This window comes from Capsicum annuum, chromosome 12 (genome assembly GCF_002878395.1).
Source record: "Capsicum annuum cultivar UCD-10X-F1 chromosome 12, UCD10Xv1.1, whole genome shotgun sequence".
Lineage (NCBI taxonomy): Eukaryota > Viridiplantae > Streptophyta > Magnoliopsida > Solanales > Solanaceae > Capsicum > Capsicum annuum.
In genome coordinates, this window is record NC_061122.1 from 142,557,758 (window position 1) to 142,629,846 (window position 72,089).

The following is a 72,089-nucleotide window of genomic DNA, read 5'->3' on the forward strand; positions in this document are numbered from 1 at the left end:
GTCATGAGTCAAATAGTTTGAGTTGAGTCCAATGATTTGTGAGATTTATGAAGCATGTGTTACTGTTGATGATTTATGAGAAACTATATTACAGTTTAATTCAAGCGAAGAGAGTCATTATTGTCAGCATGCATGATTTTATTTTAAAATTATGATATTATTTAAAAATGTTGTATACACCCTCACATACTCAATACATTCCTTACAGTACTGACCCCCATATATTTCTATGCTACAGTGTCTTGTAATATAGGTACAAGTTGTAGTACAGGTACTGAATTCAGTCAGTTTGCAGCTTTCAGTCAACAGGTGATGAGTCCTTTTGATTCAAGGGCTTGAGATAGTTATACAATTCGAGAAGTATTATATTTTCTTATTTTAGTCGTATTGAGCTTGGATAGTTGGGAGTCATGACCCGGCTATCTAAAGTCAGTACCAGTAGAGGCTTCATAGACAGACAGTAGAAGTTGATGTATTCAGTTTCAGTTTCATTTTATAAAAGTAGATTTGTGATCTTGTAAAGTTCACATTTGTATTGGTCAAGTTCAGAGAAGTTCTATGTTTTCGCTGATTGTATAGAGATTTAAGCATTTTATTCAGTTGCTTATGAGTTATGCCAGCAGGAGGGTTAGCTTGGGGTCACTTGAGCCCCTAAGCACTGTGTGATGTCTCGGGACCCAATTATGGGGCGTTACATTTAACCACCCTTAAATAGGATTTTTAGATATAACATCATTTTTAATCATGCAAGGATGAACAATAATAACAAGGTAAACACTATAATTAATGCACAAGTTCAATACCATAAAATAATAGCAAATTTTCACCCCAATAAACTAGGTTTTCGTTCTTTTTATATGTCCAAACACCATGTCTAAAGGCCTAAGCATGAAATCTCATGTCAATCTATGTCATGCTTATGCTTTCTAATCCGAGTCAAAACTACTCAGTTAATACCACCTGGACTCCAATCAGCTGCTATAAATGCTAGCTTTTGATTTCGTGAAGGTGAATTTTAATCTGAATTTGGCGATAAAACCATGGGTTGTATCCTATTAAAGCGAAATCCCTCCTCTCCATTACACCCAACCCATGAGGTAAACCTAAAAGGAGTTTTAGAGCAAACCTCGTTCTTTTTACAACTGAAGAGGAGAAGAGAGAATTTTTAAAAACAGATCTAAGATTCTGATCCTACCATCCCGCTGTAGCAACCTACCAGCCGCTATAGCAGAATGACATCAACCCGACAAAAAATTTAAATTTTGATATTTTTAGCAGCACTATCTCATACTAATTTAAGATTGTATTTTTAAAATTCCTATAACCCGTACATGTAACGAGGTGATGTTTTAGTAATGACTGCATGGGTTGTTACAACTACTCTCAAACTGATAATATACTTATAGTCATTAAAATTGATGTTTTGCAAAATAGAGCATGAACCAGTTCAAATTGTTGTTTTACCGAAGTCTTTAATGTGAAACTAGTCATACTAAATATTGATCATGTGCTCATAGCATGTCATGCCATACTAAAATAGTCTGAAATCCATCAAATCATGCATAATTCATTCTAAAATTAGCCGAAGTCTATAACACATGCATATTTCTTCAAGTTTTAAAATAACTAAGTTGAAGTCATCAAAATCGTGCATAGTAACTATGAATGGGGATCATTATCATAAAATAACACGAGGGAGCTAAATTTTGAGAATTATGTATAATTGGGTGTGAACCTTAGATTATGAATTCACAAAAATCATAATTTAAAACTAGATTTTAGGTATAAGGGTGAAAGAAATCCTTTATTGAATACCCACATACCTGATGTTAGAGAGAATCTAGGCTATCACTTAATTTTCTTGAGAAATACAGACTTAGTTTCTAGCTTTTGAAAGAGACCCGAGAGCCCTAAAATTGATTTTTTTATGATGTTTGGGAGTTGAATCAATCATAATGAAGGCTGAGTAAACTGATTTCCCTTTAATTCCCTAAAAAAGTCAAAACAACGTATGTAGGGTTTTAAAACTTAAAAATGACCAAATAAACCTTTAAAATGCATAAAAAGTTGTTAGCGTCTGATATCGAGACTCAGATCACGAGTCGTAGGTTGGGAGCAAGAGTTGTGACTTAACTTGTAGGTTCATACCAATTTTGCGTTGAAACTTTTGGGTGTTACAATATGGTACAATATTAAGTTTTTAAAAAATATTATATTATTACCACACCAAATTAATTCAATGTGGTTAGGTATTTCAAAGTTTGATTATGACATTTTGTGATATGGTAAAGCAGTAACCATGATTTTCTCGGTTTCAACTTACATATAATAATATAATGGAGAATTAGGACTTTCTCTAGCGAAAAAAAAGCTCCAATTATATCATATTAACACGTATCAATAATTCTCTTTGTTAATAATTACACAAAAATGACATTTCAATTAAGATAGAGTAATCAAAATACTAAGTATTTAATTATGTACTAACGCTGTTTTATGTAAGTTGATATTATAATATCATACTATACAAATTGTATATGCAATTGTATATGTCGATACAATATTTGATTTTTTAATAAATATTGAATACGGTAACAATATTAATTTTTTTAAAATATTTATTAAATATCATAATATCGTGATATTTAAAAATTTAAATTATTATATCTACATTATCATCCCACCCCTAGGTGACAACATCCCTATTTTATTACTCCTGTTGTTCCAGTTTATATAACTCACTTTCCTTTTTATTCGGTCTAAAAAGAAATGAAATATTTTAAAATCTAGTAATAATTTATTTTTAAAATATTTACTTTATCCTTAATAAAATAATTTATAGTCACACAAACATCTATGACTTTTTTAGATCACAAGTTTCAAAAATCTATTTTTTTTTTCTTAAACTCCGTGTCAAGTCAAACTAACTTATACACCCTCTGTCTAATATTATTTGACATATTTAATTACTGTATAACTCTTAACGGAAAATTAATAAAGGTGCAAATTAACTAATATGGTCCTATTAAACTCACATTAAATATTGTCATTACCTTTTGAGTTAGTTATTCATTAAGGATAAAGTTGGATAAAATATCTAATTATGTCTTGATTATTTAAAAATATTAATTATTTTGAGATAAATTTTATTTTAGTGAACATGTCGAGTAATATAAGAGGTATGGAGTACTTATAAATTAGGACGGAGTGAGTATTAGTAAAAGAAAGAGACCAAAGTGGAAGAAAAAATAAAAGTTGGGACCTGTTTCTTTTTTAAAAAAAGTTAAGGAGCATATACATCTCTACCTTTCGGACTTTCGGCTGTCGACTCCAAGTTTATCATCAGCATCCACCGCCTAGGGTTCAATTACGAAATTGGCCAGGTATTTTCTTCTTCGGCTTTTCTTTCTCCTTATTTCTTCTTTTCATTGTTTTATCTATTTATTTGTTTTTATTTTTTCAGTTATTAATTTAATTTAATTTGCCATTACAGTCTTTATTTTTTCCAGTAGGCAATAGCTATTCTATTTTCTAGTAATCAGTATGCCATATCAATTTTTGAGTCAAAATACCATTAAACCCCTGCTTCAAGTGGAGTCCAAATCCTTTTTACAGTTGCTGATTATTGAAAAAATGATTTTGATTCACATTGAAGTAGGGTGCTTAGGAGATTTACGATGAGATTTAGGACTCTTTTTTTATAACCATGGTGCCCGTGCCAGCTAGTGTGCACCTGACTAATTCCAGGGGATACTCGGTACCTTCAACCAGAAGCAAGTAACAGGTAAACTCCCTCCACCAATGCTGGAACAAATGTGATGAAATCTTCGAGTGTTTTGTCTCGGGATTTGAACATGAGACTTCATGATGCTCAACCCACTTTAATGACTACTAGGCCATACCCTTTGGTGCTATTTTTAGGACTTGTTACTGAGCCTTTTGGGGTAGTGTTGATAGTCGTAGAGATTTGCATATGAAAGAGTGCTATTTTTAGGACCTGTTACTGAGCCTTTTGGGGTAGTGTTGATAGTCGTAGAGATTTGCATATGAAAGAGGAAGCCACATAGAGGAAGCAATCACAGTGAAGTAGCGTAGCAAATATGATACTTCATTTATATGAGAAGTGAGTTCCTTATATGGAACATGCTTCCGGAGAAACTAATGCCAGAGAAAATGGATTTCTTTAGGTTCATAATTGTGAAGGATCTGCCTCTGGCTTGTATATGGTATCACAGTATCATGAAGATGATTTTTCGTACCTATCCTTGTTGCCTGATGATTAGAGCATAAAAAATACTGTGGTCTTGAAGAAATATGAAGATCCTTGATCTTGGATTATTTCGTTATAAAATCATCAATGAGGTGGAACCTTTCTTAGAAATGTTGTACATGAGACAATGGTTAAACCATATTACAATATAGGACCCAAATGAAGGTGGCATTTCGTTTGCTTCTTGGGGAGTCATTTTAACTGAGGAAAATTTAAGGAGATAAGTTAGTTAATTGGAAACAACCTCTCTACTGCACCTGAGGTAGTGGTATGGTCTGCGTACACTCTACCCTCCACAACCCCACTATGTGGGAATAAACTGGGTATGTTGTTGTTGTTGTTGTAAGTTAGTTAATTGGAGAGTAGTGTTTCATACCATAGGAGCAAGAGCAGTTGGAGGACCGCTCCTTGTGGGGTCTTATTGGTCAATAGAAAAGAAAGAAATTAGAGAATCTTTGAATGAATTGAATACCTGTTGAGTGTAGCTCTATTTATTTTTTGTATTTTTTGTATAGCGGAAAAATTCCAGCTTGTTGACTGTTTGCTTGATTCTGTGGGTCATTTAAAGCTTCTGCAATGCGCTACTGTAGTACTGTTATATTGTTGACTCCTTGGTGTTTTATGTATGAGTTTTCTCATTTAATAGAAAAATGAGTTGGAATAGAGGAGGAAAATGAGGATTATGAAGATGGCTGTTGAAAAAATGACTTGTGTGGAAGGTGAAGCTTAAATGCCAATTCTACTGTTTTCTCTATAATTGGCAGAAGTTTATAAATTTAGACTCAGAGTTCTATTGGGGCAAAGTTGTGCAGTTTTCTGATGTATTATGTTCCCATATGGCTTTAAGAGTGGATAATGAACCCAACCTAAAGGTGCAACTCAATCATATTAATGATCATGCTTTCAAGCCTGCAAAACAAATTAAGACTGTTGCATTTCCCCGTGTAATTTTAAATTTTCACTGGCTATTGAGCATCTGGTAAGGTGTTGTTGGTTGGTGTGAATAAAGAAGGAAAGTTCTTTTTTTCTTCCTTTGAGATAAAGAGGGAAGAAATTCTTGGAATCTGCTAACGACTGTTTGAAACTCATTTTCCCAAACACTTGAGATTTGGCTAGTTGAAGCTCCATCATCCATTTCTGGGTGATAGATACAAAATTTTACTGCTTCCCTGGTAGTTTGTTGATGTCCCAAAATAAAAGAGAGCTTGATTATTGATACAAATCAAAGTCTAAATATTCCCTGGTATCTTGATTTTCTGGGCGATTCAGCACTTATTCAACTAATAGTGACCATGTTGATGGACATCTATTATCTAAGCAATAATCATAACAAAAACAATAGTTGTTATTATTACTAATCTATTTATTTTCATTAATAAATTATCTATTTGTTTTCTTTTCAGTTTGATGTCGACCTTTTATTCATTATGATTGATTTGTAAAATCTTGCCATTTATATGGGGATGCTTATTTGATGTTCATATTGTTTCAGGGTTTTGAAATGGAGGATACACCTAAAGCAGAAGATCAGTTGCCTGAGGGGGCCTCAGAAAGCGCGCCTCAAAAGATACCAGAAAGCCTCGAGGAGATGCTTTCTAGGCATAGGTACTTTATAAGGCCCTGAGGAGACATTTGGCCTTTGGTTTGCTCTCCCCTTTAATAATCTCTACATAACCCTCCACATGATTATTACATTGTTCGACTTGTAAGACCAGCATACTCTACTTGTATCCCTAGCTCTTTTATATGGAAATTCTCTCAACTTTGTACGCAGTTGCTCTTATTGCTTAAAATATGAGCATATGGAAGGATTACCAACCTTCTATAATGCTGATCCACAAAAAGAACTGGAAGTTTTTCTAATTATAGAAATGAATATTACAGGCACTACTAATTAGGATTGGAAGTCTATATGAGAAGATAGCTTATAACAGGCTTTTTGGATCATGCACAGGCTTTCAATTTTTGACCTGTGATAGGTAATCGTGTTTACCAATATCGCAGATGGCTTGTAACAAGGTTTGCAGTTATTGAATGTCTAAGCATTAATTGTGAAGCACTTGCTTAATTTATCGCATCAAATTAGACTATGGGAGCTTAATGTGTCACTTCAAATAGATATCTCATATGTGACGACAGGTCAAACTAAAAAAAAATTCTCTTTTACTAGGTGTAATCCGTTGGAGATAGATTCAACTGTTCATTTTTTTCGAATCCTTGGAATTTCTTTATTGAGATGTCATATCGATGTATGCAGGAAAGAAATCTCTCAGCTACAGGACAAAGAAATTGGTATGAAAAAGGCGGCCGCTAAAGGCAGCAAAGCTGAACAGAAAGCTAAGAAGAAACAAGTGGACGAAGAAGTATCTAAACTTTCTGCAAAGCTAAAAGAAAGGCATGCTGGGGAACTTGCTTCTTTAGGTTACAGTGGTGGTAGTAATAATGATAATGGGAAGGAAAAAGGGAGTCTTGATACATTGGTGAAGGCCATTGCTGGGGTTTCTGTCAGTAGTCAAAATGACCATTCAAAGCCCAGCAAGAGTGTGAAAAGACGTGAGAAAAGAGCTCAACAAGAGGCAGCCAGAGAGCAGAGAATACAAGAAGAACAGAGTAATATCATAAGTGATCGGGTTATTGAGAATGAAAAGCTAGAAAGAAAGCTTGAGCCCCTTGGATTGACTGTTAACGAAATAAAGCCTGATGGACACTGTCTCTATCGAGCTGTGGAGAATCAGTTAGCCATTCTCACCGGCGGTTCATCTCCTTATACATATCTTGAACTGCGACAGATGGTGGCAGCTTACATGAGGAAACATGCAACTGACTTTCTCCCTTTTTTCCTCTCTGAGAATGCAGAAGGGGGAGAATCAGATGATTCTCTGGTGGAAAGATTCGAGAATTACTGTAGAGAAGTGGAGTCAACTGCTGCATGGGGAGGACAACTTGAGCTTGGTGCTCTAACTCACGTCTTAAATAAACATATAATGATATTCTCAGGGTCATTTCCTGATGTAGAGATGGGAAAGGAATACAAATCCGGCAGTGGCTCTGGCTATTCAGCTTCCAGTATAATGCTATCTTACCACAAGCATGCTTTTGGGCTTGGAGAGCACTATAACTCACTTATTCCAAGTTCAGCCTGATAGGTTTGACTTATATTATGTGGAACATGATAGCTCAATGGATATCATGCTTTACAACAAACCGATCTAGCAACAGATCCATTTGTGTCATAAGTCACTAGAGTCCAATGCATTGTCTTTCTACAATGCTATAGGAGGACCAAATCCTAACGTTATGGATTTGGTTTTCTGTTTTGTTATAACTCATATTTCTTTCTTTCGTATTCCAAATTAAGAGTTACTGTCTTTTCCGGTACACCCTTTCATTCTCATTTTTTTTGCTTGGTGGGTTATCATGCTTGGTTGCAATGACTCGATATGCTAGACTGCTATTTTCTCATATTTCTATCCCTATCAAAAACTCGAGCAATACTTTGCCTATTAACTATTTATATATCCCTACAAGTTGTGGTAGAATACCAAGAATTTTCTGCGGCTTCCTCGTTTCCAATTTGTTGAATTGTGGTACCTATGCTTTTTACTTGCTGACATCTTGGCCATGTGAACACGCAAGTATATCTCTACTTGATTCCTGTTCCAGTTAAAGGTGGCTGGTTTATTAACCAGCATTCTACCGAAGAGTGTTAGAACATGAAACTAGGTATACCTCCTTTTTTGGCACCCGCCTTTTATCCTTTTATATCTTGAGGCAAGGGGAATTTACAAAGGAAGAAGTTAGCAGGGGAGCAGGGGATCTAAGGCGTAAACTAAGGTTAACATTAGTCTTTTCTTATCCTTTTCCGATAAGGGTTGGTATGTATTTTTGAATTCTGTAAATTGTGATATATTTCCAGTCCTTGATTTGTTTCAACTAGTACGTGGACCTTATTACCTCATGTTATTATTTTACGACACGTAATAATTTGGTCTAAAAGTTTCTTTAACAAATAGACCTTATTACCTCATGTTATTAATTTACGACACGTAATAATTTGGTCTAAAAGTTTCTTTAACAAATAGAGCTGAAGTTTTACTCATTGATCTTTGCCAGAACGGTTGCTTGCGTAGGGAGGCATAAGAAGGTTCATCATAAGAAATAAGTAAAAGAAACAATGAAAGAGTTGGTTCTCCAAGATCCCAACAAATGGTTAAAGCTGTAATTCTTTTGTTGGGAAGAAACTAGCTTCTTGGCAAAATGCCTTAGGTTGACAATCACCTACGTTTCAAGATCCAAATTTGAATTGGTTTATGATTTTTGTAGGAGAATACTATATAGTGTTAGCAGAAAACCACCAATAGATATGTCAAGATTCAACTTCGAGTTGGTTCAATCCAAGTCCGGTACTACTAAATTTCCTACCGCCGGTCCAACAAAGAAGCCTAATAGACCTCTGCCCGCCCCCTTGATCAAGATGTAGATAGTGTGTGCGTGCTTTCACACACGAAGATCGTCGAATCGTGGTATGCATGCTTGACTTCGATTGTTGGTGTTGTATGTATGCTTATGTATGCTTGACTTCAGTTGTTGGTGCTAGAATAAGTAGAAGTATATTATGGCAGGGTTACACACATAAATATAAATATTCTTCTTGTGTGTATACGGTTGGGGTGTACATAGGTTGATTTGGTTTGGTTGGGTTGTTTATTAAAAAAATTACTAAACTAATTATGTCGGTTTATTCAATCTATGAATCAAATCAAACGAGTTAATAGCTCAAATGGTCACTCAATTATGTAATTTTATCCTAGAAAGTCACTCAACTTTAATCTTTACCTCAAAAGTCACTCAACTATGAATTTTTATCTCAGAAAGTTACTCAACTTTGACTTTTACTTCAAAAGTCACTCAACTATCACATTTTTACTCAGAAAGTAACTCAACCTATTTAATTATTTTTTAAAAAATAGAATTTGCTTATGTGGAATTTCTAGTAAAAAATAAAATTTTAAAAAATAAAAAGTATACCTTTTTATCCTTATACCCCTAAATTAATATTTCTCCCTCCTCTTTCTCATTTTTCTTCTCCTTCTCATTTTCTTCTCATAAGTTTTTCATAACTCTAACATTTATGGTATAATCTAGAAATTAAGAATTATAATTATGCAAAATGAAATTACTATTATATTTTATCTTTATATTTTATTTTTCTTGTCTTTAAAAAGGAAAAAAAGGAAAAACAATAGGAAAAAAGAAGAAAAAATAAAATAAACTAAAATATCGTGCACTTTCTTTTTTCTCGTTTTTAATACTTTATAAGTTTATTTTATTTTTCTTCTTTTGCCATCTCTTTATTTTAATTTTTTTAAAGAAAAAATTAAAATAAAATGCAAATATAAAATTTAATAGTAATTTCATTTCATATAATTTTAATTGTCAGTTCCTAGATTATAATGTATGGTTTATGAAAAAATTTATGGGAAGAAAGTGAAAAGAAGAAGAAAAATGAAAGAGAAAAAAGAGAAAAAGGAAAGTGCACGATATTTTAGTTTATTTTCTTTTTTCTTTTTTTCCCTATTGTTTTTATTTTTTTCCTTTTCAAAGACAAAAAAAATAAAATGCAAAGATAAAATATAATAGTAATTTCATTTTGTATAATTATAATTCTTAATATCTAGATTATACTGTATGTTAGAGTTATGAAAAATTTATGGGAAGAAAGTGAAAAGAAGAAGAAAACTGAGAAAGAGGAGGGAGAAATATTAATTGGGGGAATAAGGATAAAACAGTCATTAAAGGAATACTTTTTATTTTTTAGAATTTTATTTTTAAATAAAAATTCCATATAAGCAAATTCTATTTTTAAAAAAAATTAAATAGTTTGAGTGACTTTTTCAGTAAAAATGTAATAGTTGAGTGACTTTTGAAGTAAAGAACAAAGTTGAGTGACTTTCTGAGATAAAAATTCATAGTTGAGTGACTTTTGAGGTTAAGACCAAAATTAAGTGACTTTCTAGGATAAAATTTCATAGTTGAGTGACCATATGAGTTATTAACTCCAAATTAAACCAACATAATGTCGTTTTTTTGGTTTGACTTTTAGTAGATTCCGTGTTTTCGATTCTTTTGATTTCATCGTTTATTATAATTACACTATAAATGAAAGTGTAATTGAATTATACAAGCTTTAAAAAAAATCGAACAATTGAAAAATCAAGAAACTACTAACAAATTAGAAAGCAAATACTAGCAAAAACATAATATATTTAAAAGAGTATTCTTTTTTCTCGAATCTAAAATAAAAAAACTTCTCAAAGGATCTATTGTTTGTACTGCAATGCCGAAGTTTTGTGGATTCCCAACCGGAGTGGCAAAAGATCCAATATTTGCACATAATATATCTAAAATATTCTTAAAAATATTTATAAAGTAGATTATAATTATATTTTCTATGTATTAAATAATTAAAATTATATATGTATTATGGTGATTTGGTTTGAGTTTGTTTTTTTTGTTAATGCCAAATTAAATCAAGAAAAATTATTTTTTTTCTAACACCAAACCAACCAAACCAAACCACACGTCAAATTATTGTTTTGATTTGACTTGAGATAGTTTAACCTGTACAACCCTCCATATAACACAATGAGATACAATATAATTACAAAAAGATATACATCTATCCTCGGATGTGACCTGCGATTTGCCAAAAAAAATGAGGTAACTACAAAAGAAAGATATTATGCCCTCTATAATTGGACAGATGAAAATTGGACTTTCAAGGTATCAACCAACATTTTTCGCCCCATTGAGCCAATTTTCTCTGAGAATCTATTGATGATAAGGAATAATTAGTACCCATTTTATTTTTCACTTGTCACACATGTGAATTATTTTGTAATGTATATATATTGATAATTTGACCTGTGCTGTTTCTTGTTGTGTCACTACTCTAAAGTAGGAGAATCACTAAAGTTTCATTTTTGATACCTCATCCAGCATCTCGAACAACATGTAGTAAAGATTTCTTCTTTATTTGCCATATGCTCCAGCATATGAGCGTCATTTGGCATAGCTTTAATTAAATGTAAAACTAATTATGAGTGTGCTTCATTTTGGACTACATAACTAGTCATTTATTTTTTCAACTAATCTAGAATCACACAACAAATATTACTTCCTATCAAGACTTTTTCCCCTTTACTATGATTCGAACCTTCACTCAATCAAGGGAAAAGCGATCCTATCAATCTTAACAAATCGATCTCTTTAATAAGCGTGAAGACACCTCGAAGTAAGCGTTCCTGTCCAACAAGCAACATAAAAAACTAATACTCCGTCCGTTTCAATTACTTGGCACATGTTGACTTGACATACCCTTTAAGAAATTTTAATTAGAGGTGTATTTTACCATATTAACCTTATTGATTTTGCTTGAGACTCTAAATTTCAATACTGCTACTACTTTATATAGTTATTTAATTTAAAGATAGTATGAGGAAAATGTTATAGAACCCAGTTGATTTGCGCAAATGAAAAAATAAATCGATCAAAATATCTACTTTAGACATAGGAGTTAGGTAACACGAAACAAAAATACTAGACGATAAGAAAAGTAAGAAAATAGGCATGCAAAGAAATACTAAACAATGAAAAACACCGATATATATAGATATGTGCATACTATGCAGTAAAGGAAAGAGGACAAAATATACAAAATGAGTTTCACCTCAACCTGGTAAGGTCAGTACAAGAGCCATTAAATTAAAAAGAGAGTATTATACAAAGTCAAATATACATCATAATCTCATAATATACAAATAAGACATTCAATTATAGCAGAAAGGAGGAGGATCAACTCTAGATTCTAAAAGTTCATCCTATCTCTGAACAATAGCACAACCCGAGGATGTCGTCAACGATAGTGACTCATACTCGAATCTGCATGAAAAAGATATAGAAGTGTAGTATAAGTATCAAAAAATGAATACTCAATAGGCATCATATGCTAATAGAGCTAAATTACAGTAAAGAATAAAAAAGTAGGAAAATATAAACCAAAGTTAGTAATAAAAGACAAAAACAAAAATAATAGATTGTACCACATAGACGAGATATATATAAGATAAATAACTCAAAAGCGGAAGTAAAAGTCTAACTATACCCTACTAGGCCCCATAAGACCAACAGACACACACTAGGAAGAATAAACCCATTCGAGCCCCCATAAACACGGTCAGTAAAAAGAAAGAATAATACTAAAGTAAGGACGAAATATGAAAATAATGAACACAAATGATCTAGAATATAGGCCACACATACTTGATGCTCCCTTTTTTCAGTCATAACCCCCCTTCTATCGATATTCACCAGTTTTTCAATTTAGATCAATAATAATAATGATAATAAATGCCAAACTCAAATCGGAACTAAGATAATGATATTATGATAGTAAATACCAAACTCAACGTGAAACTGATAAATAATAATAAATATACATATGTTAGACTTAAATTAAATTGAAACTGTAAAGAAATTCTCATTATTTATATCTGTACATCAAACTCGAATTTAAACTCATAACCTAAGCCTTAGTATCCGTATACCAAAGTTTAAGCCTACCCCAGATCCGTTTATTCATAAATTCCAATACATAAGTAGTCAGATCCATGGAAGAGAAGTAGATTTCAATTAATACGCCAAAACATGAGATTTAAGGCCTATTACTACTCAACCTGGATAACAAAGTTAAAAAGGCTCATTAAAATGAATAAGTATGCCTAAAACTCAAGGGTTAGTCCAAGAATGAGGATAAAGGTCATTTATGGAAAAAGGAAACTATTTTAGGCATTCTATCTTATGAAAGGGTCAGTGGGTCTAACTGTAAACTCCAAAAATTCAAGCCAAGATTAGAACTATGCTTTAAGTGCATGTAGAATAAAATTTTATGTTTTGATAGTATTAGAAGTGATTTAGTCATGTATTAATACCACAAGTAACTCCTAGCTCATTGCCAAGTCAAAACCTTCATTACCAATTGATTTTAAAGTATCTTGCTGTAGTCAACTTTAAACGAGCATAACTCCTAGATTCTGAAGTATTTTTAAGCTCAAGACCCACCAAATGATAGATATTTGAATTATATTTTCAATTCATTCAGTTTTTCCTTAATAATATATCAGAGTAAAAAATTATGCTTAGTTTATCAAAGGGTGTCTGTTTGCAAGAGTATGACGGCTTGGGTGATGAATCATCACGAACCGTCACACCTATGATGATCCGTCAGGGAAAGCCATTAGGACTAAGCAGAAAGATAAAAAATTGGTCATTTTGTAAAGGTTCAAATGACAGTTAGTTAAGGGATTAATGGTTCGTCACATGAATCGTCAGCCTAAACTGTTCTGCACTGTTATAATATTCTCAAAGGGGTTATTTGATCGTTTCTCACTCTTTTAACACCAAAAATATGTCGTTTAAGTTACCCAAGGGATTTATAGTAATTATAAAACACCGTCAAGTCTCCCAACCTCATTATTCACTTGACACTTAGAAAACTTAGAGAGAAGAGACAATTTTTCTCCTTCAAGCAAGTGCTAGGGTTCTCAAACTTCAAGCTCCAAATTTAAAAGGGTCATCAAGGTTTTCAACCTCTAGTATGTGGGAATTCATCAATGGATTTCCTTTCATCATTGATTCCCAAGTTTAACTCAGTTCTTAAAGTTTAATTCACTCTTCAAGCTTAGGATTTCCAAGAAAAAATGTGAATTCTTTTAGTTTTCAGTTTCTTACTTTGACTAAATCATGAGTACCCCCTCCCCCCCTAAATTTGAGCATCTTTGCATACTCATGATTATTACATCTCATTCTATTAAGAAAATCTTGATTTTGGGCTTGAGTTATGAAATTCCTCTTTATGTTTAGGTTATAACATTTTTATGATTAGTTGCATTCTTTGAAGATGGCGGGTTATGAACACCCGATGACTTAGGATATCATGCACTGTCAGTTGAATATTCAATTCTTTAGTTTTTGTGATTTAGAGTGCTTTCAGATAAATCATTTATGTTTTAGTTTTAGAATATCTTTATTGTTGAGAATTTTAGTATATCAGTTTACTTTTAGTTGAGAGTAGTACTTAGCACCAAAAGAACAAGGGTTCAAATAAACCAAGTCCCAAACTACATATGATGGTTAAACGGGTCCTTATTAGTTAAGAGTATCTCCCTATACCTTAGTGGGCTCATGAGTGAATTCATGTAAATCATGGTTCGTACCCTTGGCAAGGTACAAAATACCCTCCCAACTTGGGTAACAAGTTGGATTTCGTGTTGCTTACCTGGTCTATACCTGTTACAAAAACCTCCCACGGTTTAATATTAGGACTCTTTTGACCTTGTCTCCAGTCTATTCAACATCTTATAGTGTTACGAGTATATTACTTGGTCATAACATCAGTTTATAAATTTCAGTCCTATGTTCAGGTCTTCATGTCACTTTTAGCATGTTTATTTACATAGTGAAGAGCATATCTCACATTCTCAGTATATTTAAAGTAAAGACCGCATACTTTTCTTTGTGCTGTACTTTCTTATAATATACATTTGGACATTTAGCACTTCGATCACGGTTAGCTTGATGTAGCATTACTTCAACAACTCTATTTCGGTGAGTCCTCATCATTCGATAACAAGTTATCAGTATTTCATATTTTATCCATTTCATATTTAGATAGTAGAGTTAGCTGGAGGATTATCCCAGTAACTCACCTTAGTAGAGGCTTTAAGATAGGCAATAGAGGTCCAACTTTATGTTATGATAAGAGATTTTTATTTTATTTTATCATTGACATTTGGTTTGATTGTTTTCATATCATGCAGACTTTAGCTTTCGCACAATATTATTTAGTCTATACAGTATTCATAGTGTCATTCCAGGCCATGGATTATATTGGGGTTACTTGTGACTCTAAGAATCATGTTACGACTAGGGGGTAGTCTCAGATCGTGACAAACTTTATACCAGAGAGTTTTCAAAAGCCACATTAAGTAGAGTCTTGTTTATGGATGTGAAGAGTGCCACACTTATGAATGAGAGGCTATGAAATATTTTAGGAAAAACTTCACATCTTTTATATTCATATCGTGCGATAGAGTGTGAACTCTATTAAAACCCTCTTCTAACTCGTGCTATACACGTTTTCAGAAAATGCCTCCCAATAGAACTAATAGAAGGAGGAATGGAAATGGAAATGGTAATGGGAATCAACAAGCATCACCACCATCTCCAGTAAACTTTTAGAGTGAATAATTTTCCCATGCTAAATTTAAGTCTACTTTCACAACGTTAGCTCATTCCATGACCACCTAGAATAACCAGCAAGTTGTTGCACCAGTCAATCCAATAGTGAATATGGAAACAATCAGAGTTCAAGACTTCACTCGGATTAATCCTTCACTATTCTTTAGGTTTAAATATAAACAGGATCCACAGGCTTTCTTGGATAGTATTTAGAAAGTTACTAAGATCATTGTGTCACTCTAACTAAAAGCACTAATTTGGTTTCTTATTATTTGAAAGAAGTGTCTTATACCTGTTACAAGTAGTGAAAGGATAATAGATGTGCAGACACAAGATCAATAGAGTGGGATGAGTTTGTTGCATTTCTGAATACATTCTCCCCACTTGAGTTAAGGAAGGCCAAAGTGTAGGATTTCATTATTCTAAAGTATGGTAATATGAGAATGAATAAGTATTCACTTAAGTTCTCTCAGCTACCAAAATATGTTCCAACTATGGTTGCTTACTCTAGGGCCCAAATGAGTAAGTTTATGTTAGGTATTTTTGAGAATGTGGACAAAGAGTATAGGACTACAATGTTTGTCAAGGAGATAAATATCTCCGAGTTGATGGTTTATGCCCAACAGATTAAGGAGAAGAAGGAAGGAAAAATAAGATAAATATGAATAAGAGAGATAAAACAAGGAACTTTGATTATTTTTAACAAAAGTCAGGTAGTGGTAATCTCTCTCAGTTTCAACAGTGATTTTTAGCCCCATCACCATTATCTACAAGTGCTCTATGTTCCTAACCCAGGTAGGATTAGAACGGTAGATTGCCAGACTCTAAGTCTCATTTTGATGCTTCTAGTGGTCGTATGTCCCAATTCGTAAGAAGTGTAGGAAACACCATTTTGAATAATATTTGATTGGTAAGGATGGGTATTTTGGTTGTGAAAAGATGGTCATAAAATTTAATATTGTCTAATAGTCAAGAGAGGTGATAATGGTGGATGAAATACCTCTTCAGTTGCTCCAGTAGGTTACTCAAACCAGCAGGGTGCATCATCTATGAAGTTAGCAGGCAATAATAGAACAAGTTCTGTGACCTTCAAACTCTACAGGATTAAGAGAGTTCTCCTGATATAGTCACAATATTTTTACATGTCTTTCATATTCATGGCTATGTATTATTAGATCTTGGAGCCACACTTTCTTTCATGACTCCTTATATAGTGGTAAACTTTGATGTCAGTCCTGAAATCCTATTGGAGACTTTCTCAGTCTCTACTCCAATTGATAATTTTGTCATAGGTAGATAGATAAACATAAATTTCTCAAGAACAATTTCTCAGAAAGTCACCTCAGTTGATATTTTAGAGTTAGTCATGATATATTTCAATGTTATTCTTGGCATGAATGGATCTACTCTTCCTATGCCTCTATTGATTGTATAAACAGAGTAGTGCAATTTCAATTTCCAAATAATCCAGTCATAGAGTGGAAGGGTGGTACCACAGTGTCTAATCATAAATAGAGTAGTCCAATTTCAATTTCCAAATGATCCAGCCATAGAGTGGAAGGATAGTACCACAGTGTCTATTAGTCGATTTGTCTCTTACCTTAAGGCTAGAAAAATAATTTCCAAAGGGTGTATCTATCATCTTATTTGGGTTAAGGACTCAAATTCTGAAACCTCAACTCTTGAGTCAGTTCCAGTAGTTAAAGAGTTTCCAAAGTTTTTTTTGAAGATCTACCCAAATTTTCTCCTGAGTGGGAAATTACCTTTGGAATAGATCTCCTTCCAGATACCCAGCCTATCTCAATTTCACCCTATAGAAATTGCTCTAGCCAAGGTCAAGGAATTAAATGAATAGTTAAAAGATCTCCTAGACAAGGTTTTTGATAGGCCTAACATCTCTTCATGAGGTGCTCTAGTTTTTTCATACGTAAGAAAGACATTTCTCTTAAAATATGCATTGACTATCGCTAGATGAACAAGGTCACAATCAATAATAAGTATCCCATCTCTAGGATTGGTAACTTGTTCAACCAACTTTTGTCAATTGCTTCTCTAAGATTAGCCTTAGATCAGGATATTATTAGCTTAGAGTCAGAGAATGTGAAATTCCAAAAACAACCTTTAGAACTTGGTATGGCCACTTCAAACTTGTTGTTATTCCTTTTGGACTAATGAATGCTCTTACAACTTTTATGGACTTCATGAAAAATGTGTTAAAGAAGTACTTGTACATGTTCGTCATTGTCTTTGTTGATGACATCCTCATTTATCCTTGAATATAAACATACAGACCATTTAAGGATTAAATTGCAGACTTTCAAAGATCACTAGTTATTCCTTAGTTTAACAAGTGTGAATTCTGGTTGAAATCAGTATCAATCATTGGTTATATTATTTATGGTAAAGGCATTTGAGTTGATCCTCAAAGACTGAAGGAGTTAGAAATTATCCTGGACCCATCTCTCTATCATATATTAGGAGTTTTTAGGTTTATCTGGTTAATATAGACGGTTTATTAAAGGGATTTCCTCTACTGATTTTCACATGTCTAGATTGACTGTGAAGAAAGTTAAATTTCAGTGATTTAATTCATGTGAAAAGAGTTTTCAGGAGTTGAAGACTCGACTCACCACCACTTTAATTTTGTAATACCCTAAGTTTTTCAGATCTAGACTCACCATGAAGTAGGACACTAAATTAGCTTTCTAATGCCACCATTCTCTCCTTAATTAGATATCTTGACAAAAAGTTATGGCATTTTGTTTGAGGCACTATTAAACTATGAGTGGTAATAGTTCAGGCAACGGCCCATTATCAAATGTCATAAGTCATGGACTAGAATCATTACCATGGCAGTAAATTATAAATCAATTTAGCCTAATGGTGACAAGTCCATCCGACGACTCATTATTAGTCCTAATGAGTCATTAGGTGGACCCGTTGTCACAACAGAAAGAAACCACAAAATCAAGTTCTTCATAATGACTCCTTCTAATGACTCATTATGAGATTGAATGAATCGTAAGGAGGGCACTTATTGTCATAACAGTGAAGGGCCCAAGGTTTAGGTCCTCATGTCATGACTCAGGCAACGACTCGTGACCTGACATAACGAGTCGTTACTTGAGCCGTGATGAATGTAGCCCAGAAATTCTTACATATTTTAAAAAGGGATTTTTGGTCCATCTTCAGTCTTTTAACTCCTAAACCACGTCTCTTAGGATTTCCCAAGGGTGGTATATATGCCTAAAATTCCCTAAATTCCTCATTAAGTTGTAAATTTCATCAACAACAAGAAAGTGGTGATTATCTCTTCTCCAATAGCAACTAGGTTTCCTCAAGTTAAAGAAAAAATTCCAAGAAAATTCTACATGGAATTCAAGAATCAAGAGTAATCAGTCTGTGAGTATTCAATTAGGATCTCCTTCATCCTCAAGCCCAAAGTATGATTTTATTCATTAATTTTATGATCTTTATAAACTAGGGCTTTACCAAAATTGTTAGTCCAAGCTTAAATTCAAATAACCACAATCTATTTGTTATTCATAAGCATGATTTTAATGATTATTCATGGTTTCTTAGGCCCATATCTTATCATTCATGCCATTCTCAAATCCAAGTTTGTTCTAAATGATATTAGTTAAGATTTCAAGCATATGATCAAGCTATATGAGATTTATCAGTTTCAAGACTATTAAGCACTATTTATCACAATCTTGTGAATTTTAATCCATTTTAATTAATAAATCATGTTTTCATATGAAATTTAGTATTTTCACAGGCTTAGAATTATGAACCCTCGATATGTTGATTAATTCATGATTTTGTACTCATGCTATGAAATTTTCCGTTTTCTTTATTATGATCATCTTTTAATATTAATATGTTCAGTTGCATTAGTCAGAGTTGGTGCGTTATGAACACCTGATACCTAGGATTTCATGTATGTATTAATTGATATGTTTTGAGCACTTTAGATTATGCATATGTTGCTATTTTCAAGAATATTACTATACTGAACGAATATATCAGTTTTTAGTGTCGTTCAGTTGGGAATGTTACTTAGTACCGAGTGAATGAAGTGATGAAGGCTAACCTATCAGTTAGGACTAAGACCGTTGGTTGAAGTCCCTAAGTTCTATAACTATGATGCCACCATAGGTTATAAAGGGTCACCCGCTAGTTAGGACTGACACTCTAGTCCTTTAGGACATCATATTAGTGGATCCAAGCTAGCTAGTGTTGGTACTCGTGGCAAGGTACTAGCGCCCTTCCAACTGGGGCTACAGGTTGGACTCCAATTTGCTTAGATTGGGGTATGTTGGTTATTGTTAGCTCCCATAGCCCTCACTTTATGTTTTAAATTATGTTTAATTTTTAGATTATGCATGACCCTATATTCAGTTATTTAATTTGGTTCAATACATGTCTATACTTGGTCATTGCATCAGTTCATATCCCACAGTTTTAGACCTTATATTCATACATAATCCTCAGTATAGTTCTAGAACATATTTAGACTTAACTTGAGATTAAATATAATAGTCATGCTTCTACCGCATCTTAGTTTATGATTTAGAAATCTCACTATGCCTTAGAACTTTAATATACAAACATGTTTTAAATGCATATTTTAGTAAATGGCTTATATCTTTAGTTTTACAGCATGTTTTAAGTATTTTCAGGATTGGTGCATGTCTCACATACTTAGTATATTCCAATGTACTGATAGCATACCTTTTATGCCTACATTTTTCATGTGATGTAGATTCATGTGCTTACTACAGGATCATAGCCAAGTATATCATAGTATTCAACCAGTATGGGATCAGTTCTTAAATTTTGAGGACTCAAATCAGTTACAGTTCTTATACTTTATTTTCTTATTCGTATGTATTAATTTGGGATAATTAGGGTCATTTACCGACTACCCATAGTCAATATTATTAGAGGCTTCATAGATAGTTAGTTAGAATGGTTGTAATTAATTTTTTTTTTCAGAATACAAATTTTGTAACTAAACTTTCCAATAGTAAATGAATAAAAATAGTTTTTCTCATGATTATGCTTCCACTAAGTCAATTTACTTTATATATATATATATATATATATATATATTTATGCTTTAATCAGTTGCTCAAGAATTAGGCTAGTACCATGGGTTAGTCGTGTCTAATAGAGTCTTGTGGAACGGTACGAAGATGTTTGTACCTTTCTTAGAGAGGCCAAAGGGCATTTAAGAAATGTTTTCCTTCTTTCATATCTCAGATCGTGCAGTAGAGATAATCTCGAAGAAACTTATATAGATTTTTACATTCATTCATGCCAACTATACCTTATTTTTGAGATAGTAGAAACTGTCAAGCTTAAATTCCAATTGATAGAGTTTTTTGAGAGTCCCTGTAGATAATTATGAGATTGATCATGGGATTTAAAGGATCCCATCAGTGCCTTTAAGTTCCAAACTTTGAAAGAGTTCATTGCTATTTATGAAAATCATGCACTGAGACAAAGTCATATGTGCTCCCAGATACCTTTTTAGAATCCTATGACAACATGAGCTAGTGTTAGTAACATGAGCCTAGAAGTGTAGCAACAGTGAAGTAGGGGTAGTGCTTATCCAAATTTAGTATATTATGTGTCCATGCGTCTAGAAAGGTGTTATGTAGATTGTATAATAGCACTTTGAGAGAGATTTACCAGTTAAGGGGGACTTAGAGTATGCTAATGCTTTAGTCAGGATAGAGATTAGGCAGCGACCAGAAAGATAGAAAAGCTTGTAAAGGTTAAGTATGTTCATAAAATTTTGTATGGATTAGTGTTTCATGATTCCTATCCTAAAGTAGTAAGTGGGTATTAGTGCATGACAAATTGTGTGGATATCCATATTAAGTGTTAGAATCTAAGATTGAATTATTGATGATCAAGCTAATGGCAAAAAGAGTTTGGAATTATAAAAGGAAAAGGTATGTACTTGGGGTATTTTAATACTCTAGAATATTCCAAGTTAATAAGAATTTAAGTTATTAAATAATGACTATTGTAGATATTGAAAGTTAAAGAGTTGTATCTTAGAAGGAAGTACTAGCAACGGGTTTTATTATTTAAGGTATAGTCTTTCAGGAGGAGTTTAGTATTTATGTGTACTGATTATATCCTGGGCTCTATAGTATAGTGATTGCAATTCAGTTCAAAGTTTATTGCAGAGGTCCACAAACTTAGAACGATGACTTAAATCTAAGGGGGAGATGATAGAACAAAGAAGCAAATCAAGTTTCTCGATTCTAGTAGTGATGGTAGTAAGTTCTAGAACAACACTAGGGGAGAGAGAACGCTGACCCATTATTATCTCAATATAAATTTTTGTGCTTCAGTCATTATGAAACTCTACTCATGCCTTGCAAGTCAGCTTTATGATCATAGCTCATATTTATTCACTTTATAAAAAATTATGTCCACTCTTAGTTCATAGTATAAAGAGCATCAATTAACTCAGAAGTACAAACCATATTCCATGAATTATGAATTCCAATCTCAAATCATGCAGCTTATGACTCATGTACTCATGTTTTACAAAATGCTCAGTTATAGGTACACATGATACATCTTTAATTACTAGTGAGATCGTACTAAATTGTGTATGCTCTCAGATTATATCTCTTGAATGATTTTATTGAAATTATATTTTACCAATCAGGCCTTAATTATATGCTGAATTTATGAAAATCCATAAGTCCAGATTTCACAGTATCCCTCTTATATTAGACCCTTATGTTCTAGTTCTTTAGTGACCCTTTTTATGCTTTGATGGGGATGTTGTTGGCAGTTGAGTGACAGGCTTGAATAATTTTTTGATATATCTTCAGATGATGGCTTATGGTGATTAGTGACTCTTTGATTAGTACTTAAGGTTGATTTTTTAAGGTGGAAAGAAGAAGTGTATCTTTGAGGGTGATAGATCCAAGTAAATATAGAATGTTGTATTTTTGTGGTTAAGACCAGTATAGCCCTTTAAGTGGCGGAGCCTTGTATATCTGAGTTAAGATTTGATAGAGTGAGAGCATTCAGTTAGGCTAGACATAGCTTTTAGCAATCATATATAGTGTACCCATAAAAAAGTTAGAAGTTTTAGCTAGCTAAGGGTGGTATGTCCGTAAGAAGGAATCATGGATAAGAAATATTGCTAAGTTAGAAGTTGTCAGTATTTTTGCTAAAATCATAGTGTTCCTATCCTCACTTTTGACAAATATACTCTTGTTTCATGATAGGTAGATTCAGACCCGAGGTGTCTCATGTTCAACTCTAAGTCCTATTCTATGATCTTAGACTAACAAACTTGGATTCTCAAACCATATTATAAATTTTTATCCATTTATCTCATTCAAATCATGCCCAAAATTCTTTGCTCCCTAATGTTATTAGAAATTCTGATAATGCGTGTTGAAGGTAAAAAATATTACTTTCCCAAAGACTCTTAGAAACTTCATGTTATTAGGTATTATTTTATAGTTCTAAATATTCGTTCGTGCCAGGAATACTTCAGTTGAGTTATAAACTTTCAGTATGAGTTAGTCCATATAGCCAACAGTTCAGTTTAACAATCAGATAGATAAGCTCCAATAGTTTTCAATCTTTTCATCTAGTCTTACTATCTGAAGTTTCATGAATATGCCTATTCATGATGTTATTTATTTACATTCATGCTAATTGTGAATTCAGTTGAGTCCTTACTCCTAGTCTAAATTAGTCCCAACCATAAAAGATATCTAGATTCAGAAACCAGAATCATGTTAGTTATCCAACTACAAAATTCAGCCAGGTAATACTAGTGATTTCTTAATTTTCAATCTAGTCAGAGTTTTGGAAATCTACTCATTATGTCCATATTCAGCTCTTAGAATTTAATGTCAGGAATCGTAACTCATTTCCTATCCTTTCAACCAATTAGTCTTTATTTCAGGACGAATGATCCCAAGAGAGAGATATTTTAATACCCTAAGATTTTCAGCTCTAGACTCACCATAATTTAGGCCACTGAATCACCTTTTCAATGCCACCAGTCTCTCCTTAATTTGATATCGTAACAAAAAGTTATGGCATTTTGTTTGAGGCACTGTTAAATTGCTAGTGGTAACAGCTCCGGCAATGACCCATTATCAGGCGTAAGGATTCATGGACTACACTCATTACCATGAAATTAAATGATCAAGAAATTTAGCCCAGTGTCGATGAGTCCAGCCAGCAACTCATTATCAGTCCTAATGAGTCATTAGGTGGACCCATTGTCACAACAGAAAGAAACTAGGAAATCAAGTTCTTGATAATGACTAGTTATGAGACCTAATGAATTGTTATGAGTGAAGTAATTTTCATAATAGTGAAGGGTCCAAGCCTTTGGTCCTTAATTTAGGAATCAGGTAATGACTTGTGACCTGATATAACGAGTCTACTTGAGCCATGAAGACTGCAACCCAGAAATTCCTGCATATTTTAAGAAGGGATTTGTGGTCTTTTTACACTTTTTGTACTCCTAACCCACATTGTTTAACCTTACCCAATGGTGGTATATGAGCCCAAAATTCCCCAAATTCCTCATTAAGTCCTAAATTCCATCCAAAGCAAGAAAAAAGGTGATTTTCCCTTCTCTAATAGCAACTAGGGTGCCTCAAGGTCAAGCACAAATTCTAAGAAAATTCTCCCAGGAATTCAAGAATTGAGAGTAATAATCAGTTATGTAGGTATTCAATAAGGATCTCCTTTCATACTCATACCCAAATTATGATTTTGTTCATGAATTTTATGATCTTTATAAACTAGGGCTTTACCCAAATTCTTACTCCAAGCTTAAATTCAATTCCCCAGATATATTTGTCAGTCATAAGTATTTTTTAATGATTATTCATGGTTTTATAGGCTTGTATTATATTATTCATGCTATTCTCAAATCCAAGCATGTTTTACATGATATTAGATAAGATTTCAAGCATATGATCAAGCTATATGAGATTTCTCAATTTCAAGACTATTAAGCACTATTTATCATGATTTTATGGATTTCAATCCATATTAATTGGAATACCATGTTTTCCCATGAAATTTAGTATTTTCACAGACTTAGAATTTGAACCCTTGATATGTTGCTAAATTCATGATTTTGGACTCGTGCTATGAATTTTTTTTCTCAATTATGATAAGATTTTAATATTTTCATGTTCAGTTGCATTTGTCATAGCTGGTGGATTATGAACACCCGATACCTAGGATTTCATGTATGTATTAGTTGACATATTTTGAGCACTTTAGATTATGCATATGTTACTATTTTCAAGACTATTAATATACTGAGCAAATATATCAATTTCAGTGTTGTTCAGTTGGTATTAGTACTTAGCATTGAGTGAACGTAGGGATAAAGGCTCACCTATTAGTTAGGACTGAGACCTTCGGTAGAAGTCCCTATGTTTTAGAACTAGGGCACTACTATAGGTTATAAGGGTCATTCACCAGCTAGGACTAACACCCTAGTCCTAAAAGACATCAAATTAGTAGATCTATGCCAGCCAGTGTTGGTACCCTTGGCAAGGTACTAGCACCGTCCTAATTGAGGTTACAGGTTGGACCTTAATTTGCGCAGATTAGGGTATATCAATTATTAATTAATCCCATAGTCCTCACCTTATGATTTAGATTATGCATGACCTGTATTCAGTTATTAATTTTCATTCAGTACATGTCTATACTTGGTCATTTCATCAGTTCATATCCCATAATTCAGACCTTGTATTCATATATGATCCTCAGTATAGTTTTACAACATATTCAAACTTAACTTGAGATTAAATATAATAGACATACTTCTACCGCATACCAGTTTTTAGAAATGCCTTAGATTATGCTTTAGAAATTTCATTATGCCTTAGAGGTTTTACGTACAAACATGTTTTAAATGCATATTTCAATAAATGGCTTATGTCCTTAGTTTTACAACATGTTTTGAGTATTTTCATGACTAGTACATATCTTACATACTTAGTACATTCCAAAGTACTGATAACATACCTCTTCTGTCTATACTTTTATGTGATATAGATTCAGGTCCTTACTATAGGATCATAACCAAGCGGATCATAGCATTCAACTAGTAGGGGATGAGTCCTCATATTTTGAGGACTCAAGTCAATTGCAGTTCTTGTCCTTTATTTTCTTATTCATATGTATTGCTTTGGGATAGTTAGGGCCATGTACCAAATACCTATAGTTAGTATTAATAGTGGCTTCATAGATAGTTAGAATAGTTGTAATCAGTTTCTCTTTCTTTTTCGAATACAGATGTTATAACTAAACTTTCCAATTGTAAATGTATAGAAATAATATTTCTCATGAATATTCTTTCACTTAGTCAATTTATATTTATATATGTTTTAATAATTTTCTCATGCATTATTCCAGTACCATGGGTTAGCTTAGGATCTCTTGTGGTTCTATGCCCCGTGTTATGACTGCGGGGTAGTCTCAGGTCATGAAAATTTTTGACTCTGCTAGAGGATTCAAATGGTTTTGTGGTTTATTGTGATGCTTCCAGAGTTGAACTTGATTGTGAGTTGATGGAACATGGCAAGGTTATAGAATATTCCTGTAGACAACTCAAGCCTCATGAGAAGAATTGCTCGACTCATGATCTTGAGTCAGCATCAGTTGTTTTTGACTTAAAGATTTGGATCCATTATATTTATGGGGTTCATGTTGATGTGTTAACTGATCAAAAAAAGCCTTCATTATATGTTCGACTAGAAAGATCTAAATCTTCATAAGAGACGATGGCTAAAGTTGTTAAAATATTATGATATGAGTGTCTTGTTCCATGTGGGTTAGACCAAAATAATTAAATTATTTTGCTTAATTTAAAAGGAGCTTTCCACAGTTAGATGGTTGAGGTTTTCTCGAAAGAGAGAGATAGTGTTCTTTGTCATCAGGGCAGACTATATGTTTTGGATATAGATGACTTAAGACAATAGATGCTAGTATAAGCTCATGGTTGTAGGTATTTTATTCATCCAGGAGCTACTAATATATACCATGATTTATGGGAAGTCTATTGATGCAATGGCATGAAAATAGATATTGCAAAATTTATGGCTAAGTGTCCAAATTTCCATTAGGTTAAGGACACCAATATTTCTACTTAGAAGTGGGAAGTGGTGAATATGAACTTCATTATCTAATTGACTCATACTGTTAGTTATCATGATTCTATTTGGGTTATTGTGGATCGAATGACTAAGTCGACCCATTTCCTGCTAGTTAACATCTTAAATTCAGTCAAGAATTATGCTAGACTCTATCTTAGGGAGTTAGTAAAATTGCATGAAGTCCCTATGATCATCACTTCAAATAGGGGTATTTGATTTACCTTTTTATTCTAGAAGATCTTTCAGAAGGGTCTTGGTACCCAGCTTTATCTTAGTTAGGCTTTTTATCTACATATCAATGGTTAGTAGAGATGACTATTCAGACTTTAGAGGATATGTTGAGTGAGTGTTTGATCGATTTCAAGGGTATTTGGGATAGTCATTTGACTTTGATTGAGTTTGCTTATAATAATAGTTATCACTCCAGTATTTAATTAGCCCCATTTAAAGCACTTATGGTATGAGATATAGATATATTATTGGTTGGTTTGAGGTTGGTGAAGCTATAATGATAGAATCAAATTTAGTTCATGAGTCTATCAAGAAATTTTAGCTGATTAGAGAGAGGCTAAAAATAGCTTAGAGTCATCAAAAGTCCTAAGCAAATATTAGAAGGAGGGAACTAGATTTTTATATTGGTAATTTGGTTTACTTAAAAGTTTCACCTATGAAAAGAGTGAAGAGATTCGACAAGAAAAGAAAGTCAGTCCTTGCTATGTTGGTCCTTATTAGATTTTGGGTCACTGTGGCAATGTAGCCTATGAGTTAGAATTACCTATAGATTTAGCACTATTCTATATTTTGTGTGCCCTTGTTAAAGAATTGCATTGGTGATCCAACATCGATTGTGCCTTTGGAGAGTGTGGGTGTGAATATAGTGTCCCAATTGAGATTCTTGACCGTCAGGTTTGTAAGTTGAGAAATAAAAAGGTAGCTTTAGTAAAGGTTTTATGGAAAAATCTATTAGTTGAGGGAGCTACTTGGGAAATAAAGACAAACATTATGACCAAGTACCTCCATAATATCTCTTTGAACTCAATTTCAGCTCTAGGTAATAGTTTTCTCTTAATTAATTCTTTCTATCTCATGTCACCCTGCAATTCTCATGTAATAACATGAATTCATGAGTTTGGTTCAGTCTATGTTCTATTATAGAATAATTTATAATTTCAATATTCAACTCTTAGAAATTCAGTATGGGAATTGCATCTCTTTCCCTAATATTTTAGATTAGTTAGTTTTCATTAGGGGACGAATGACCCAGAGAGAAAGAATATTATAACATCCCAAAAATTTAATACTTGATTCGAATCACTATTCAAGTGTATGTAGAATAAAAATTCATGTTTTAATTGTATGAGAGGTGATCTACTCATGTATTAATGCCATAAATAACTCCTACATCATAGCCAAGTCAAAACCTCCATTATCAATTGATTTCTTGTGAAGTATCTTGCTACATCCAAATCAAATGATCCTAAATCCTTGATTCTGAAGTATTTTTGAGCTCAATACGTACCAAATGGTATATATTTGAATTATCTTTCAAACTCATCCAATTTTACCTTAATCCAATATCAAAGTAAAAAGTTCTGCTAAGTTTTCCAAAGGGTGTGACTGTAAGAGTGTGATGGCTCGGGTAACGAATTGTCACACCTGTGATGACCTGTCATGGAAAGTGATAATGCTCAAATTACACATCAATTTAAGTGCAAGGCGATCATTGACAATATATTTACCCAACTTGGGATTTGGGGTCGAATCCATGAGGAACAATGTGAGTAGCAATCAAGTTAATTCGAAATAATAGCTACAAGTTAAATTCAAACCATTATTACAAGAAGATAAAAAAGGAGGGTGAGGAAAGTATCAACAATAATGTTTTTTTTTGTTTTTCTAGTATAAATTTGAGGCTATGAATAATTAGGGTTTCAACAATTGATGCTAGTCTTTCAACAAAATACCAAAATTTCACCCATTAATTCTTTTGAATACCTAACGGATGTGTTCAACAACTGGTAACCAATCCTCAATATAGGCATCCCTATTTCTAGGATGATACCGATGGTATAGTTAACTTCATAATCATCTTTATGTCTAAGATAGTGAAAATTTAGCACATTACACACATAATTATCTATCATTGCTTTGGTATCCACATCCCTCTTTCAAGGATGATGTGGATTCCTAAAGTTCACCCAAAGCCCTTCTTTCGAAAATTGCCATGTGCTTTCTAAAGTTTTGAGCTTTTACTCATTAAACCCATATGGGTATTTGAGGCTTTCACTCACAAATCCTAACCATGTTAGCATAGCAATAAGTATGAACTACCAAATAAAGGATAAGAATAACAACCCACAACTTTAGCCCCTATTCACACATAACCCCAAGAGGGAGATCTAGCTACACATAAGATAAATAAGCAAAGATATACCCATAATCTCCATTAAAATAATTTATTGAAGCTTAATTGAATGTTACTTCAAACTTTGCACTCCGACTAATCAACAATGGAAGTGCTCTATTCCTCCTCTTAGAAGGTCTCCAATGTATTATTTACCCAAAATTTACACTATATTTTATTCTCCAAGTATGGAGGCTATGAACCCAAGAGCTAAACTAAACAAAATTGGGGAAGATGGAATCTGATCCATCATTCTAGGGTTTGAGCCTTTTTGTCAAAATTGGGATTATTGATGTGGATTTCTAGATTTACCCTTGGGATAAAATCTTCTGCTAAACCCCGATCGCACCAGATTGGCCACAACCTCAACCTTTGTGACAGTGTAGACTTACGTAACTGCGGTTCATTAACCCTACTTGACTATCACGATCTTGGTTAGCAGACCACAATCACGATAAGTAAGGCCCTTTTGCTCCAGGTCTTCAACTACACTTTCTTTCTCTCCTTTTGATCATTTTAAGCTTCGATCCACATCTTTCTATCCCCTCAACTCTATTCCTTTAAAGAGTGGATATTAGTGAATTTAATCACAATTATGTCTCGTTTATTCATTCAAAACAAGGTAATGTGTACGAATGTTGAGTGCGAATCCACTCATCTGAAAGACATTTGGCTTAAGTAGTAAGATCAAAATATGGACCTTTTGTGATAGTTCAAATGGTGGTTAGTCAACGGATTGATGGTTCGTTACCTAAACTACCAGTCGGAGCTGTTCTGCGCTATTATAACATTTTCAAAGGTGTAGTTTGGTCTTTCCCACTTTTTAAACACTGGTACTATGTCATTTAATTTACCCAAGGGCTTAATAGCAATCCTAAAACACTTCTAAGTCCCCCATTCATCATAATTCACTTGAAACTAAGAAAATTTAAAGAGAATGAGCAATTTTTCACCTTCAAGCAAGGGCTAGGGTTCTCAATTTTCAGGCTCTAAATTCAAAGGAGTCATCAAGGTTTTCAAATCCAAGTATGTGGGATTTCATCAATGAGTTATTTTCAACCATTGAGTCCCAAAGTTAACTCAATTATTTATGTTTAATTCACCCTTCAAGTATAGGGTTTCCATGAAAAAGTGTAAATTTTTTTATTTTTTAGTCTCTTTGTTTGACTAAACCATGAGTGTATATTTTACCATATATTTGAGCATCTTTCAAAAAACATGATTCTAATATCTCATTATCTTGATAAAGTATTGATTTTGGGTTCGAGTTATGAAATTCCTTGTTATGTTCAGACTATAGCATTTTATAATTAGTTACATTCTTCAAAGATGGCGGGCTATAAACACCCGATGACCAAAGATATCATGCATTGTCAATTGAATATTTAGTTCTTTAGTTTTATGATTTTGAGTGCTTTCATATAAAAACACTTATCTTTCAATTTGAGAATATCATTATTGTTGAGCATTTTGTATATTAGTTTACTTTCAGTTGGGAATAGTACTCAGAACTAAGAGGACAAGGGTCCAAATAGCCCACATCCCAAATTACGTGACACCATAAGTTAGAGGGATCCTCATTGGTTGAGAACATCTCCCTTAGCCTTAACTGGTTCATGAGAGAACTCACGCCAGTCATGGTACATGATACGCCTAAATTATACCTCTCTTCTGAGAGAGTAAGTGGTCACTATCAAAAATAGAACCCAACTAGTTTGGATGTCGAATCCCAAGGGAACACTGTGTTCACTAGGTATTGTGATTGTTATTAGACTGTTGGTCAAAGGTTACTGAATAAGAGGGGTTTTGATTTATAAATTGTATTCTAAGTAATTGTAACAGAGTTGTTCCAACTAATGATTCTTTCTGCTAGTAATAATTCAATGATATTAAACAAACTAAAGTTATACTTACCAAGATGTTTAAATAGTTAGGGTTGTGAATCACTTTTGAGTTCCACTCAATAACTTCAATTGTAAGAGCAACTGAATTCTATTGTTTACCCATTAGTTTCTCAACCTTAATGGTTAGTAAATCTCTCAAACTTAAAGAATATATTGATTATTCAACCATTTTCTTATGTAGGCTAATCCTTGTTAAGGCATTTTCCATTAATCTAAAGATTTAGGTCTCTAGATTTCATGTAAACTCTTTCTTTTCCCAACAAACACTTTTCTATTCGAACACGTAATTGTTCTTGGGCTCACCTTTCAAGTTTGCAACCAAGAAAAGTCATTAGAGGGAAGAAGGGTTTATGCAACATCAATTACCTATAGAAACTCAATTAGAATCACAACCCATATCAACTGCTTACATCAAGGCTCCTATTACTCTAGTTATGGGAGCTTAGCCACTCATCTCCATAGAGGAAAGAGAAAGAATACTTGTATTATTCATAAACAAATTCAAAGTTCACTTACAAATGTTATAAGAATTAATTCTTGAATCTTCGATAGCAATGGTGATGAAGAAAAAAAATTAAATAGGCTCAAAGAAGGGTTAAAAAATGGAAAATTGTTTTTGGTGGGGTTAATTATTTTGGCTAAGTGGACTAAAAACATAAGGTGACCTGCTATCTCTTCTTATTTCATTAACTACAACACAACATCAATTGAACCAGGCAAGTTCTAGGTATTACACTATGTAAGAACTAATACAAATACTCGCACACATAGGAAACTGAGTCAAACTCATTCTACTATTCTTAAGATTTACACCATATGTCATGCATATGCTACAAGTTAATGCCAACCACAGATTCACTAACACTTGATTACATTTACTAGGAGACAAAAGTAAACAATCATACAGACATAGCCATAGCTTGATGCCAACATCATTCATCATCCATATTCACAACAAGGTGATAACATAAACAACACTTTTATTTAATGGACCAACATTAACAATGGAACAGGACTTAAGAAATGAAAGATGCAAACCTAAAGTTAATCCTAGAAAAGAAAAAAATGTGAACTTAAACATAATCCTAGATATACCAATTCTCCTAGGTAGAACATGGGAGGATAAGAATACGGCAACACAATCCCCCATGGTCAAGTACACCACCCCCCACAAAAAAATATATGCATTATCCTCAAAGCATTAAATAAAAGTACAAAGGAGTGGGTATACTTGTATTGACTTTTATTCATCTGAGGTGTTTGTGAAGTATGGTGAGGAACCTGTGTCCTCACCTGCTGCAATGTTGACCCCCATGGTGGCGGGGGTTCTCAGAAACTCTCCCTTTGGAATCGGAGGCATAACATCCCGGACTGGGCTTAAAGTTTGCCCCCTAACTAGGGAAGAAATGGTAGACACTCCGGCCACTTCATATTATACTCTCTTCCTTCTTTTCTCTTCATCTTTCCTAGAAATTTTCTTGGCTTTCTTCATGTCATGATGCTCTCGCTCCTCCAGAGTCATAGCATCTCTCTTTCTTCTCTTTTCAGCTTTTCAGTCAGTACGATCATCTACCTATTGCTTTCCTTTAGGTTTCACAGGTCTCCCCATCATATCAATAATTCCTTCATCATCATCACTCAATACCAAAGTTAGATCAAAAGTGGGTTGCTATGGATTCCTGCTCTTCAACTCTTCGATGTCAGCCTGTGCTTTCTTAAACACTGCCATAAACTTTGCTAGGTCTAGAATAGACAGTGAATCTAGCCTTTTGTTAATTTTCTCCTCTATGTGATCCATCCTCATCTGAATGTCTTAGAAAGGATGGATTGCATCAGCTACAATTCTGTCAACAAAAGGCTTAAATTCTGCAGCCCAAGTGTCCAGCTGCCTTTTGAATTTATTTTGCAATTTCACATATTTGGCGTAGTTTTCCTGCGTTAACCTATATTCAGCAAATTCTGCCCCACCCATTAGTGGTGTAGATTCTGACCCTACAGACATACTTGATGGCACATAATCAGATGGTACATAAGTGGTAATCGACAATGACATACCTGTTGTAATCTTTGAAGTATCTGGGACTGGTGCTGACTGAGTTTGATAGACTGGTGGTTTGGTGAACCTCATTTCAAACTTTGATTCATCCTTAGACTTCTCAATGTCCTACCTATGTATCGCACGAACCTTATTATCTACCCCACGAATCAGAGGCACACCTGCCTGCCTGCATAATTCAGTGATTAAGCAAGGAAATGGTAGAGCACTTGCCACCTTATATGCTTTCATAAATAGCTCATCGGAAATAATCTGACCAAAATCAATCTTCAATCTTAACAGCAAACTAGCAACAAGCACTGCCGGGTGAATATCCAGATTAGCGTCACCTCTCATTGGCATAAGTCTCAATTGAACCACAGGCCACCAGAATTTAGGCCGGAAGCTAAGGATGACTTCGCTATGTGCTCACATGGGTTTGTAGCCCAGGAAAGATTACCATCATCAAACAACACTCCACCCAACCAGGATCTTTGGGCAGATGCATTACACAGTCGGTACTCAAGTTCTGAAATAACAGGTGGGGCTTCATAATCTGGACCAAACAACATCCTGTTGATGGTTCAGGATGATATATCAATGGTAACTCCCCATACTGGCACTGATTCCCTATTCGACAGATTGAAAACCTTTGATCCCTTTGGAACATATTTTTCTGCCAATACCAAATAGTTAGAAAAGAATTTCCTTACCAGATTTGGCTGATATGATCCTGGGGATTTGCTCATCCATGCCAATTCTTACTCATTAGAATGATGGTCTAGCTTAGGATATTCATACAACTCCATCATTATAATCTGATACTTCTCAGCAAATGGACTTTTAATTGGCCTACTTGCTGTTGGTTCTAACCCATCATAAAATTTATCTGTTGATCCATCTAGCTACCATCTAAAGGTATCTTCAATTTGAGGATCCTTTCGCCTAATCAAGTTGGCATCCTCAGTCTCAGTCTCATCTTCGGCTGCTTTAGTTTGTGCCTATATATTGGTAGCCGCAATTTCAGCCTCAACTAGGTTAGGGCGAGATGTGACTACCCTTGCCTCATCGGGACTCGAGATAGTGCTACTGGAGCTGCTGGTGCTACCATCACTCTCCTCTTTAGACTGGAAGAGTATAGAAAGTGTTCAGTCCATTTGGTGAGTATTGAAGGCTGGTGCCTCCTCGCTCCTAGAAGGTTCAGCTTGACCGCTTTCTCAACCACCGACTCTAGTCAATGGGATTTTTCATGCCATGGAGCCTGGAAAGAAGTACAGATTTAGTTACAAAAACAAAAATCTTCAAAGACAGTAACAAAAATTAGGTTAATGGTCACACTGATGGTCCATCGATGATGCGTCGGTCCACCAGTTGGGCCGTCAAACCTTATCTAGTGAGATCTGATTTACAGAGACTTGCAATGGTCGAACTAGCTGTCCATCAAGTTACTGATGGTCTGCCAAGTTGCTCGTCGTAGCTTATACAGTGAGCGACTTCCTTTAGACATTTGTAACAGTCAACCTGATGGTCCGTCATAAATTCGACGGTCCACCAAAGTGACCGTCAGTCTTTATTTCCAATTTTAGACTTCATGTTGACATTTTGTCGAACAGTTGGTCTACCTTATTCAATTTTCAGCACTCAACGACAATAATTTGATGGTTATGCACACAATTTTCTATTCTAAACACTTGGGTTACTCAGACTTCACCCAATACTGTATACCAAAGTTTCGAACTCAGATATCAATAATTTACACCACAAAAAGAAGCAAGATGAACCTTTATATACCACAAACATTTCAATCATGTTTTGCACTTTGGAGAAGTAAGAAAATGGGTTAAAATCATACCTTAATAATGCAGAAGTTTCACTCTAGTTGTTTGTATTTCAAAAAGAAAAACTACTTAATACTTTAGCATGTGATTTCTTCCTTTATTGTGATGAGCAAAAAAGAGGGGAAGGGACTAGTTTAAATAGGGGAAAAGAAAGAAGATGGAGAGTCCTAAAGGGAGTAACTGCCTTCAGATACTTGGAATCCAGAGGGAGTTAAACAGTTTTAGAATTTAAAGAGGTTACAATGTATGTAACCACCTTATTTTATCTTTGAAAAAGAATTTAGATAAAGTATGGGTCATTTAAATATGCATCATCTTTAACCCAACCCGACACAACATTAGGGTTACAGCAACGGTTGACCGGATAGTCTATCAGGTATTCGATGGTCCACCAGGTTGGCTGTCGAAGCTTACCAGAAACTATACAACTCTGTTTTATTGTGATGGTCACTCTGATTTCCTGTCAATGATTCGATGGTCCATCGAGTGGTCCGTCATGCCTTTCTAAAAACTCAGTATTTCATCTTGAGTTTGATGGTACCTACGATGGTTCGTCAGTTTGTTGTCAGTTTGCCAGCTCAACCGTCAAGCCTTATCAAGAATGATCAACTTTTGGCATTGACTTTGACGGTTAGAGTGGCGGTCCATTGGCACTTTGATGGTCCATCGATTATCTCGTCGACCACCCATCAACTATAAAAATTCTTCTTTTTCAGTAATTTTAGTCCTGCACACTCCACAAACACATTAGATTGCACAAAAATAACAAATAAACTTTGATTACGATTACAACAACACTTGGTGGGTTGCCTTCCACTAGCGCCTGATTTAATGTCATGGCATGACTCAGTCATTTTGATTACTCAGACTTCATCGGGATAGATAGTAGCTATGCACTTTATCGAGTCCATTGGACCGATATACAACTTTAGTTGTTGTCCATTCACTTTGAAGACACTTTCGTCTTTGTTTGCAAGTTCAATTGCTTTAGATGATTAGACTTGATTAACTTGAAATGGACCAGACCATTTTGATTTTAACTTACCCAGGAACAACTTCAATCTAGAGTTGAAGGGAAGCACCCAATCACCCTTATGAAAATCTCTTTTTTTTGCAATCCTCCTATCATGGTACTTCTTCATCTTCTTTTTGTAAAGATCAGATCTTTTATATCCCCGAGATGGAACTCATCCATCTCAGTTGGTGCCCCAATCTCAACCCTCTTGCTTCATTCTAGTTCAAGTTCAGCCTCTTAAGTGCCCACAACGCCTTATGCTTCATTTCAATTGGTAAATGACATTCCTTTCCATAAACCACCTGGTACATTGACATACTGACTGGTTTCTTGAAAGCTGTTCTATATGCCCATAAGGAATCATCAAGCTTCCTAGACCAGTCTTGTCTGCTAGCATTCACTATTTTAGCTAGTATGGCTTAGATCTCTCTATTCGAAATCTCTACTTGCCCACTAGGTGGTAGGGAGTCGTGACTTTGTATTGCTTAACACCATACTTTGCTAAGGAAGCTCAAAAAACATGATTGTAAAAGTGAGATCCACCGTCTCTTATAATATGTGTGGCACCCTAAATCGAGAGAAAATATTTCTTTTAAGGAACGCAACTACTCTCTTCCCTTTGTTGTCAGCCAAAGCAATGGATTAAACCCATTTCGATTAGTTATCAATAGCAAATAGAATGTATTTCATCCCATATGAGCTCATGAAGGGCCTCATGAAGTCCATTCCCCATACGTCGAATAATTCTACCTCTATTATTTTTGTCAAAGGCATTTCATGGCGCGTGGAGATTGACCCTTGCCTCTAACATTGGTCACATCTTCTCACAAACTCATAAGCATTTTGGAATAAAGTCGGCTAATAGTAGCCACTTTGAAACACCTTTCTAGCAGTACGGTCACCAGTATGATGACCTCTAATTGGGGAAGCATGACATGCTTCCAATATACTTAATATATCTACTTCTGGAACACATATCCTTATGATATTGTCAGCACATCACCAAAACAGATATGGCCCATCCCAGAAATAATGTGTCACATCATGAAGAAATTTCTTTCTTTGATGAAAATAAAGATTTTCCAGAATCACCTCACTCACCACATAGTTTGTGAAATCAGCATACCAAGGTATTTTCTCCATAACAGCAACAAAGATTTTCTCATCTAAAAATGCATCATTGATCTCAAATTCATCTCTAACTGCTTGCTCACCTTCCATCCTAGACAGATGATCCGCAACTTGGTTTTTAAAACCCTTCCTATCTTTGACTTCAAAGTCAAATTCTTGAAGAAGCAACACCCATCTAATTAACCTTGGTTTCGTATCCTTTTTTTTCCACCAAATATCTCAAGGCTGCATGGTCAGTGTCGAGAGCCACCTTGGTTCCTAGAAAATAGGCTCGAAACTTCTCAAAAGCATAGACTACTGCAAGAAGTTCCTGTTCTATGATGGTGTAGTTCTTTTGAGCTCCATTCAGTGCTTTGCTGGCATAATATATTGGATGAAACAACTTGTCCTTTTTTTGTCCTAACATAGCTCCAAGGGAAACATCACTTGCATCGCACATGATCTCAAATGGTTTTGATCAATCCGATACAAAAATGATAGGAGCATCAACCAGCTTCCCTTTAAAGCATTCAATTTCCTTCAAGCAATCATCATTAAAGACATACTTATGTTCCTTCTCCAAGAGTTTGCAAAGTGGGTTTGCAATCTTTGAGAAGTCCTTTATAAACCTCCAATAGAAGTAAGCATGACCATAGAAACTACACACTCCCTTCACTGAGATGGGAGGTGGTGGCTTCTCAATAACCTCAACCTTAGCTCGATCGACCTCTATCCCCTTTGCTGAAATTTTTTGTCCGAGGACAATGCCCTCCTTCACCATGAAGTGGCAGTTCTCCCAATTAAGCACAAGGTTGAACTCCTCATACCGCTGCAAGGCTTTACTGAGATTCACTAAACATAGCTAAAATGAATTTCCTACCACAAAAAAATCATCCATAAACACCTCCAAGGTGTCTTCAATCATATATGAGAAAGTAGACATCATACACCTTTGAAAGGTAGTGGGTGCATTACACAATTCAAACAACATCCGCTTGAACGCAAAAGTTCCATATGGTCATGTGAATATCGTCATTTCCTGATCTTCAGGAGCAATAGAGATATGATAGTAACCAGAATAACTATCCAAGAAATAATACCACCCCCTTCCCACCAACTGATCAAGCATTTGATCCATAAAAGGCATTGGGAAGTAGTCCTTCAAAGTCTATGAGTTGAGTTTCGGATAATCCATGCAAACCCTCCACCCAGTCACTGGCCTGAGTGGAATCAACTTATTTTTTTTGGTTGCAACAATAGTCATGACCCCTTTCTTGGGCACACATTGAACTGGACTTACCCATTTACTGTCTGAAATAGAATAAACCACTCCTGCATCCATCCACTTAATAATTTCCTTCTTAACCACCTCTTACATTGGTGGATTAAGAAGGCATTGGTGCTCAATGGTTGGAGTACAATCTCCCTCAAGCTGTATCTTATGAGTGTAGATGCTAGGTAAAATACTAATAATATCTGCAATAGTCCAGCCTATTGCCCTTTTATACCTCCGAAGCACATAAATAAGTGCTTTAACCTGCTACTCACCCAAATCAGCTGTAATGATCATGGGAAGCGTGTTTCCACTAGGCAGAAACATGTACCTTAAATGCCCTGGCAGCTCCTTCAACTCCAACACCGATGGCTCTTCGATGGATGGATTAGCCGATTGTATTGGTCGATTTTTAATTACAAGATCTAGTTTCTTAGGAGCATAAGAGTATGATCCCATTCCTGTCAAAGCACAAATAGTCTCTTTATACTCCTAAATACCTTCATGATCAAAATTCATCCGTACTGCAGCTAAAGGCTTTACAATAAATTTCTCCTCTATCGGCATCTCTTGCTCATCCTCATAATAGACATCAACAAAATAGAACATACTCATATTGTTATGCTGCTTGGTAGATTGGCACACGTCAAATCATACCACTTTATTATTCAGCTTGAATAAGAGCTATTAGCTCGCAAATCAATAAGCACACTTTTGGTTGCGAGGAAAGGTCGAGTCAAGATTATGGGCACCTCAAAGTCCACCTCACAATCTAGAATAATGAAATCCACAGGGAATATAAAGCTAGCTACCTAGACTAGCACATAATATAGAATACCAAAAGGTCACTTTACCGACCTATCCACCATTACAAATTGCATATTTGTGGGTGTGGTATCACCCAAACCCAACTTTTTATAAATAATAAGCGACAACAAGTTTATACTAGCTCCCAAATCACATAGAGCTTTTGTGAAATCAAGAGATGCAATAGAGTATGGGATGGTAAATGCACCCGAGTCTACCTTCTTCTGCACCAAAGACCTTGTGGAGATAGCACTACAATGATGAAGATTGTCCACTGGTTTATGTGATAAGGTCTTTTATAACTTCACATACCCGAGCATTTGTTCCAATGCCTCCACCAATGGAAGATTGATCATCAACTGCTTAAGCATGGACATAAATTTACCCAAATTGGTGTCATCGGCCTTCTTCATCAATCTATGAGGAAAGGGAGGCGATGGTTTTAGTAGAGAAGTCACCACTTCTTCCTTTTCCTTATCTTTCCCTTTTTTAAATCCATCAACTAGCTGATGATTAGAAGGAACATTAATGTTATCCTGCTTCTCAAAATCCATAGGATTACTTTCTTTAAGATCAACATCTTCTTTGATCACCACTTCAATAACACCTTTTCCCACAGAAGGGTCTGGTAATACCTTACCACTCTGTGTGGTAATTGCCATACAAGAGCCATCATGTTGATAGTTCTAAACTGTATCACTTGGCTAAGTTCTGCTCTTCCTCTGATTCAATGCTGCTGAGAGTTGGCTCGTTTTCTGCTCCAACTATTTGATAGAAGTAGAGTGTGAGTTTACCAACTGACTCATGAAAGATAAATCACTCTTCATAGTAGTCACCCTAGAGTTGCTAGTCTCAACTCCCTTTAATAATTTCTCCATCATGTCCTCTATGGATATGTTGCTAGAGCTAGTTGCAGTATTATCTCTACTTTTAGGAGGTACATATAGTCCACTCCTATCATTTTTACTCTTCCAGTTTCCTTGATCCCTATCTTTGTAACCATTCTTTTCATAATAGTTTCGACCTTGATTTCCTTGGCTATTGCCTCAGAAACGCCCTGATTATTTAGATAGTTTGCCTCTTCTTCCAAATCAGAGTTATCTCTACCTTGGGATGCAACTTCTTTCACCTTCGCTATTTTTCCAGACAATAGATTCTTAGTCAACAAATCCATCAAATGTCTTCAAGTGTGCCATATCCTGGTCATGTTCCTCCTCCTTCATGTGTTGATCTGTAGTCATACCACCAGACACAGTATGGCTTGCTACCACAGAATCCCTGGTATGCCAAGCTTACTCTGTTTGGTCATTTAATCAAGCATCTCTGAAGCCTTTATAAAAGTAAGATCAACAAAAGACCCTCCTATAGCATTATCCATATCTAACTTCGTAATAGAGTTTAGAGCTCTATATAAAGTCTCCATAAATGATATCCGTCATATTATGATTTGGGCATTGCATCATATTTTTTTTAAACCTATCCCAGATCTCATGAAGTACTTTGGTGGGAAGTTGCCAGAAGTTAATGATTTTATCTCTCAGCTATACCCTCCCGGAAGGTAGAAAGAACCTTTCTAGGAAAGCCTGTTTCAACTGCCTCCAGTTAGTGATAGAGTCGGGAGTCAACCCGTTGAGCCACAGTGTCACCTCCCTAAATAGAGACAACAGAAACAAATACAGGCAGATATTATTCTGACCCACTCTTGGATTATCGAAAGACTTGCAAATAGTGACAAAGTTCACCAATTACATGTTTAGATCATCCCCGGGAAGACCAACGAACAACCCCTTAAGATGAAGGAGTTGAATCATCGTATTGGTAGTATTAAATTTAGCTCTAGGTGCTAGAGGTGGAGGAATGATAGCTCCAGTTACACCTGCTCCATCCATTCCATCTTTGTCATCATTCAAATCAAACTGTACTGGTTGTCGATCCTGCCTCACCCTAAAGGAACAATTCCTATTTACATTTTGATTCACTGGTGTAGCCAAATTCTTTGCACACCTTGGGTTAACAGGATCTAATAAATCATTATCCCTAAAATAATAATCATCATCAGAATTAGGATGATGTGCCGACTGGCCATCATTCTGCTGATTAAGTTGAGCTCTAGCTAAAGCAGCTAGTCTTTCAGTGTCTTGGGGTTCTGCCATTCTGCTAATTAACTGCGGTTCCAAATGTATTGGTAAAAATGGTGCACCCAATCTTCGTGTACTTGGCATACACAATAACTACCCTGCACTGAACAAAAACAACAAATAAAAGTAAAATTTGAGAAACTTGACCAAAAGTCAATTAACAAACACAAACTTAATTGACAATCGTAGTCCCCCGGCAATGGCGGAAAAATTTGATATGCCCAAATAACACCTCTCTTATGAGAGATTAAGCGGTCGCTGTCAAATATAGAACCCAACTAGGTTGGGTCTCGAATCCTAAAGGGAATACTGTGCTCACTACGTATTGTGATTGTTATTAGACTATTGATCGAAGGTTCCTTAATAAGAGAGGTTTTGATTTATAAATTGTATTCTAAGTAATTGTACCAGAGTTGTTCCAACTAATGATTCTTTCTGCTAGTGATAATTCAATGATATTAAACAAACTAGAGTTATGCTTACCAAGATGTTTAAATAGCTAGGCTTGTGAATCACTTTTGAGTTCCACTTAATAACTTCAATTACAAGAGCAGCTAAATTGTATTGTTTACCCATTAGTTTCTCAACGTTAATGGATAGTTTATCCTTTAACTCTGTCAAACTTAAAGAATATATTGATTATTCAACCATTTCCTTATGTAGGTTAGTCCTCGTTAAGGTATTTTCCATTAATCTAAAGATTTAGATCTCTAGATTTCTTGTAAACCCTTTCTTTTCCCAACAAACACTTTTCTATTCGAACAAGTGATTGTTCTTGGGTTCACCTTTCAAGTTTGCAACCAAGAAAAGTTATTAGAGTGAAGAATGGTTTATGCAACATCAATTACCTACAGAAACTCAATTGGAATCATACCCCATATCAACTGTTTACATCAAGGCTCCTATAACCCTAGTTATGAGAGCTTAGCCACTCATCTCCATAGAAGAAAGAGAAAGAATACTAGTATTATTTATAAATAAATTCAAAGTTCACTTACAAAGGTTACAAGAATTAATTCTTGAATCTTCGATAGCAATGGAATGATTAGATCCACAAATATAGTTTGATTCATAAATTTCTACGTTACAGAGAGTTTCAAAGATGGAAAACTAAGATAAAACAATATTCAAGATTCAAAAATTCTTAAACAAAACCATAGCTGGGTTTTATATGCTCCCAGGTTTAAAAGATTTAAATTTAAACTCGGAGAAAGCCGCATCCAAACTGACGATTCAGCTGATAGCCTGCTTAGCCACCGACGGTCTGTCACATGGTCTGTTGCTGAGTGCTCCAAGATGTCAGGTTCTGTTTATTCCTAACGGTCACTTTGGCATCCGTTGAGGGTCCAACAGTCTATCACATAGTCCGTCGATTAGTCCTCTGAAACCTTGCATTCTGTTTAAGCCCGACGACCATGTTGGCGGTCCCCCACAAACTTGAAGATCCACCACTTGGGCCGTCGCATGGGTTTTCCATCTGGAACCTTCTATTTAGCTCTGACGATCCTCTTGGCTATCCTTCGCATGATTGACGGTTTGCCATTTGGGCCGTCATTGACCTTTTTGTGCTATTTTCCTGAGTTTTCTCCTTCAGCTGACTCCTCAACCTGAAATCACTCAAATCTACTATTAAATACAATTTTAGTTTCTTGAAAACTCACAATTTTCCCAAGAAAAAGATGGAAAATGTTCCGTCAAAAGTTGGAACATCAGTTCATAACTTTGGCAAGGTATAAAACTCTCTCCTAACTTGGGTTATGAGTTGGACTCCATGTTGCTCATATGATTTATGTTGATTACAGAAACCTCCTACAGTTAAGTCTCTTCTCTCTTTTGACCTTGTCTCCAGTCTATTCACCCTCTTATAATGTTACATGTTTATTACTTAGTCGTAACATCAGTTTACAAATTTTAGTCCCATGTTTAGGTCATCATGTTACTTTCTGCATGTTTATTTTATATAATGTAGTTTATATCTCACATTTTATCATGGTTAGCTTGATCCAACATTTGTTCAACAACCGTGTTTTCGGAAATCGTCACCATTCGAGGACTAGTTATCAGTATTTCATTTATTTTCTCTATTTCAAATACAGAAAGTAGAGTTATTTGGGGGCTTGTCCCAACAACTCATCTTACAAGAGGATTTCTGACAGATAATAGACATCCAACTTTATATTATGTTAAGAGATTTTTATTTTGATTTTATAATTGACATTTGGATTAATTATTTGTATATCATTCAGACTTTAGCTTTCACACATTTTATATAATATTCACAGTGTCATACTAGGCCATGGGTTAGGTTGAGGATACTTGTGATTCTAAGCACCGTGTTACGACTAGGGGGTAGTCTCAGGTCGTGACACCCACTGCTAGTCCCAAAAACCAAGCTTAAATAAAGATCCTGGAACCTAAGCTAAGGCTTTTCAATCCCGAACAAGATACTAAAGGAACTAAGTATGGTCTTAAAGGATAATTATAGACTAATACAAGTGAAAACCGGTCGAATTCTACCAAAAAGAGCCCCTAAAATGCTCACTAAGGACATAAATTCCAAAATAATAATCGAACCATAAGTACCCACTCTTAGCTTCCACAAGATCATACTAATATCATAAATAAATCAAAGTCTAGGAGAAAGGTAAGTCTAGCATACCTAGACACCGTCGAAAGCATAAACAATCCTCTACACCGGAGCTTTTCCATTTCAAAAAGCATTTGACCTAAACCTTGCGATCAAAATAATGTTCCATATGTCAAGATGATAATATCAATACCCATATTCTATATTTATGTTCTGAGTTAGAAATCAAACTAAAAATCTCTGGCGAGGTTCACTTGTAGAATCACAAAATTGAAGCCTCCACAGCGTCCCTCTAAGGTCAAGGATCATTTTCCCAAAAATTAGACGTAATTTAAGCCTAAATCAGTCTCAACATAGTCTCATGAAATTGTGAGAAACAAGGATTTTTTCTACTAATTTAAACGTAAAATAAGACAGATATTAACAAGATAATGATGACGAAATGCTCACAATCATTTCACCAACCTAATTCAAGCTCCAGTTATCAATTTCCCATGATTCTCCATTCTCTCACACTCTTTAATGGTGTTTAATAACTAGAAAAATAGTTTGAAAATAAAGTGGGAGGTTTATATACTGTCAGGGGTTTCCTCATCGATATCGTAAGGTCTCCTGGTAATGATAGTAGAATCCAAATAATAGGACCATCTTGATTATGGTGGCCTAGTCAAGCAATTTCAATTAACAAGTTGGACCAGTCCTACATCCTCTTTTATCGTAGTTATGAGTCCCCAGCCTCTTAATTACAATGACCATGATCACATACTCTTGTGATTGTGGGAGTCCACATCGTGATAGCAATGAAGGACCTGAGCCTACACCAGGTGCTGGTGCACCAACAACTTTTCCAAGTTGCAATTTCTCCGAACAGGCAGTCAAAATTTATTGGATTCCATGAACACAAATAAACTATGCTCACCTACCAAATTAGGCATTCCATACTCAAAAAAACCATCAAAACTTCTAATTGATGTTGTTTCAACACAAAATGGGTCCCACATCCAAGGATCCATTTCAATTAAATTCCACGCTATAGATCAAAATAGGTTGGGGAGTTTCTGGACCCAGACCAAGGGTACCCCTAAAATTAATATTCTGGATCCAACGTAACTATTAGAATTGGAATTCAAGAATATTTAACTGAAGTTTTGGCCCAAGTCCGTATTCTCAACTTTAGAAGCTCCAAAATAGGAAAATGTCTCTAAAAACCAAATAAACTGTCAAGTAACCAACTGTCAGTCCAGTAAGTTAGAAATGACTTAAGACATCTATGAGAAGGCTTTAAATACAGAAAAGGAAATAGAAAATAATCTAGAGAGTCATTAGAACAACCACTACTAAAATGATTTTCAGTCGTGAAAGTAAAGGTTTAAGAAGCTCCTTAAAGTTTAAACTTATGATGGTAACGAGTACGCATATCATGCTCAGTCTCCCAGGTAGCCTCCTCTATTGGATGGTGTCTCCCTGAATCTTACATAGGAATACCCTTGGAAAATAATCATATGACATCTCTCGATTGAATAGAAACTAGCTCCTCCACAAAGATCAACCTACCAGAAAGCTGAATTGAGTCCTATTGAAGCATATGAGACTCATCCAAAATATAAAGTCGTAGCACTAATACATGAAAAAATTAGATGGATGGCTGAAAAGGCTAAAGGTAAGGACAACTCATAAGATACCTCCATAATTATTCGAAGGATCTTAAATGGATCGATAACCTGGGGTCGAGTTTGCACCTCTACTCAAATCTCATCATGCCTTTTATGGGCAATACTCATAGGTAAACCCAATGACTAACTATCAATCTCAAAGCTCGAAGCCTATGGTCAACATAACTCTTCTATGTTCTGAGCTACCCATATCTTATGTTGAATCACTCGAACTCTATCTAAGGACTCATATAGCAAATCAATACCATGAGGCTTAATTTCTATAGTCTCAAACCAACAAATTGTAGATTTATAATGCCTAATATAAAATGCCTCATATGGTGTCCTCTAAAACTTAAATAGTAGTTGTTATTATCGATAAACTCCGCTAAGGAAAAAATATCTCCCATTGACCTCCAAAGTTCAAAACACATGCGGAGCATATCCTCAAAAACTTAAATAGTCTGCTTTAACTGCCAATCGGTCTTGAGATGGAAAGTAGTGCTAAGGTCAACCTAGGTACCCAACTCTTCTTGAAATGTCCTCTAGAATCTACAAGTTTAGTGATAGCCTCTATTTGAAGTAATAGACATAGGAAACCCGTGAAGGTGAACCACCTCTTGAACATAGATCTGAGCCAACCTCTCGACTCGAAAGAAAGCTTGACTAGGCATAAAATAGGTAGACTTGGTTAATCGATCTACAATGACCCAAATTTTATCAGAACCATGAGATTACAATGCAAATCACACATAAAATCCATAGTAATTAGCTCTTATTTCCACTCAAGAATGGATAGTCTTTGAAGAAATCCTCCACATCTCAAATCCTTGGGTTCACCTGTCGATAATATAGACACTGATCCATAAAGTCCACAACATATTTCATACCACTCCTCTAGTAGTGCTTACTCAATTCCCTATACATCTTATCTATCTCAAGGTGAATATAATACATGGAGCTATGAACTTCTAAAGTATCAACTAATCAAACCCCTTACCCTTAGAACACAAATGAGACCACCAAATATTAAAATACCTTTAGAATGTAAGGTAGCCCTCCCAGACTTACCTATCAATAGCTAATCCCAAATTTTACGCAATCCACCATCCTTAACCTGACAACCCCAAATCTTCTCCAACAAGAAAAATCTAGCCTCAACATTAGCGAAAATTCTCCTGGGGTAAAAATATCAAGTAGAACCATTATGTTGTATAGGGAATAAATGTCCAAGGAAAATGGTTGCTCTGAAACTAAAATGAAGGCTAAGATACCCATACACACTGCCTTCCAACATAAGGCATCTGCTATCGCATTCGCCTTGCTCGAACGACATATAATAAAGAGGTCATAGTCCTTCAACAACTTAATCCACCTGCGTTGTCTCAAATAAAGATCTCTCCAAGTCAAAATGTATTAAAGATAATAATTGTCAATGAAAATATCACAGCTAACACCAGACAAGTAATGCCTCTAAATCTTAAGTGCGAAAACTACAACTACCAACTCTACATCATGAGTGGGGTAGTTGTTGTCACATATCTTTAGCTATCTAGAAGCATATGTTCTAACTTGGCCCTATTACATCAGAACACAACCTAAATCGACACCAGAAGCATCATAATATAAAGCAAATCCCTTACCCTTAACTAGAGGAGTCAGAATGGGAGCTGAAGTGATCAAGTTCTTAATCTTTAGAAAGATCACCTCATATCTACTAAACCATTTACATGGGACCTCCTTGTTAATATGGTCATAAGTGCTACAATAGTACCAAATATCTTAATAAACTACCTGTAATAACCTGGCAACATAATAAAACTATGAACCTCAATTAGAGATATTAGCCTAGCCTAGTCACAAATGGCCTGAATCTGTACTAGGTTCATCTGAATCCCATCCCTGGATACTAAGTGCCCTAAGAATTCAACTAAACTGAACCAAAACTCACACTTTCATAATCATAAAGTTGATGATCTCTCAAAATATGGAGCACAATCCTCAAATATTCCTCGTGCTCCTCCTACTCCTCAAATAGACAAGGATGTTTTCAATAAGAACTATCACGAAGGAGTCCAAATAAGGCATGAATACATAGTTCATCAAGTCCGTGAATGTTGTTGGGGAATTGGTCAATTCAAAATATATCAGTAGGAACTCATAATTGTTGTATCGAGTCCTGGAGATTGTTTTAGGAATGTACTATACCATAATACTCAAATAATGGTATCCAAACCTCAAATAAATCTTAGAAAACATTGTTGCACCATAAAGATATTCAAATAGATCATTGATATGAGGCATATGATACTTGTTCTTCACTGTCACCTTATTTAGTTGCCTATAATTGATACACACACATATATCTATCCTTATTTAAAAATAGAATAGGAGAAGTGTATGGTGATACCCTCATCCTAATATAACCCTACTTGAAACATCCTAAAGTTTAATATTAAGATCCTTTAGCTTGACAAGAACTATATAGTAAGGTGCCATAGAGATAGGTTGGGTGCCCTAACTCAAGATATATAGAAAATATCATACTCAGGAGGAAGGCAAGGTAGGTCGGAAAGAAAGAGATTAAGAAACTCATAGACTACAAGAATAGAGTTAAGCGGAGTACTCTTTGTACTAATATCATGAACATAAGAAAGGTATGACACAGAAACCCATGATATAAATCTCTTAGGCTGAGTATAATAAATAATCCCTATTGATGCATGCTAAAAGAACCCTACCACACAACTGAGGGTATGCATAAAATAACTAGGGTAATGGTCTTGACAAAGTAATCCAAGACCACATGATAGGAGGATAACTAGTCCATGCCTAGAATCATATTATAATCCACTATGTGTAGCAAAATAAGGTCAGTTTTAGTGTTATACTCTTGAGCAGTCATAATACACGATCTATAAATCTAATCCAATACTAAAGAATCATACACAAGAGTGACTACACGAAAATACATCGCTAATGGATCCTAAAAAAACCCTAACCATGGTGCATAATAAGTAGAAACATATGAATATGTGGAGCCCAAATTAAATAAAGCAGAAGCTGGATGATGATATATATTAAAATCATACCCGGTGATTACAACATCCAAAGCCTCAACATTTGACCTACTAACTAGAAAAAATAACCCCGTTCATATCCAGATTGGGTGACTGTCTGACCTACTTAAGGACCTCATTCACAACCCTGAGGACCACCCCGAGGACCCTGTACACCACCTCTAGCTAGTGGAGACATTGATCTGATCGATGGAATACTTTATGAGGCTAGCTCAATAATCCCACCCAGGGAACACTCTTTGGTGAAATGTCTTACAATACCAAAATCATAACATGGCCAAGAACTCTACCTTGTTGAGAAGGCCCGACTGATCAGAAGGCCACCTCATCCTGAAGACCCTGATTATGCACCTATTGAGGACTGACTACTGCTCTACCCATCAATATTACTATAACCAGGGAGACCCCCATCTAACATATAAAGCATTCTTTGAATGAGCTTATTAGACTGAACCTGGTGCTAGTAGGATTGATCTAAGGGGTACCAACCCCATAAACCCATACCTCTAAACTATAAGTCATCCTATATCCCACCACTACCTTACTGCAATGTCTTATCACTGCCTTATTAGGAATATAATAAATATCTTTTATAGTTTGAGCATAGTTGAAAATAAGCATAAAACACTGTTGTAGCTACCAAACTCTAAGTATCCATGTAATGTCTCATCACTCTAAAGAAATAATAATTCCATTTATACCAATAGGTAGAACCGTAATAGCATGTCTATCCGCTCATGAAACCTCACCTCATACTCTTCTATGGTTATAGAACCTTCTCCAATCCTATAAACGGACTCCTCAAATGCTCACGCTAGTTGTAAGGCATATATTTCTCCAAAAAAGCCTTAGAGAACTAGATCCATATCATAAGAGAGATTCGACTATCCTAGAATCACGATATCCACTCCACCACTATCAATTGCTTGATCAAATTGAAAAGTGCTATAGTTAATACCATGAGACTCAACCAGGCCTAAATAATGTAACCTCTTCTTAAAACTACTCAAAAAATCAAATGCATTCAAGCATGGGGCCCTTGTAAATCTAGGTAGAGCCAATCTAAGAAATTGGCCCAATATTTTCTGCTCCTCATAAGTCATAACTAGTCGGGATAATTTTGACTATGGGACAGGGACTACCAGTGCTAGTTGGACATCTACTCTACGAATCGCAGCTGCATGTTGCGCTTCTAAATCAAGGCCACTCTGGATGTTGTCTAGGCCTCATCTGTTGGCGGATCATCTACCAAGATCAATAATTGCACTAAAGCATCATGATGAACTAAACAAGATATAATTTTTATTGGAGCTTGGGCTGCCCCAGACCCACCTATTATTGTATTGGCTGACTTTCTAGTGCTATCTCTAGACCGAGAGTAATAATAGGATATGGTGAAGGCTTTTTAGTCTGGTCTCGATCTAGGGCTATAGATCTAGCTAAGCCTCAACCTTTGGATTACCCTAGACCTCTAACTAGTACTCTGACTGCAGGCTCAAGGTCCCATCCCGAATCACCGTGGCTCGCATCCTAACTATATATAATAGGGTGAAATAAATGAGAATCTAGAAACAAAGATAGACTCAATGCACAAAAATGAACAAACATTATAAGTTTTCTATAAATATCCTGTAGCCTTTCAAAGATAGGATACATATGTCATCTTACAAATCCACGGAGCTGTACTAGACACTTGCTTTTCTACAAATAATATCGATGATCCTAGGAGTTAATATCAAACTATCACAACCTAAATTTCTTGAGTTATGATGGAACCTACTTTAACCTGCCTTTAGGTAAGTAAAACAATAGTCCAAAGTAGCACGTAACGGGCTAATCAGTGGAAGATAAGAAAAGTAAGGAAATAGGTATGTAACAAAAATACCAAGAAACTAAAAATAATGATATATATACATATGAACAGACTATATAGTAGACGTAAGAGGAAAAAATATAAAAAATGAGTTTTTCCAATAACCTGGTAAGGTTAGTATAAGAGCCACTATACCATAAATAGAGTACTAGATAACGTCAAGCATGCATCGTAGTCTTAGAATATATAAATAAGACTATCAAAAATAGCAGCAGGAGGCGTATCAAATCTAGACTATAAAAGCTCACCCTATCTTAGAACAACACCACAATTCAAGGATGTTACCATTAATGGTTACTAGTACTTGAATTTGCATGATGAAAAAGATACAAAAGTGTAGTATGAGTATAAAAAAAATGGGTACTGAGTAGGTATCTTTGGCTGAGTAAGCAAAAGTATTCTAAAAGAATAAATAAAGTGCGAGGATGTAAACTAAAGTTAATAATAAAAGGGCATAAAAAGAAATAATAAACTATACCAGACAAAAGTGATATATATATATATATATATATATATATAAGATAAGATAAGTAAATCAAAAGTGTAAATAAAAGTCTAACTATAACCTAACTGGGCTCCCATAAGCATAGAAGGTTCACACTAAGAAGAATAAACCCAATCGAGCCTCCATAAGCAAGGTGAGTATAAGTAAAGGATTATACTAAAGTAAGGATGGGATATATAAATAATGAAAGTAAATGATGCAGAACACAGATCAAACATATTTAATGGCCCTTTTTTCTAATTATTATTTACCTTCTATCGTCATACACCAATTTTCTATAATACCCTAAGATTTTGAGCCCTAGACCATCTATGAGATAGGTAATTCAATTAGCTTTCCAATGCCACTGGTCTCACCATAATTGAAGATTAGGGTAAAAGTTTATGGCCAAAACACTTTGATGATGTAAACCTACCTGTGACAATGGGCCCAGGCAGGAACTCATGATCACAGGTAATGATTCATGACAATATACTCACTACCATAATAGTAGGAAGCCCAAGTTTGGTCCCTTGACAATGAGTCCAGGGTATGACTCACTGTGGAGCATAATGAGTCATTATGAGGGACTCCTAGTCATAACAAAAGGTCTCTTAGGAGTTCAGTCCCTGATAATGTGTCATAACTCGAACCAGGGTCTGATCGTGATGGGTATCTCAAGGCCATCTTGGGCTGGAGACCACCACCTAGCCTACCCACCTAAGCATAATAAAATAAAAGCAGAAGCAAAATCAAAATATAAGAATGGTATATAAACCAAGAGGGAGGTTCTAAGAATCCAAAACAAATAATAACTCACACTTTGTCCACAAAAGCCTCTAAAATCGAAATACCAAATTAGGTCAGCACATGCCCCCGGCCATGTCAATGAAGCTCTTCAACTCCCAAATATGAAAAGAAAGCTAGTAAAATGGTAAATCTTTCCAGATAATGGAGGCTCACCACTTCAAAGAAACCCAATCAATATTCGCACCACCTAATACTCTACAAGGTAACAGAAAACCCTAGGATCCTACATCATAAAATGATGCAGCCTATATCACTGGCATATAACTAAGGGAAAGGGATAAAATAATGCCATATCAAAAATCAGTTAAAACCACATGCACTCATTTATATATACATATATAAAATGCCGAGATAGGGTAAAAGGTCATGAACATGAGAGTTTAAAACTATTAAACTAGCCAGTGTAATTCTATCTATCCTAAGGGCACCCACGGGCTATATGGTTTCAGCTACCTATGCTGAAAAGGCCCCAGAGCATATAGTTGTGTGAATCGAGGAAGGACTAAAGTCATCGAGGCTCCAATAATTCTAATAATAATATATATATATACTGTGAACCATGCACACAGTCAAATAGACCCCCACGCCAGCAAACATAGTTTCCAGTATCGATCCTCTAGAGACCTCTACCTCCACAGTGAGCTACACAACCCCCTTTAATCCTAAATTAAACCATTATGCACATAAATCCATCCATTAACCAGAGTCGTTTATTAAGGTATTTACCATTATGGTATCATTATACCAATTATGCTTGTAAGCTAATCCATTTATGCCATTCCAATTCATGTAATCTTTAGACTCCCAAGTTCCATTAAAGCCAAAACCATGGCCAGCAAGGCCTTCCAAATTCATTTATATCTGTTTGTTCATTAATGCAGTGCAATAATTTCAAAAGTGAGTTAAACCATGTAAGTTACACATTAAAAGTCAAAGTTATAAAGTTGGGCTGAAGTTAATACAAATTCCAAACCAACATCCATCAATTTAGGGGAACCCATGTGCCCTTTTCCAAACCATATAAAAATTCCCCAATTCATTTTATAAAAATTGATTAATTAAAGCATGAATAATGCATTTAGACAAAGGTAAAACAATTCAAGTAAGTACCATGAAAATCCCTCAATGCAAGTTCAAACCTAACACTTAAATCACATGATTCTCAAATCAAATTATGCCATAAATTAAAATACTTGTTTTGGGGTGAGAGACATGCCGAAACACTAAGGAATTTGGAGAGAAATCACAAATTAGAGCCTAGATGTCTAATCCCTTTTAAACCCTATATTTCTCGTATTTTGGAGAGTTTAAGATGAGAGGAGTGCATTTGATTTGATTAACTGATTTTAAAGGTACTCTTGGAGTGAACTTAAGTTATGGGTAAAGAGTAAAGGATGGAAAAAGACCAAAATTTCCTTAATGAAAACATGCAAGAAAAATAGGGGCCAGTCATCATGGGTCGGGCAATGACTCGTGATGTCTGACCATGAGTCATTACCTAGACTCACGAACTGAGTGTCAAAAGCCTAGGACCTTACAGTTATGACCACAAATTATTACTGTAACACCCCACATTTTTGAGCTAGAAATCAAATCATCGTTCCTACGCGTGTAAACTGTAATCCCATGATTTGTATTTTGAATACAAGTGTCATGATCATTTATCCTAGTGTGAAGAGTGCGTATTAGGTGAATAATTTTCATAGGAATCACTTAGAGTAAAGTTGAGCTAAGAGCCTTTGGTTCGGCCAAATTTTGGTATTCGATTCTACAAGAGTCGACTTTGAACTTGTATAACTTTTGATATTTGTGGAATTTTGCAGCTCAAGTCCTACCAAATGATGTATAATTGAGTTAGCTTTCCAATAAGAGAAAATACATCATTTACCATTGCCAAAACTTACTTTAGCACTTAAACTCAACTTATAATTATTTACCCCCTTAACAACTTTCAACTGAATTTTTTACCACCCTAATTACTGACGTGGCAAATTTTTTAAAAATCAGCGCGTAAATAGCTTAAAAATGTGAAAAAAGTAGGGTCCACTTTAAAATTTTATAAATTTTCTTTCTTTATCTTCTTCAACCTTGCCCCTTCACCCCCTCGTTCCCCTCACCCCCACTCCTACCCCTAGCACATCGTTATACTATTGAATTTAATTTTTTTTCTTTCCAACAATGAATCGAAATATTTGTCAATTCCTTGTTTATTTTGATTGTTAAAAACATTGAGGTAGTTAGAATTGAAGGTTGAAATTATATTTTAATGGAGGAAAAATCTTAAATTGATTTGAGATTTTTTGTATTGATGTGTTTTTGTGATCATGTACTTGTATTTAGTCCATTGTTGGATTTGCTCAAGTTAATTCAAGTCAATTTTTTATTTGGTGAAGAAAAAAATTTTCATTGAAAAGCTTGCAACAATGGAGAAACAAGAAGAAAAAAGGGGTGTGGCTATTTGAAGAAAAAGGAGGAACGGGGAAGGGGGTCTGCTGAAGAATAAGAAGAAGGAATCTGGGTAGGGTGGGGGGCTGTGAAGAAGAAGGGAGGGGAGCGTCTTCTGGAGAAAAAAAAGAAGGAATTGGGGTGGGGGTGGGCATGAGGGTGGGGGTTGTGAAGAAGAAAGAACGGGTGGGGGGGGGGTCTATTTAATATATACATATATATATAAATATTTTTAAAAGTATATTTTGTATATATATTTTTTAAAAAGATATATATTCTATAAATATATATAAATAGTATATATATTTTTTTCTTTTTAAAAAAAAAAATATAAAAAGTATGTGTGTGGGACTACTTTTTTTTTAAATTACAATTTCTTACATGGCAATGACATGGCACTTATGTAGTATTGATTTGGCAATGACTAGGTGCGTGTGTAGTGCACTCTCCACTGTAAGAGTGGGATTTTGATTTTGAGGTTGAAATTAATTCACTTGAAAGTTGTTAAGGGGGTAAATAATTGCCCGATTAGTTTAGGGTCTAAAGTAAGTTTTGTTGACAAGTTGATGGGGGATTTGATGTATTTACTCTTCCAAAAATATCAATTTCTCCTTAATCCGTTACCTGAGAGAAAAGTTATGACCATTTTTGTGAGAGAAAGTAAGGGGTCGCGATGGGCCCATGCCGCGAGGGCTATTCTACCCAACTAGAGGTCACGTCGCGAGGGCTGCTTGACTAAACTAGGGGTCGTTCCATGAGGTCTATTTCCATGGTAAAAAAGGGCCAAGAGTAGTTGGGTCCTTTTTCCCTCAACCCAACTCATCCATAACACGATTGGGGGCATTCTTAGGAGCATTATTTACCCCTTTCTCTCAAAATCACTCTCAAGAAACTCTCCTTCTCCCGAAGAACAAAACCCAAGCTCCTTTCCCTAAGGAATCAAGAGTTAAAGCTTCTAAGTTCAAGAAAACTTCAAGAAATCTTCAAGAATCCATTCAATTAAGGTATGTGGTGTGTTCATCCATGGGTCCCTTTCACCCAAGAAGCCCAAAAACCTCTTCTTTGATTAAAATATGAGTTTTTCCTTCATTGTGAAGTTTTATATGTTCAAGATGAATTTAATTCATGTTTTCTTAGCAGTTTGATTCAATTCATGTCCTAGTATGATTCCATGTAAAGTTAAGTTGTCTCATTTTTGAAATTTCAGTTTCCCATGTCATATTCAAGTAAATTTCATGTTAAATCCCTAATCATGAATTTAGTCATGTAATCATGTTGATTTCCTCATACTTTACACATTTCCATGTTCAAGTTTATGATTCTCACATATTTGATGAAATGTCTATGTTTTGGGTTCTTGAACCATGATCCCATACTATAGCTTTAAAGCTTTGTATCATATTTTTATGGTCATTCAGTGCTGGCGGGTTATGAACTTCCGATACCTATGTGTTTTACATGATTTTAGATTTTCAAGTAATGATTTAGTTAAATAATGGATATTATTATTATTTTACTCAGTTGATAAAATAATGATGAGCACCATCAAAAGTAACTTTTAGTTAAACTTAGTTCAGTTCAGTACCAGTGTTAGTTCAGTTGGGAGTTGGATTTAGCATCGAGTGAACCTAGGGATGGGGGATCACCCGCCAGTTAGGACTGGGTCCTTAGTAGCAGTCCCTAAGTTCCAGAAATATGTATCCAGCATAGGATTATAAGATGTCACCCGCTATTTTAGGACTGACACTCTCTTAGGGGTCACCTGCCAGATTAGGACTAACTCCCTAGTCCTTCGGAACATCAGACTTGTGGATCCACATCACCAACTATGTGTCAGTACTTGTAGCATGGTACTAACACTCTTTCAACTGGGGTTACAAGTTGAACCTTAATTAACTCAGATTGGGGCATGTCGGTTACATGATACCTCCCACAGTTTCAGTCAGTTCTTAGTCTATACAAGTTTAGGTTTGCTTGACCAAGTAATCAGACTTTCAGTTATTCATACTATTTCAGTACATGCTTTACTTAGTCATGTATTCTCAATTTTACATATTCATATTTTTTATGTTCAGTATCCATACATGATCCTCAATTTAGTTTTACAGTATGTTCAACTTTATCTGAGATTTACATACAGTATTCATGTTCTTCCACTTCCTAGCTTCAGTTCTACTTGTTCTACAATAGTAAGTATTTAAGAAACTAAGTGTAGTGATTCACCAGCTTATCAAATTATGTTTGTTACTCATGTTTTAAGATACTTCAGCTTTCAACTAATTTTAGTCTCTTGGTGAGTCTACTTGCACTAAGCATCTATGTTTTAAGATTATGTACCTAATTAGTTTTACTTATTGCATTCACCCCGAATTACTCAATACATTCCAAAGTATTGATCCACATATATGTCTATGTGCTGCATTGTCTCAAAATATAGGTACCAGTTGTATCCTGCACATTATAATCAGACAGTTGCAGCTCCCAGCTAACAGGTGATGAGTTCTCCTAGTTTGAGCATCTCTAGTCAGTTGTAGTTCATGTATTTAGTTTGAATTATTCATATGTATTGTCCCAGCTATCTATAGTAAGTATAGTAGAGGCTTCCTAAATAGTTATTTAGAGTCACTTATGTAATTTAAATTCTTCCTTCAGATTTATCGTGTTCTAAACCCTTTTTGGCATCACATGTATTCCAGTTTTCATATGATTATGCTTTCATTCAGAAAGCTTAGCTTATATAATTAATTTAATTTAATTGCTTAAGTTTCATGCCAGTCCATAGGTTAGCTTGGGATCGCTTATGGTTCTAAGTACCGTGTTACGACTAGGGGGTAGTCTCGAGTTGTGACAATTACCTCACGAATCATTTTCAGATTTTATGGATCTTGACGTCGACTCATGGTTAGGGAAAAAACATTGAGTTATCTCATTGGTGAGACAATGAGTCTTACACTACAACTCGTGATGAGTGATAACAACTTGTCACCTAAGTCGTAGTCTGGACAGTGCTGATAAAAATCAAGAAATTTCATATTCCAAAACCTGGGGTATTACATTTTCCCCCTCCTTAGGATCATTCATCCCCAAATGAGGAGTTAGGTGTTCTTTTTGAACGATACAAGACAGAATGCCACCAGAATCCAAGGAATAATTTGAAATATAGTTAGAATAAAAAAGATGCATAACTTAAGCATTTTATCGACCCCGAAGAACAAAAACGGGTACTTAGTCCTCATATCATTTTCATCTCCCCATGTAGCTTCTTCCATATTTTGATTTCTCCAAAGTAACTTTATGGAAGACACATCCTTAGTTCTCAACCTTCGAATTTGCCTATCCAAAATCTAAACCGAGACTTTCTTATAGGATAAGGAATCAAAAATACCAACATCCACCACAAGGACACTCAAATAAGGATCACCCCCACACTTTTTAAGTATCGACACATGGAAAACAGGATGTATAGAAGCCATAATCATGGGCAACTCCAACTCATAAGAAACATTCCTGACTCTCCTCATAGTCTAGTACAGACCCACATAATGAGGACTAAGCTTTCCTTTCTTCCCAAAACTCATGACTCCTTTTATAGGAGATACTTTCAAGAACACCAAACCACCAACCTCAAACTCCAGCTCCCTTCGCCTCACCTCTGCATAAAACTTTTGGAAACTTTGGGTAGTATTAAGCCCTTTGTCTAATCTCTTTCACCTTCTCTATGGCCTGATGAACCAAACCCGGACCAAATAATCTAGTCTCACCAACCTCAAACCGCCTAATAGAAGATCTACATCTCCTACTATAAACAGTCTCAAAAGGAGCCATTCCAATGGTAGATTGAATTGTTATTGTACGCAAACTTAATAAGAGGTAAGTAATCAACCCAACTACCCTTAAAATCAATTACATAGGATCTTAGCATATCCTCCAAAGTCTAAATGGTCCCCTCTACTTCCTATCTGTTTGAGGGTGGAAAGCGGTGCTAAGGTTCACCTTCTTACCAAAACCTTTTTGAAATAAATGCTAGAAATAAGAAGAAAACTATAGACTCTGATCTGAAATGATGGACACCAGTGCACTATGAAACTTTACAATATCTTAAATGAACAACTTATCATAATCCTCTCCATAGTAGTTATTCCTCACAGGCAAGAAGTGAGCAAACTTGATCATCCTATCCACAATGACCCAAATCAATCATATTGCTTTCCAGACCGTAGAAGACCCATAATGAAATACATTTTGATTACCTCCGACTTTCACATGGGCAACTCTATCTCTTGAGATATGCAACTAGGACTTAAGTGTTCGACCTTAACTTACTGACAGACCATACACTTGGCTATAAAATTTTCTCTATCCTTGTTCATATTGTTCCACTAATAGATTTCCTTCAAATCATGATACATCTTAGTTAAACCCAGATAAACTGTATATCTGGAATCATGAGGCTCGGTCAAGATCCTTTCCCGTAGCCTATCCATATCAAAAGCGCACAATCTACCTTGATACCTCAAGATACTATCTCCATCAATCTGAAAAGCCATAACCTTTTCCTGACCTACATAATCCTTAATATACATAAGTATGGGATCCAAGGCCTGCCTCTCCTTCACGTCAACACTAAGAGAGGATTTAACCATATCTTGAACAATCACTTTTTAATCCTCGGTGTCTAAGATATGGGCTCCCAAGTTAGCCAGCCTAAAAATGTCCTTTACCAATCCTCTTTTCTCCCCATCCACATGAGATAAGCTTCCTATAGACAACATACTAAGAGCATTAAAAACAACATTAGCTTTACCTGGATGGTAGTGAAGGCTCATGTCAAAATCCTTAAGCAATTTAAGCCACTGCCTCTGCCTGAGATTTAATTCCATTTGCGTGAATACATACTGCAAGCTCTTATGATCTGAATAAATATCCACATGCACCCATACAGATAATGGCACCAAATCCTTAAAGAAAAAACAACAGCCACAACTCTAGGTTGTGAGTCAGATAATTCCCTATATGAATCTTAAGCTGCTGGAAGCATAAGCCACAACCATACCATGATGCATTAACACAGAACCCATTCCTACTCGGGATGCATCACAATACATAACAAAACCATAATTACCCTCAGGTAGGGTCAAAATAGGCATAGAAGTCAACTTATCCTTCATCTTCTAAAAAATACCCTCACAAACCTCCTATAATACCAAGACATGCCCAAGAATCTCCTTTTATCATTTGGAGTCATGGGTCTAGGCCATTTCTTAATTGCCTTAACTTTCTGTAGATCTACCTTAATCCCCTCACCAGAAATAACATGCCTAAGAAAAGTCATAATATTCAGCCAAAACTCACACTTAGAAAACTTTTCATATAACTCTTAATCCTTAAGAGACCACAACATAATTCAAAGATGATTGGCATATCCTCCTTATTTTTGGAATACACCAATATATCTTAAACGAAAACTATAACAAACAGATTCAAAAATTGCCTAAACACCTGATTTATAAGATCCATGAAAATAGTAAGAGCATTTGACAACCCAAAGGACATAACCAAAAATTCATAATATCCATATCGGGTTTGAAAGTAGTATTGGTAATATCAACCTCTCTAATTTTCAGTTGATGATACCTCAAGCAAAGATCAATCTTAGAGAAGCACCTAGCACCCTGAAGTTGGTAAAAAAGATCATCGATCCTAGGAAGAGGGTACTATCTTTTTATTGTAACCTTATTAAAATAACGATAGTCTATATATGTCAAAGAAGACCCATCTTTCTTATGCACGAAAAGTATAGGGATACAACACGGAGAAACACTAGGAGGAATAATTCTCTTATAAAAAAGGTCTTTTAGCTACTCCTTAAGTTTCTTTAGTTCAGTCGAAGCCATTCTATAAAGAGGGATGAAAAAATGACCGCTATTCAATAGAAAATCAATCCCAAAATATATTTCCCTATTGAGAGGGATTTCAGGAAGACCATCGTGGAAGACTTCAGGAAATTCATTAACTATAGAGATAGATTGCAAAGAGGGAACCTCAAAGTTAGAATCCTTACCCCAAACTAGGTGATACAGACACCCTTTGGAAATTATTTTTTAGGCTCTAGGATAAGAAATAAACTTCCCTTTGGGCACTAAGGAACTCCCCTCCCATTCTAATATTGACTCATTAGGAAATTTGAAACTAACCTTTTGGGTCCTACAATCTAGAGATGCAAAGAATGAGTGAAGCCAATCCATCCCCAAGATAAGATCAAAATCTACCCTGTCCAGCTCTATTGATCCACCAATGTCTCATTATGAAAGATTGACACCAAACAACCCCTATAGATTTTTCTAGCAACTACGAAATCACCCATCGAAGTGGACATAGAGAAGGGGTCAAAAATATTTTCAGGACCAAAACCAAAATGCACAATAATATAAAGGGTCACATAGGATAGGATAGAACCTAGATCAAGCAAATAATAGATATCACAAGAGAAGAATTATGACATAGCATTTGATGACATATGGGGATGCCTTGGATCACTGATGAGTAGCAAGTGCATAGAGATAATTTTGGATAGTACTGGTGCCAGAAGTGGTGCTCTTAGGTGTAGGAGCTGAAGAAGTATAAATTGAGACCTTATTAGCTCCATTGGCAACTTTAGCTGCATATGACCAGACTGACCACAATAGAAACATATATTTCTCCTCTCCTTACAATAACCACAGTAAAGCTGACCACAAAATCGACAAAGAGGATTAGGTGGGGCTAACTAAGCTCTACTAGCCTAAGACTGGGCACCTTGTGCCTTAGTACCACTGCTAGTCTAAAAATAATGATCACCCGAAGTTTTAAGATAAGGAGTACTAGCCGAAAACTATGAATTAGAACTTTCACAATTCTTCTTCTTAGTCCACTACTACTATCTCTTCCACTATTTTGTTGATTCACTCCTCGCTCAAAATACCTAAATTTTTTATTTCACCTCTGTCCTATCTCTATCTGTTTCTTTTTTTCATCCTCAACCTGCTGCATATACACTACTATTCTTAGATATCAAGATCATTATATGGAATGGTAGCCTTACACTCTAATACCAAGTCACGGGATAGACTAGAAGCAAATTTTCTCATTTAAGACCTCATATTAGATAACAACTTAGGGCATATTCCTTCAACTCATCTTACCTTGCCTCAAGTATATGAACTCTTTGATCTTAGCCTCCCTCAGCTCCTTGGGAAGGAAATAATCAAGAAAAGTACTGGAGAAATCCTACACTGCCTGTTCTTTATCATCACCCCTCATTGCTTCTCACTCTTCATATCACTAATAAGACACATCTTTTAGCTAATAGGGAAAAATCTCCACACCTGTACATTGCTTGAATGCATTAACCTAAAAATCTTCTTCATCTCATCAATAAACCCATGAGGATCATAATCAACCTTCGAACCTATAAAGGTTGGGGGATTCAACCTTATGAACTGGCCAACTTGAATGACCTCAGATGAAGGAGTAATAAAACCAACACAAACAAACCAGCAAGACTGAGATGCCACTAATTAAGTAAGAAAAGAATAAAAAAATAAAACTCTACATTAGATATATCCCCTTGAGGTGACTTAACATGAGTGTCCCAGCCGTAGAAGGACTAGTGGGGACTGGTGGATCCCTAAGTAGAGTGGTGAAATTGGGAATGGGGACCCAAGACCTGGTATGCATTTTATGAATAGGGAGAGTCCCCTCCACATTTTCATTAGGTGAGACAAAGTTTCTAAGATCGTCAGATCATTTAGGAGGCAAGATCTAAAATGAAATTAATCTAGTAGTTAGTGAAATTTCAAGACACTAGACTCTACAGCCTGAATTAGAACACAAGAAAGGGAAGCATTCCTAAATGTCTTGTAGCCTCCCTCTTATGAATGTGGCATGCTACATACACATAGAGGGGACTCTACTTAATACGAATTTATGGATACCCAATGACCCTAAACTATTCTCTGATACCAAGCCTATCATAACTCATACCAGGGCCTATCCGTGATAGGTTTCTCAAGCCCAACATAGGTTAAAGACCTAGTCATGATGGTTTCTTAAGCCCAACATAGGTTAAAGATCATCCCTAGCCTAACTACCTGAGAATAATAAAATAAAAGCAAAAGCCAAACCAAACATTAAGAATGATATATAAACAAAGAAGAAGGTTCTAACAATCCAAAACAATAACCAACCCATGCTTTGTCTATAAAAGTCTCTAAAATTAAAATACCAAATTAGGTCGGGAAATGCCTCCGACCATGAAAATGTAACTTTTCAATTCCCAAAATATGAAAAGTAAACTACTGAAATGGTAAAGCTTTTCAGACGATGGAGGCTCACTATTTCAAAACAACTCAATCAATATCTTTACCATCTAATATTACATAAGGTAATAGAAAATCCTAGGACCCTACATCATGAAATGATATAACATCCAGAGACGGTCAGTGGGATAAGCACTGGCATATTACTCAGGAAAAGGGATAAAATAATGACATATCCAAAATTAGTCAAAACCACATGAACACATTCATATATACATGTATTAAATGTCGAGATAGAGTAAAAGATCATGAACATGAGAGTTTAAAACCATTAACCTACACTTTGTAGCTCTATCCATCCTAAGGCAACCCATGAGCTATAAGGGTTCAGCTCTCCTACTGAAAGGGCACAATGCATATAGCTACACAAGACAGGAAAATTCAAGGAAGGGAAAAAAAAGCAAAGCTTCAACCATTCCAATAAAATGTATATAGGTTGAAGAATGCAATATAGACCCCCATGCCAGCAAATGTGGTTTCAAGTATCAGTCCCTTAGGACCTCCACATTCACAATGAGCTACACAACCCCCTTTTACCTAGTATTGGATTTAGGAAAAATTGGTATCGTTGTAAAGATGGTTCAATTATCTACAATTTGGTGGGTCTGTAGATAGAAAATTCTACAGGTATCAAGATTTTTACATTTTTAAAGTTGACCCTTAACACACTAGGAGCTAAATGGGGACTAAGAAAAGTATAGGGTATTACAATAGCTCCCCCTTGGGAACATTTGTCCTCAAATGAGACTAGCTAAATTAAGGATACTAAGGAACTGAGGCTATATGTTGGCATGCCCAACTGAAACAAAAATGCATGACTGAATCTAAATCATACTGAGTGACTGAACTAATCTGCGAATGCATTACTTAAGATGAAGATAATCACATGGCTGAAACTAAGACTGGAAAAGAACTGAATTAAGGAAGACTGTTACCTTAGGCTGAATCTAAGTTTGTTGAGAAGAGGTGAGGATACTTGGTACGCATGTCTTCTTCTGCTTCCCAAGTAGCACCCTCAACCGACTGATTTCTCCATGGAACTTTGACCAAGGGAACTTCTTTGTTCCTTAGTCTACAGATCTGATGATCAAGAATCTGTACTGGAAGTTCTGCGTATGAAAGGCTATTCTACATGTCTGTGCTTCCTAGAGGGACTACAACAACTGAATCATCTATACACTTCTTCAATAAGAACATATAGAATACTAGGTGAAATAATGACAAGTCTGTAGGTAGCTCAAGCTCATACGCTACTTCCCCACACGACTTAAAATCCTGTAGGGACCCACATTTCAGGGACTAAGCTTCTCCTTTTTGCCAAATCTCTTCAACCCCTTATAGGTGAAACCTTCAAATACACAAGATTATCTACTTCAAACTCGAGATCTCTTTTTCTTATGTATGCATAAGATTTATGATGACTCTGAAATACTGTTAATATCTCTCAAATCATCTAAACTTTCTCCATGGATTCAAACACCATATTTGGCCCAATCAAAGTGGCCTCACCTACTTCAAACTAACCGACTAGTGATCTACATCCCCGCCCATAAAGAGCCTCAAATGGGGCCATCTGAATACTACAATGGTTACTGTTATTGTAGGCAAACTCGATCAATGAAAAGTGGTAATCCCAACTGCCTTTAAAAATAAGAACACACGCCCTCAACATATCCTCTAAAGTCTGAATGGTCCTCTTTGCCTGACTATTTGTCTGCGGGTGAAAAGCTAAACTGAGATGAACTTAGGTATCAAGACCCTTCTGAAAGTCTTTCCAAAACCAAGAGGTAAACTAAGTACCCCTGTTTGAGAATATAGATGAGGGAACTCCATGCAATCTAACCAAATCTCTGATATACAGCTTAGCATAATCTTTAGCTATGTAGGATATGTGAACTGGAAAGAGATGATTTGGTCAATCTATCTACAACAATCCAAATCAAATCATGTTGCCGATGCTAATGGGGTAACCCTATCACAAAGTCCATGTTCACCTCTTCCCACTTCTAAGTGGGAATACCAAACTCTTGCGATGTACCACTAGGTCTTTGGTGCTATACCTTAACTTGTTGGTAAGTTGCATTCTTGGCTACAAATTCTATGATATATCTCTTCATACCACTCTACCAATAGAATTCCCATGATTTACGGTATATCTTAGTGGCTCTTGGATGAATGGAGTAACGCGCACCATATGCTTCTGCCATATCCACTACCTTAAATTGTCAAGACACGGCATACACAATCTACTCTGGTATCTCAACACACCATCTCCTCCTTGAGAGAAAACCCCTACCTTTTGGTCTTTAACTGAACCCTTCAGTTTGACCAATCTAGAGTTCTTATCCTGCTTCTCTTTCACTTCAAAAACTAGAGAAGATTCTGAACAACTCTAAACCCAAATGTTCCTCTCAGCTGAGTCAACCAACCTCACACCCAATCTAGCTAACTGGTGAACTTCCCAAACTAATTCCATGATACAACACACTCATATCATAATACTTCAGCAATTCTAACCACCTTTTTTGACAAAGATTTAACTCCCTTTGAGTGAACACATATTGCAAGCTTTTGTGATCTGTGAATACATCAACATGCACCGAATAGATATAATGCCTCCAAATTTTCAATGCAAGTACAACAACAACTAACTTAAGATCATGGGTAGGGTAGTTCTTTTCATGAGGCTTAAGCTGTCTAGAGGCATAGGCTATAACCTTACCTCTCTATATCAAAAAACAATCTATACCAATTCTAAAAACATCACAATAGATAATAAATCCATCTGCACCATCAGGTAGCGCTAAAACTGAGGCTGAAGTGAGTCGAGTCTTTAACTCCTAAAAACTCTTCTCACAGGAATTTGACCATTGAAACTTAACTTTTTTCTGAGTTAATCTAGACATAGAGGATACAAAAGATGAAAACCCTCAAAAAAATATCTATAATAGCCAGCTAAATCTAAGAAACTTTGGATGTCTGACAAAGAGATAGGTCTAGGCTAATTTCTTACTACTTCTATCTTTTGGGGATCAAATCTAATTCCATCACTGGAAAAAATATGATCGAGGAAAGATACTAATCTTAGCCAAAATTTATATTTGCTGAATTTGGCGAACAACTGGTGATCTTTAAGAGTTTGCAACACAATTCTAAGATGGTCTGCAGGATTATCCTCACTATAAGAATAGACAAGAATATCATCTATAAAGACTATGACAAATATATACAAATACTATTTGAAAGCTTCATTCATCAAGTTCATGAAGGCTTTTGGGGCAATTTTTAGCCCAAAGGACATGACCTGAAACTTGAAATGACCATAACAGGATATCATATTCCCTTACTCTAATTTGATGATTGCCGAACCTAAGGTCTATTTTGGAGAAATAACTTGTACCCTGGAGTTGGTCGAATAAGTCATCAATCCTAGGAAGAGGATATTTGGTTTTGATTGTGACCTTATTCAACTGACGATAGTAAATGTACATTCGCAAAGAACCATCTTTCTTTTGCATGAATAGGACGGAAGCACCCCATGAAGAGACATTGGGCCTTATGAAACCTTTATCTAAGAGTTCTTTAAGTTGCTATTTTAAATCCTCAATCTGGGATAGAACCATACGATATGGAGGAATGAAGATGGGCTGAGTATTTAGAAGAAGGTCAATTCTAAATTCTATTTCCCTATCGGGAGGTATCCCTGGCAAATCTTTGAGAAAAATTTTAGGAAACTCATTGACTATACAAAATGACTGAACTGTTAGAGCCTCATACTTAGTGTATTTGACTTGAACTAGATGATAGATGCACCCTTTTGAGATCAGCTTTTTGGCCTTAATATAGGATATAAAATGACTCTTGGGAGATACTGAATTACCTTTCCACTCAAAGACTGGATCATTTAGAAACTGATACTTCACCACTCATGTGCGACAATCTATAGATGCATAACAAGAATAGAACTATTCCATGCCCAGAATAAGGTCAAAGTCAACCATATCTAACTCTATTAAGTCTGCTAACATGATATTATGAAGGACAGTAATAGGATATCTTCTATAGATCTATTTGGTAATAACTGACTCACCCACTGGGGTAGAAACTAAGAAGGGCTTAGGGAGATTTTCAGGACATATTTCAAAATTTACTACAAATAGTTGGGTCAGATAAGAGAGATTTGACCCTAGATCTAACAACACATAAGCATTAAGGTAAAAAACATGAAGCATACTAGTAACAATATTGGCGAACTCTCCTACACCTGATGGGATGGTAAAGCATAAAACCAATTCTAGTGATGACCGCCACCGATACTGGATGATGCACCCTGAGGAGGGACTGGGTGACCTAAAGAAGCTGGTTTGCTAGTAGCCTGAGTCTGGGGATGAACATCCTTGTTTCCATGCTTAGCATGCGGACACTCTTTGATTCCATGACCCATCTTACCACAACCATAATGACCTTTCTGACCCAACAAACACTGACCAAGATTATTCTTACCACACTTAGCACATGATGGATAACTGGGTTTTCCACACATACTATTCTGAGATCTGGACATAAAAGTCTTACCCCACTACTCCTGGCTAGCTCTGGGGGTGAGAACACTGGCTGAAGATGGCACTGGCATAGATGAGTGACTCTAAAACTATGAACGATTCCCCCTACAAACTTAGTCTGGCTATAATCAAACTACCTAGTTCTAACCTTCTTATTTCCCTTCTCTCTCCCCTTCAATTTTTATGCCTCTATCTATATAGCATGAATCATCATCCTAGCAAGATCCATATCTCCAATAAGCATGGAAGTCCTACACTCCTTGACTACCAAGCCAGATACTCTAGTAATAAACTTACTCAAACTAGACCTAGGGTCAGCCATCATATCAAAGGCATACTTAGAAAACTGGTTGAACTTAAGTCAGTACTCTTTCAATGACATCGAGCCCTGCCTCAGGTTCAAAAACTCCTCTACCGTAGCTTCTCTCAATTCACATGGAAAGAACCTATCTAGAAGTGTATCTTGAAACATCTGCCAACTCATATGAGATACATTCTCACCTCTACTATTCTTCCACATAACCACCCAATCATACACCACATCTTTTAGTGTATAGGATGCCAAATCTACACTCTTCTCCTCAGTAACATACATAATCTAGGTGTTTTTTATTATCTCATCTATGTAAAGATGTGGGTCCTCACTTTCTTCTAACCCAAAGAACTCAGGAGGATTTATTATTATGAAGTCATAAATTTTGACTGCTACTAAATCCGTATTTTGTTGAAGTAGGACTGCTGCCTGATGGTTGCCCTGAACATTAACAGTCACAGCTTGGGCTAATTCCTGAAAGGCAGTTCAAAATTTAACATGGGATACATTCTCATTTAGAGGGGTTAGCAGGTTGGGGTGGTTGTTTATTATTTCTGCATGCATTAGCTCGGTGAGGAGGCATATTCAATTGTCATATACGAGCACGAATTAAAAGAAGATAAGGACACTGTAAGCATGATAGATCATTAAATAAAGAGATGATTTCCTAAAATATCCTGTAGCTTCTTGGTCATAAATGTGGCATGCTTCACACCCGTGATCAAGACTATATGTAACGCGGTTTTTCTAACTCCTTAGGACTCTTATAACCTTAGGACCTGATACCAAGTTTGTAATGCCCCAAAAATGGGTCCCGAGATATCACATAGTGCTCAAGACTATGAGTAGCCTCAAGCTAACCCTGTAAGAATTAAACTAAATCTAAAACTCATAATGGAGAAATATAAACATAAAATCAATGCAAAAGTCTGTCTGATCTAAGCTAAAATTATCTGAACATATTAGACTCAAAAGTCTGGGAAATTAATACTGGAAATATAAATTATATTGAGTAGTCTGACAAGCCTCTACTACTAATAACTAGAGATCCACTGACACAAGCCCTCAGCTAACTCGAAGTGACTGAAAACACTAAATCTACTAATATAATAAGCTAGAAAATCTGAATAACTAAGTCCCCAAACTATGAGGACTCACCAGCTATTGAGATATAGATGGAGATGCTCAAAATCACTCACACTGCTAAAACGAACACCCGAACCTACATTATTAAATAATGTAGCACATAGACATATATGTGGATCAGTACTTCTGGACTGTACTAAGCATATGGGGGTAAAATGCATAGTAAAATAGTGAGGTAATACATATATCTTTCTCATAAATAATGTATGCTAAGTAATAATGGCTCACTTTGGCTTGAGTAATTGAATACTATAATCATAAATCATGAATGATAAAGCATACTACATGAATATTATGATCCACCATACTCAGTTCTAAATATATACTTGAAATCTATTTTTAAAGCATACATGCTATGTGTAAAAGGACTCACCTCTAAATTTGTAAACTATAAGCTAAAATCCAATAGCTAATGTCTTATGTAAAATAATATCTGAATAACATCGAGAGTCTTTATTTAGTTTCTAAATGCTTCTCTATTATTCTTTTCTGTTAGGATTACTCTTTTCTACAAGGAGGTTCTTCTAACCAATATACACTATGTAAGCTATCATAGTGTCCAACATCTAGTTCCTTTATGGAAAAACCTCATATTGGGGAGAGGTGTCATACTCATGCCAAGGAGTATAACCTAAGCTAAGTGATCACATCTATTACTGTCATCCATATAAAAATAAAAATAATCTGATAATCTAAACCTACATTAGCTCATAGTTCTAGGGCATGTAAGCATACCCAATTCAGTGCTAAATACTACTCCTTTTAATATGAATGCTCATTCTGTAGGAAATCCACTTTTAAAACTATTATAAGGGCTTATAATGAAAACCACTTGTGTATCTTGTTACTATAAATTGTAAAGGGGATTCCGTATCTAAGATGAGATCAAAAGATCAAATCTTGATCAATGTTTGAAAATAACTAATCATACTGTGCTTAAAATATAGGCATTCTTGAAATATCAATATTCAACTAGGGCTTAATAAGCCATGCTCAAATTCATGTCAAATCATCGTAAATTTCATGCTTAATAATGAAAGAATTGATAATTAAATTCTAAATCTGGGAAATAATGTGAAACATAAAAAAATACACAAGTAGACATGCAATTCAACATCTAAATCAACTGTAAGATCATAATCTTCAAATAAAAATATTTGGGTATGAACCCTAATTTGAAACTTATGTAAATACATGTGAAATTAACTTCAAAAACTAATTTTGGACACAAGGATGAAAGAATTATCCTTGTTGAAAACCCCACATACCTGAATTAATGAATGGATGAAGAAGCTTGAACTTTGAGTTCCTATTTGTGCTCTCGAAGATTGTTTCTTGAAGATCTTGAATTGGGAATCTTGAATTTTAGGTTATCTTAGAAAAAGAATGGTAGAATTTGGCTTTGTTGAGGTTTATAATTGAAGTTCTAGGGTTTTCTTGGAGAGAAATCTTGTGAATAATGAGCATATTAGGCTTAGAATAGGTTTAATCTAGTGTTTTTCATGATTTGGGGGCTTGGGAAAAGACTAAGTTTCCCTTTGGAAAAATTAGTTCGGAACATGAAATTCCAATTCTGCACCGCGACACGACACGACGCAATCATGATGTATTACTAGAAAAGGGTAGAGTGCTATTTTGGGCTCTGGTGCGACGCATCGTAATTATGTTGCATCACTCGAAAAGAATGTGTGCCATTTTGCACTCTACTACGACGTGGTGTCTTTTCCATCAAAAATTTTGGCGTGATACTGATAAATTATGGTGAGCTACTGGAAAGGGATGAGTGAGATTTTGGACTTCACTGTGACGCAGCATAATCGCGGTGCTTCACTGGTGGGTATATAGATATAAAATTCTACACATATCAAGAGTTATACATTTTTAAAGTTGACCCTTGACACACTAGGAGCAAACGGGACTAAGAAAAGTATGGGGTATTACACTCGTTTCCAAAGAGTTTGATGTCCCTCTCTAGACTACGTCCTATTTGTTGCTAAGAAAAAGTTCCACATTGTGCTTCGTCCTTTTTGGAGTCATCCACACCTGTGGATTTGATTTGAGAATTTCATCCCTTTGGATGCTCTCGAAAACAACTCAAATAAATGATTAGTTGTACATATAGAATTACACAAATATAAATTAATGCAAACCTGTTTGAACATGCAATGCTAAGCTAGTTGATGAACCAAGTTGTACAACCTGTTCTAAAATATTTTACCACTTTGAACGGAGTGACGGTCCAACGTGTCTCATTGAAGGGAAGATGACCCAATTTGAACGTAACATGCCACTTTGAACAGAGTGATGGTCCAATGTTTCTCATTAAAGGGACGATGACCTAATTTAAATTTAACATGTCACTTTGAATGGAGTGATGGTCCAACGTGTCTATTTGAAGGATGGACAACCCAATTAAATGTAACATGCCACTTTGAATGAAGTGATGGTCCAACGTGTCTCATTGAAAGGAGGATTACCCAATTTAAATGTGACATGCCACTTTGAATGGAGTGATGGTTCAACGTGTCTCATTAAAGAGAGGATGACCCAATTTAAATGCAACATGCCACTTTAAATGGAGTGACGGTCCAACATGTCTCATTGAAAGAAGGACGACCTAATTTAAATGCAACATGCCAATATTGAACAGAGTGACGGTCCAACATGTCTCATTGAAAGGCGGACGACCTAATTTAAATGCAACATGCCACTTTGAATGGAGTGACGGTCCAACATGTCTCATTGTAAGGCGGATATGACCCAATTTATATATAACACGCCACTTTGAACGGAGTGACTGTCCAATATGTCTCATTGAAGGGCAGATGACCCAATTTATATATAACATACCACTTTGAATGAAGTGATGATCCAACGTGTCTCATTAAAGGGCAGACAACTCAATTTAAATATAACATGCCACATTGAATGGAGTGACAATCTAACCTATCTATTAATCACTTACACTAAACTTGTTAGTATCAAATGAAATATGAGGGCAATAGTGCATATCTTGCTTTAGTCTGCCATACTGAGGGAGGTGAAAATTCATAATGCAGTAACATATTATGTTGAAGGATATTCCAATCCATATATTAATATGTCACTATAAAGAAAGTAGCAGTCAAACAACATAATAACATGTCACTCTAAAGGAGGTGACAATGAATAATGCGATAACGTGTCACTCTGATAGAGGTGACAGTTATTACATAATAATATGTCAATCTAAAGGTAGAATTCCCTAACATGATAACATGTCATACTGAAGGAGGTAATAGTCCATATAATAACATGTCACTCTAAAGAAGGTGACGGTTCATAACATAATAATATATCACTCTGAAGGAGGTGATTGTCCTAACATAATAATAGATCACTCCGAAGGAGGTGACTCTATAACATAAATAATATATCACATTGAAGGAGGCAACAGACCATAACATAGTAATATGTCACTCTAAGCAAGGTGACAATCCATATCATAATAACATGTCAG

At 35.4% G+C, this 72,089-nt stretch overlaps 1 protein-coding gene across 3 annotated transcripts; it reads left to right on the forward strand.

The window, feature by feature from the left end:
• The first annotated feature begins 3,240 nt into the window (after window positions 1–3,240).
• On the forward strand, window positions 3,241–7,648 carry LOC107851083 (OVARIAN TUMOR DOMAIN-containing deubiquitinating enzyme 5). 3 transcript variants are annotated; one of them, XM_016695989.2, is made up of 3 exons: window positions 3,241–3,383; window positions 5,763–5,875; window positions 6,528–7,648. In XM_016695989.2, the coding sequence occupies exons 2-3, from the start codon at window positions 5,772–5,774 to the stop codon at window positions 7,411–7,413; spliced, it is 990 nt and encodes a 329-aa protein (XP_016551475.1). In that variant the 5' UTR covers window positions 3,241–3,383; window positions 5,763–5,771; the 3' UTR covers window positions 7,414–7,648. The 3 variants fall into 3 exon arrangements, with proteins under 3 accessions (XP_016551475.1, XP_016551476.1, XP_016551478.1); XM_016695990.2 differs by having other exon boundaries at window positions 3,371–3,784; XM_016695992.2 differs by lacking the exon at window positions 3,241–3,383 and adding an exon at window positions 6,155–6,249.
• The last annotated feature ends 64,441 nt before the right edge of the window (window positions 7,649–72,089 follow it).

What these genes read in the sequence shown, in the direction of transcription:
- LOC107851083 (XM_016695989.2), top strand. Translation starts at nt 5,772, where the DNA reads ATGGAGGATACACCTAAAGCAGAAGATCAGTTGCCTGAGGGGGCCTCA. An exon ending in GAGATGCTTTCTAGGCATAG is followed by an intron (nt 5,876 to 6,527) that starts GTACTTTATAAG and finishes CGATGTATGCAG; the next exon opens with GAAAGAAATCTCTCAGCTAC.